The sequence below is a fragment of the Carex rostrata genome, chromosome 31, assembly GCF_964058835.1.
Source record: "Carex rostrata chromosome 31, lpCarRost1.2, whole genome shotgun sequence".
Lineage (NCBI taxonomy): Eukaryota > Viridiplantae > Streptophyta > Magnoliopsida > Poales > Cyperaceae > Carex > Carex rostrata.
The window spans coordinates 838,199-910,010 of record NC_135948.1 but is presented as its reverse complement, the minus strand read 5'-3'; the positions used below and the strand labels follow the sequence as shown (position 1 = coordinate 910,010).

Sequence of the window (71,812 nt, the reverse complement as noted above, 5' to 3'; positions counted from 1 at the left end):
GTATTATTGAAGCTTAGAGCGTATAGTCTCTATCCATCTTCCATCTCGATCGGAGCGAGGCGGTGAGTTGATCCGGCTATCGAAGCACCGCGGTGAATAGATCCGGCCGTCGGAACGCCGCGGTGAGTAGATCCGACCATCAGAGTGCCGCATTGAGTAGATCCGGCGGTCGAAATGCCGCGGCGAGTAGATCAGACTTCCGGAATGCGGTGGTGAGTAGATAGGACCGTCGAAGTGCAGCGACTATTGAAGAAAAAAAAATCCAATCGTAGAGAAGGTTAGATAATGATGTATTAGGATATTAAGAGTATAAATCAGTAGGATTAGATGATGAGAGTAATTTAAATACATTAATGAAAATAAACGAGTTTAGATATAGAAATTAGAGTCATTTGACTTGTTGTAAATACGTTTTTTATTAATGAATTTGTTAGTTGATATTTAAAGTCACTACTCTTCTAAAAAAAAAAAAGAATGAATCTCAATTGTGATAAACATGCGCACGTCTGTAATTTTGATATCAAGCCTTGCCTCCAATTTTAGTATCACAGACTGATTCACATTCATGTGATCATCCCTTACTCTTACCCCCTTTACACAAACAACAAGCGCCCAAATTCCTCACACATTTGATTAGCCTGAGAACGAATTTACCGTTGTGGGGTTGACCAGCGATTACTAGCGATTCCTGCTTCATGCAGATAAGTTGCAGTCTGCAATCCAAACTGAGAACGGGTTTTTGGAGTTAGCTCACCCTTGCGGGATTGCGCGTGTGATATGAGATCTGATCGCGATCTTTGTCCCGTCCATTGTAGCACGTAATAGTCACCCAAGACATAAGTGTCATGCATATTTGCAAAGTCAATTAAGTTATTTGGTACTATGTTACAGTTTTCAGGCCAAGTAGTTTGGGGTTTTGTTGTATTAATTTTGATAAAGTATTTGACTTTAATTGTAGTTAGGCCTTTTGGATTTAGGCTTATTTCATGTTCAAATAAGTTATGAAGGCTCTAATAAATTGCCAGATTTATTAGCCGAAAATTTTATTTCTACCATAATAAAAAAAAAAACCAAAACAATCTCGTTTGATCAGAATTCAATAAATGCCCAGGCCGTACAAGCATTCTGCAGCCCCATGTTGGAGTCTGCATAATAGTTCTGCAATCTCAACTTTTTTTTGTCAGCAAAATTATTAACTAAAAGGGCACATAAATCAAGAAATTAAGCTATTTTGTTATCACTTTTATTTTTTGAAGATTTTAAAAAATCAAGTTAAAAAACCAACAAAGTCTTTCCGCCAACTTAGTTCTAAATAAAGGTACAGATATCAAAAAAATTTGTTTTTTAGTTAATAGTTTTTTTTGTAAAAAAAAAAAAGTTGGGGCCGCAGAACTATTATGTGGACCCCAGCCTAGGGCCGCATAACTCTTGTGCGGCCTGAATATTTTTCGAATTTTTTCAGAACCAGAGTGATTTGATTTATTTATTTATTATGTTAGAAATAAAAATTTCGGTTTTATTAGGAGAAAATTAACGCTGCATGCTAGCGGAGCCAAGCAAAACAAAAAAAGAAAGAACAGAATCCATTGGTAAAGAATATTTTGACATGACTAGCAGGCATGTCAAATAATGTTGACAATTAAATACGCTCAAATTGAATAACATCCAAAATCTAGCAGGTTTCTGCATTTGGATGCATGTGGACCATAACAGGCGATGAAACATATGTTATAACCACAAATAAGCTGTCGTCAAATAAATACAATAAGAATTAAATTATCAATATGAGACAATTTGTGCACAGTATGATGTGTGGGATATTGGGTCTAGGAATGATATGTCATGATTTGCACCTGAAGCTCACACACACACACACATGTATATGGGAGGGATTTACTTACTCTTTTTTTGTGACACTGAATTATACCCTATATTTTTAAACTTTAAACAGTCGATCTAAACCGTTCAACATTATGGATATATTAAAATGTGCTTGCAGACTAAATTTTACATTTTTTTTAAAAAAATTTTACTGTTTATTAAGATGAGTACAAAAATTAAATGATCTGAAAACAATAATTTTGTAAAATACTTAATAAATAGTAAAAAGATTCAAATAAATGTAAAATTCGATCTGCAAGCACATTTTAATATATCCGTCATGTTGAACGGTTTGGATCTACTATTTGGACTTTAAAAACTTTAAAAAATTTAGAGTGCAATTATGTGTCACAAAAAAAGGTGTAATTAGAGTTTAAAAATTCAGAATTTTTCAAAACAGGGTTTTGCATATTTTTATTTTTATTTTGTAAATATTTTTTATGACTATTTGAAAATTCTAAAAAAATAGTACAAAAATTCCAAAAAATATAAAATTTTGTCACTAAGCACATTGTATAGTATGGAGAACATATTGAGTGCTTCAGATCGACCATTCGGACATTAAAAACGCAAAAATAATTTATAAGCATATGCTCTAATATGCTTATGAAAGTAGAGTAACCAACCCCTCTCTCTCTCTTTATATATATATATATAGAGAGAGAGAGAGAGAGTAAGGCTACCATACATTGCAATGCATAGGTATTTTTGTATATTGGATTATAAATCATCAGATTCAAAGTCCAAATAACCGATCCAAACCATTCATCTTGTTCTTTATATTAATATGTGTTTGGAGACCAAATTTTACTGTTTTTTTTAGATTTATTGAAAATCACTGTTTTTTTATGGTTCAAATTTGTCTGAAAAACAGTGATTTTCAATAAATCTAAAAAAATAGTAAAAGTTTTCTCAAAAAATATAAAATTTGGTCTCGAAACACATATTAATATAGACAAGAAGATAAACGGTTTGAATTAGTTATTTGGACTTTAAATCTAATGATTTATAGTCTAATGCATAAAAATACTTATACATTGCAATGTATGGTAGCCACACGCATGCACGCTAGCTATAGCTATAGATGCCATGATTGATAATTGACATGGAAAATGACTTCAATAGAATATCCAAAGAAATTGCCGAAATTTTTATTTATATTATATTAAAAAAAAAACTAAAAAACCATATTTTGAGATAATTTCAAAAAATACCAGGCTCGGCAAGCCAATTTGTGCCCCCCCCCCCCCCCCCCCCCCCCCCCCCCCCCCCCAAAAAAAAAAAAAAATCAATAAATGCACTATTATATTAAATATATTTAGTTTTTTGAGGGACCTCTAAACCAATCTGCGGCCACCCAAGAATGGAGCCGCATATTGACTTGGAAACCCTGGTATTTTTCAAAATTTCCTTAATTTAGAGTGTTTTGGTTTTTTTTTTTTTTTTGAATATGGTATAAAAAAAATTCAGAAGAAATTGGCTTCGACGTATAATTTGGCTGACAAAAATATGATTAATAGTCTAAAAACCTAAGCGATGACATGTGCTCTCTACGTGATTAAGTACGTAAGTGCGCTTTGTTTTCTAACAATTATATATGATTTTTTACTTATTTATTCTTGTAGTCATATCAAGAGAAATCAGGGTTTAATTATGTCTTTTATATAACAAACAATATAAATGATTAAAAAATCTATTTATTTTATGCAAATCAGTTTAATGTAAATAAGTATTTAATCTAGATGCTAAGACGGCGAAGAACTTCTTGTGAATATTTGAAGTTAAAAGTCGTGATTCTTATTTTATCTTAAAAATGTGGAAAATACATTTATAACAGCAAGCGATTTTAAGCCTCCCAATATAAGAATGAGGGGCAGTTTGAGAGTATCGGATCAAATTCAGTATGATATCAGGTTGGAGGCGTATGCTCAAGCTCGATTCTGATCCAGGATAGTCAGGACGATAGCTCCGTGCCCCAAAATCTAACAGGGTCCTTCACAAGGAACTTACATGTTAAAAACGACAAACAAAATTCAACAATTTAATAGGGTCCAAAAATAAAACTTTGTTTCTTCTCTATGAAATGACAAACGAAGCAAGAAAAAAAATTAATAAATCTAATTCCACCGACCGTCATTTCTTCTCTGAAAATCGACAAACGAGAGAAGAAAGAAGTTAAGAAACCTAGTTCTACTCACGAGACACGATCTCCTTCTGCGACAGTGAGTGCAAGGTAAAATCTTGACTGGACGAGGCAGAGACAGAAGCGGCATTTGGTTATGGCGAGGCTGACGCAGCGACGCAACCTCTGGATTGAACTGCCGGCAGCTCAGCGCTACGTCTGCCTCATTACCTAGGTTCTATCCATCTATTACTTTATTTTATTTTTAATTTAAAATAATGTTTTCTAGAAAAAATGCATCAGGTAGCAAAAAAAAAAACTAAAAAAAAAAAGATAAGAAAAACTAAAACCTCAAAAAGGTACTATTTAAAAGCTTTGGAAGAAAATTAAACTACAAAATGAGTCTTTAAAAAACTAAGTTGAAAGTGAGGTGCACGAAGAAATAAAAAACATATGTGAAAATCAAAATGAGATAAATCAAGAAACAACAAATGTATCTTAAAATGAAACTGAGGAAAATAAATAAATAACAAATGTGTTTGAAAATAAGACTAGTGGATATAATGAAGAAATTAATCATGTATCTGAGTGCTTAGATTCTTTGTTATCAATAAATATATATGATCCGAGAGTGTGAGATGGTTTAGATTTAAAACTGAGAGATTTGCTTGTTGAGAATGGTCCTATTAGAAATTCTAATATTACTTTTTCTAAAGATAAAATACAATAGGTAGTTTTCCACGTATTATTTTGATAAAAAAAATTGTACATAAAGGGTCCGAGTTTTTCTCCCGTCTCAGGTTCCAAAATCTTCAAGATCAGCTCTAAGTATGATATGCATCAAGATTTGTGCGTATTTGATTCGCACAAATTTTAAAGTTGTCCGAGTGCATCTCCATGCCATGGGACCACCACCCCCATTCCCCAATATAAAACCAACTGCTTGACGGTTCCTATCTTGTGCCGCAATAATCTTCGAAAAGAAGAAACTGTACACGCAGCAGATGAGATTAAAGAAGCTGCTGGCCTGAGTTGGTTATTACTTGAGCTTTGGAATTTGATAAAGATGATCTCACATAGTCATTTTATTTCCAAGATATGTATACATCTCCTAGGGAATCCTCAAACAAGAGTTAATGAGGTGCTTTTACTCTCTGCCTGAGTGTCTCCAATGGACCTAACCACGGAACTGCGCAGCAACAATAGATTGATTCAGTAAAGAACTTTTTGACCCCCAACTGAGAAAGGAGAGCATGTATTCATAAATTTTGGTACGATTCTTATAAAGAGAAAGTGATATACAGTCAACGACCAAAAGACATGGCATGTGTGAAAAAGGAGTCCATGTGTTGTAATCCTCTTCTATAATGGCACTATACCTACTTTATCTTGGGGCAAGTTGTACATTTTTGTTGCCAATGCCGAGTATAGTATGCTTTTTGTAGACGTTATAAATTTTTTTTTCATTTATGTCGCTTGTTTTTCTCTGTGGAGCTCAGACTTCTGGTCAATAGAATTAGAGGCCCTTTAAATTAAGAGATGGAGAGCAATGTGTCGGGCTGATATGTAGGCCCAGAAGACCTATGTGTTGAAAACCTTGGTATTGTGGAACTTGGCGGAGAGGCTTATATACTGGGCCTGAAAAGCTCTTGATACCCTCTCTACAAGCATCATCAATTTCAATTATCGAAGCTAGAATGAATGTGGTAAAGATCAGAGCTCAGTCCCTGCTAATCCAGCCATCATCAATTTCAATTATCGAAGCTAGAATGAATGTGGTAAAGATCAGAGCTAAAAAAAATATTCCAGATTTCCGACAAAAAAAGGGTCACAAAATCTTAGATACTTATTGCAAAATTACAAAGTCTCGGATGTCTTTACTATAGATGCCGCTTACAGTGCATAAATGAAGGGTAAACAAAAGAAACAAATTTTGAAGACTGATTAACAAAGATCCTTTTGTATACTGTTTTACTTGAGAAATTTAAACTGGGGACTCCAGTAGAGGGAATAGTTTGTCTAACTTGGCATTGGATAGGATGCGGTTTGGGTCCAGCTCCTTGCGTGCCTTGTTGAAAGCATCCACGGGAAAACGCTTCCTTAATCTATCCTGGACCTTAGCTAGCTCTTCTTTATCCTTTGGTACCTATATATTGATATTACAACAAAGAAAAACAGAAAAAACAATAGCATGTGACACAGAACATACAGGACCAAAAATTGAAATTGCAGATTACTATAACCTAACTGATAATTTCAATGAAATTCTAACAGGCTTCTATCAAACCTGATTAACAAGATAAAGAATAAAAAATTCATGCTTTTTAATGCTCCAACATAGACACGAGTTCACATCGCTGCCCTAGAGACCCCAGTGACACCTTACACCATTGAGTTTCACAGCAGAGTATGGTACCTCCTTAGACACCTAGGGTTCCCAGCACCTTCTCAGAACGGGGGGGTACCACTAATGCAAGACTATTTTATTGAACCTAATGAAGTAATAAAATTAGGAACATGCAAGGATATAGAATTAAGAAAATTTGTACCTCAATTTTGGCCCAGTGCTCAAAGGCAGAATAATGGTCCCACAGTGTACTCTGGGTGAGATGCCGGTAATGGAAGAACTCTTCTGTGATATCTTTTCTCTGTCGCAGATCCGTTGTTGGAAGGTACATAATTATGCCAACCTTAATAAAGAAAAATAAATTCAGAAAAAAATGAAAAACTAAAAAGAATATATTGCAGTATCAAATACTATACCAGTGAAATCAGTGTCACTATAAGTCAGTGTTTACCAACAGTAGAGAAATCTTGAAATGTTACCCTGAGCTCCACACAATAAAAGTAATATAATCCAACTATAAACAAATTATAAATGTACCCAAGAAAATATATCATCTTCATTTGGGCTTGAAGCTGGGCTCATTGGACTCTTACTCCGTGCAGTCCACCTCTGCTCAATTGGCGCTGGTGCTGGTACATGTTCCTTTGCTATTAATTTCATTAACTCTTCCATAAAATCCAAATCTTTCATGTTTGGCTTTGCAAAAGAACCGGTAGGAAAGCAAGTCTCAGACACCCACTGCTGGCCACCACAATCAAACCCTAGTATTTCGTCGCTCCACCCAACTCGGTATCCTTCAGACTTTTTCCAGTACTCAGCTTCAGCTTTGTTCACCTATTAATTGCAAAGAAGGCAAACTGAATTCAATATTGGTTTCCTGTGGCATCAAAACAGCCAAATTCAACGAGAAAACAGAACGGAAAATATATACATTAGAATGCCTGCCAATTGGTGTGCTCCAGACTGGCCCTAGAAGGCAAGGCAATATCACCTCATGGCTGTGAGAACTGAGAGCAATTTTTTTTTTACCGAAATGGGTGCCCAAACCAATAACTTAAAAGTAGCAGCAGCATAAAAGACAAGGTGACATGCTTATGTACCTTCACGACATGGTCTTTGTTTAGTGGGTCCAATGCAAGAAGCTTGTCTCTTAGCTCAGTGAAGGATAGTTCATTTATGTCTGGCTCGTCAGCTGCTTGCTCGACTCTGCAATATATCTACAGATTGGAGGTGATCTAGCAATCAAGATAGCCTACAGGTTTGTGTGTGCAATATCTTATGTACAGATCAAATTTTCACAAAGACCTGTGAAGGGAACCAAGAGGTAAACAGCATAAAGTCTTGGTAGTGGCTACCAAGGTAGTATACAACATAAAGTCGCAATCACCATTGATGCAAATAACAAATCTATCTTTAAGGGTTGTTGTGTAAAAGAAATTCCAGTTCCATACCAGAAATAAATACTTTCAAAGATACTATTAAAGTCAGTTTAAGGCTAAGTTTACAACTTCTCATCAATGCAGAAAAAGATGGAGGCCTCATGACTTTAGTTTAAGAAAAAAAAAAAGTGAAGATTTACAGCAAAAAGATGTAAACATTTCATTCCATATATGGAACCTATGCATAGTACTGAGGCCTCCAACCATAACAGCATCAAATCATAATGAACATCTTTGAAGAGAGTGATGATAAAGTACTAGATGACATATATTAGACTTGCCTATATTTCACCAGTGATTCCCGATAAAGATTCCTCACATGTTGCATTGCTTCATCATTTGTGTATTTTGAGGTGAGTTTAGGAGATTTCCACTTAGATAAAGGATTGCACTTTACCACAACAACTGTGTCGGTGTATGGAATCCACAAGTACTTTATGTGCTTGTTTTCAGCAAGCCACTTCCTAGAACAAAAGATGATTTATTGCTTGAGGTGAGTTTAGGAGATTTCCACTTAGATAAAGGATTGCACTTTACCACAGCAACTGTGTCGGTGTATGGAATCCACAAGTACTTTATGTGCTTGTTTCAGCAAGCCACTTCCTAGAACAAAAGATGATTTATTGTTTGAGGCTTAACATAATACAGCTAGACCAAGGTAGTAAATATTGAGATTTTCTCCAACATGCCAAATTACAGACAATACAAGAATGGCACAGGTATTACAGGAGCATTTTATTTACCAAAACCTCAAAATATCATAAATATGCAGCAAATGAGCAAATGAGTAATATACCCCCAACAAAGCATATGAAGCATTGTACATACAGACGAAGACAAAAATAAAAATAAAAAGACTGCTCATATGTCGCAAGGTCCACATATTCTCCGAAAGATGCGCACTCATCCCTCCTTGCTCAACTTTCTCACTCTCCATTAATAGGTTAAAAAAGAAAAATACATTGTTTTCTTTTATTGGAAATAGGGGAGGGAAGGATAAAGTACAGGTGCAATTTACAAATGTTTCATAGATGTATGTGAGATTTCCTCATTTTTTAGGGTTATCCATGATATTTTGAGATTATGTAGGTACAAAAAAAAATGGGATTTTTTAAGGTTCAGTAAAAGACAGAGGTAAAGACCAAACTTTTAGCAAATACTGTTGGTGGACGAAACCATACCAATATCCAATTGGCCTTACAATTGTAAATATATGACCTAGATCATAAAAAGTAACCAAACTTATCATTACTTGTGATTTTTCTTAATTTCATCAGCATTTGAGACAAAAGTGTGCTCCACAAGTTCGTGCCTCTCGACGCACTGCAGAGTAACCTCTGCAACAACACCAAGTGTTCCTAGGCCGCATCGAGCTAGATAAAACAGCTCAGGGTTTTTCTCCTTTGACACTTCAATTGTTCCCTTGGCCGGGGTCACTATTTTCATGCTGATTACTTGTTCATCTATTGGAGGTAATTTTGCACCAGTCCCGTGGGCCCCAACCTGGAGTTATGTCCATAAAAAGTTTTATATCCTAATAGTCTCATGCCATAATCATATTTAGATTGCAAGGTCAAATGTGCCACTACCAGAGTTAAATGGTATGAAATGGGTAGGCTGTGCAACCAACATGGGTTGGCTTCAATTATTCATTGTATGGATTTACTGAAATATCACTGCCAACCACAAAATAAGAAAGGGGCCCAACACATAACTTCCTAGTAGCACTGAACAATAGAGTTGGATCCATGGTTTTCATCAAAGTAAAAAAAAAAAAAAAAACACACTAGTATCCAATTAACAGCTTCTCAAACCTACGCAATCCATCGTGTGGATTGGAAATACAATGAAAAAATTCAATTACCTGTATGATGCCGCCAATCTGTTGCTCCCTAATGGAAGCAAAGTTTTGAAGAGTGAGCCCATGCTCTTTAAGTGCATCCACAAGCTGTGAAACCCGGATACCGGCCTGGACCCGAACTGTCTTAGCCTCCTTGTTCACATCCAATACTTTGTCCATTAGTGCCAGGTTCACCATCCCAAGCCTAGTTAAACATAAAAATATTTTAAGTTATGATGACTATGTTCAAATGCACTACAATCAATTGCCTTTGATACGATTATGTGGTTCATCTGTTCTTTATCGTAGCAAGAATACCAATTTATGAACCTTTTAATCCTAAGCCTTCACATTTCCTTCTCCATAGTTTGACCTAATATAGGATGCCATCTAGTTCTTATGCTTTGCTCTGATGCAAAATAGTTATTACAAAGCCTGGCTAAAATAAACAAAGTCAGTACGTGATTCAATCGTTATCTTTTTTACTCTTTTTTACTAAAATAAATTCATGCAACCGTTGTTGTTGTTCGTTCTTGCTTTTCCTATTATGATTTTAGCACAGCTGCTCCACTAAACTGAACTAGAGGCATGAAATACTCAACACGCTCAGAATTTGATTTAAAAGGGGGTTATTATAATAAGAACAGTGCATCCGACCAAATTATTTATCAACCTTGACAAACCAATTCCATTGGGAGATAGCCCCGATCCGACTGGCCGAATCCTCTGCCTCTTCTCATTCGCCTCTTTCACGGCCTTCTCCAAATCAGGGATTGACTCGGGCTGAATAAACACGCGTGTCGCCACCTCGTGAGTGCCGCTCCAGTTAGACACTGTGTGCAGATCATCGGGCAAAGGCGCGTACTTAAAGATCTGAGCTTTCTTATGCTTTGCATCGGCTGGAAAGGGGAAGGAGTAGTATGTGGCAGCTCCACAGCCGAGGACCAGGACGAAGTATCCGGCGTACTTGCGGATGTCGGAGTCGGACGAGCTGGAGGAGGAGACGGTTCGGAGAATGTGGAGGTGAGGGATGTTGGGTTTCGGGTAGGGGTTAGCGTTTAGGAGGTGATGGCGGAGGAGAGGAGAGCGGCGGAGGAGGCGAGAGAAGAGAGGTTGCATTTTGGTGTGATGATGGGATGGGAGGGATTTTCAGTTTTCACTGTTTCTCTTACTGATACTTGGTTCTCTCCGTTAGTCTGGAATGGAGAGGTTGAATCACCCAGTCCGCCCTCTCCAGTAAATCCGTAAATGCAAATCCCATGAGTTAATGTCAAATTTTGAGTTGATCGGTAACAATTCAAATCATTCGGATTCTTAGAAAAAACGAATGTTAAAGCTGTTCGTTTTCTATTTGATATATTTCGTGAATTTTAAATGTTTCCTTGCCTTATTCTCTTCCGAAATTTTTATTATCCTCAATTAAATATAAAAGGGATCGACTAGTAACAGTACCCCATTTCGTCTTCTATATGTCCTCCGCGCTAAAAGACAAAAAAAAAAAATACAACAGAGGACTACTAACTGACGCGCACGTGGTAACTGCCACCAATGAGCAAGGACTAACACGATTTTATTCATTGTCAAAACATATAGTATTCATACCTACGAATTTAAATACTATTACTTATTATCTATAACATTACTGGAGGGGATCATTAATCTTGGAGACCAATAACGACCAGGGGGCCGCTAACAACGTTTGACAGTCTGGATTGGGAACCACAACCGTCTGAAAGCGATATTTGCCAAGATTTGGAACCACTACCGCGAATCACAATATCAGCAAATCTATATACTAATTATTAAGTATTCATATCTAACTAATGAAATATTCATATATATAAGTATTCATATCTAACTAATGAAGTATTTACACCTGATACTAACAATATTCACATTTGACACTAACAATATTCACACTTGCCTAGATTGGGGACCAGGAAGTATTTCCAACAGCCTGGTATTACATGAAATATTTGCACCTGACACTAACAATATTCATATCTAACTAATGAGGTATTCATATCTAATTAATGAAGTATTCATACATGTAAGAAATAATTTATACAATTCAAAATCATACATCTCTTATGGGACACCTCTTCCAAGACACCTCTTCAATTCACTTAAAAAATCTTTTTTTATAGTAAATATTAACACCTGACACTAACACTATTCATAGTTGAAGGTATGAAGTATTCATATCTAATTAATGTATATATGAAGTATTCATATCTAACAAATGTATATATATGAAGTATTCATATCTAATAAATGAAGTATTTATATCTAACTAATGAAATCTTCATATGTTGCACTCTGACAACCTTCGCTGGGCTAGCATGGCCCCCCTCCGATAGTGCACCACGCTCTCTCCGCTGGATCTCATCGAAGACGAGGTAAGATTGTGTCGGATCACACCAGATCTCGACGGTGCACCACTCTCTCCTCGCCAGATCTCGACGGTGCATCATGACGAGAAAGAGAAGAGGCAGAGGCTGTGATGGCCATGAAAAGTGCGACTTTTGTTTTTTTGCTGATCGGAGGAGAGAGGGATCAAGACGTTGACATATTAATTAACTATCATAGGTAATTAATGGTTAGAGAGACTCTTAAAGGACTATAATGGAGATGAAATCATTACTCAATAAAAAAAAATTGTTCTCTATTCTTTTTTCTCTTTTTTTTTTTTTGGGAAAATTGTACGATCTGATATCACTTCTGAAGATAAACTGTATGATTTACAATTGGTTCTTTGGTTCCTAGAGTAAAAAATCTGACAGCTATCTTTGACCAAAATGATTGAGAGTTAGTGTACTACTGTACTGCCTCTTTTTTATTTTTTATTTTTGGGATACACTTCTTCTCATTGTATCGCCTTAATTTAATTGCCTTTACTTCTTTTATTATCAACAACTAGCTTGAAAGTTGAAATATGAAAAGGAACTTATATTGCTTATGTAATGAGGAAAGTCAGCCCTTCTCCAAATCTACAAACATTTATTTATTATTTCAAAATTTGAAGCCCAAATGCCGCACCGGTCTTAAAAAAAAATTCAAATCCTTTTGGCAATCTTTTCTTTAGATTAACAAAAAAAAAATTGTTATGAATATATTATAAATGTGTGGATGTCATTCATGTTGTAACTCTCAATATTAATTCTCAATTATTTTTCCACTACTCCATGCACTATTATTGGAATTGATGGTCACCACTATTGGAATTTATTTCTCCATTTACTTAGATGATTTTTTCATTTATAATTTGTAGCCTATAAATAAAGGCTTTGTAATGTTGTATTGTACACACATGAGAAATATATGAATAAAGAGATTGCCATCTTTTTCCTCTCTATTTTGTTTATTCTTATTATGCTTGTTCATCTTTATTTTATAACAGAAAACACTAAATAATGATTTGACGCTGCAGCGTGAGGTGGTTCGGATGAAATGAAATGCAACACATATCCGAAAATAAAATTTCAAAATTTTATTATGCATGTTTATGTTTTTCCTATAAAAAAAATTACAGTTCATAAAATATATTAATGATTGTTTGATACAAAATACAAAGTTCACAACAAAATAAAAATCAGTGTTATAAAAAAATGTCTTAACAGCCGTTTAAATCGGTTGTTTAGTTGTTAACGGCAATCAAATCATTACAGATATACTTAACAGATGCATGTTTGCGGATGAAAACAATTAATCGGTATTTTTACTGCTTAATCGTCCATTTATCCCTGTTTATTCTAATTTATTCCAATGAATATTTATTTTTCACATTGATTTTTTTTCTGTGATACTGTGTGATAATAAGTTTCATAAATCATGTATTGTACTTTTATTAGTGGTTGGACATACATTCAATATTTTTTATATGTTTTTTTTGTTACTTACTTTGAATTGATTAATTCTTCTGTTATTTATATAACATATATTTTTCTTACTAATTACTGATGTAATTACTTAATTAGTACGATATATTCATTTATGAAACTAAGTTGTTATCATAAACTAAATTTAGTGATTTTATGTTGGAATGTTTCATTTCTTTCAAATAATGTGTTATTAGTATTTGAAAAAAATTAATTTTTTAATTTATCTTTTCAATAAACAAATGTGTTACTTAGTGTTTATGCGTTAAGACAAAATAAATGTAGTGTTATGTTATCATAATAAAATTAAGTTAAAATAAGTTTAATGAGTTAAATAAATTATTTTTAATAAATTATGATATATATATATATATATATATATATATATTTAGATTTAATAAAAACGTTAAATTGTCCGTATAATTATTTACGATAATGATAAAAATAATAGAAATTTCATATTAGAGATAATAAAATTATAAAATATACAATTATATGATAAAATTAATTATGTTGAAATCGATTGATTGAGTAGAGACGTAGAGTTGAGGTTGCCACGTTTAACGCTTTTGATTGAGCTGTCAACATGGCCAATGAAAGGAGAGACTTATTGCATGATTTTGACTTGTAACAAATATTAATAAATAAATCTGAGTTGGAATTAGTGGTTTGCTAACGGGTTACCCGTGACCCGTTCCGGGTAACCCGTTAGGGGTAACGGGTAGGACGGGTAAAGGGGTAGGCCGGGTACGGGTAAAACCCGTGACGGGTAGACGGGTAATTTTCCCAAAACCTCTATCCGGTCCGTTTATTACCCGTACCCGTTGCGGGTTGACGGGTACGGGTACCACGGGTACGGGTCCGGTCCGGGCGGGTTTTTTTTTTTTTTTTTCTGTTTAATAGAAACGAACGGCCCAGATTTACTTAGGATTGTAGCAAGATTTAAATAAAAGGTTGGATTTGGAATTGGAGGGACCCTACAATCCCTTAGGATTGCACTGGATTTGAAATTTAAAAGGAGGCCGCCAAAAAAATTTGAAATTCAAATTTGTAATGGGTCGGGTACGGGTAACGGGTACGGGTACGGGTAGACGGGTAGGCGGGTACGGGTAGGCGGGTAAACGGGTACGGGTACAACGGGTTTTTTTTTCAAATGCCTTGTCCGGCCCGTATATTACCCGTACCCGTCTACCCGTTTGACCCGGGCAACGGGTACGGGTCAAACGGGTAACAGGTACGGGCCGGGTAAAACGGGTTTAACCCGTTTCGGGTATAGCAAAAGACTAGTTGGAATCACGTCCCTTGCCTCAAGCTCTCAGTTCAAAATTGCAATAATAGTGTGATAGTGTTAGCATCTGATACGCATTTCAAAAGTGCCTTGTAATAATCACAACGATTTGACGCGTGGCATTCTGATCGAATAAATCACGTCCCTTAATTGTAATTCTGACAGCAATTCGGTCTTGAGTGTTTTGACAGGCCTGTGAATATGTGATTTTCATGTAGATGTAGCGGTCGCTGTTGCTTTCAAATTTCATTTCCCTTAATTAATTGACAATAGTTTTGAATTTTGATCGTCCCATAACAACGGAATTGTGAATATGAGGATCCGGTTATACTTTTATTTTTCATCGTGTATGGGACTAAGTAGCCGGATCCAAACGTAATTTTTATTTTTTTATACAGCACATATTTTAAATGTTTATTTTTTTTAAATATGTTTATTTATGTTTATGTTTTCTTATTTATTACCTCATACTCTTTTTCTCTATTTGAAATTTTTTATTTCTATAAAATAATAATTAATATTATGTTATTATTTAATCTATTTAATTTAATTGCATTATTAATAATTTTATTATTAAAAATAATTGTATAACATCAAATATCTTAGAAAGAAAAAAAAATGATTTCTCACAACTAATTTCACGGTACAACTGAATATTTATTTCAGCACATTTCCACAATCAACCATGTACGTACTTGTACTAGGCTCCCATATTTTTCAAAAGTGAGTTTCCATTCTTGTCAAATTTCATCACGTGTAATTCCGTGACAATAAACAAACCCTTAATATTAAAAAAAAATATGTCTAAACGGCTTAATTTTTTGTGTCTCCATTATACTTTTATATTTTATTGTAAAATTCAAATGTTAAAATAATATCGTTACGTATAATTTATATCATTTCTCTATACATATATACATATATGTAAGATAATAATAATATATTCTAATTTTTTTAGTTAGCATCAAGTGCCTACAAAAATATACTAATGTCGGTACTTTCTAAGCATTAATTTTTTCTAACTTATTGATTTATATAAAAGCAAAATAAAAAAGCACTAATATTTTATGTGCATTTGGAGAAATAATATAGATCGTATGAAACGATTTTATTTTGACATTTGAGTTTTAATTTTTTTGTTATTAAAAAAATAAAAGTATTTAAACCTTCTTGTATTAAAACATGATAATGTAAAAAGAGATATGAAGATACAAAATGTTATTGGTAGGACATAACAACTAAATTTCGCAACTCATGTGGTAGCCAAAAATAATTTTTGACGTCGTAATGAGATACGTGATATGGTATTTTTTTATCAAAAAATATATTAAAATGAATAATAAATAAATGAAATGATTTATAATTTTGGAAAATTCAAGCGGACATCTCACATCTATCCATTTTCAAAATGCAGGAGACTATTGTAATCCATGGTTCAAATTGCTACAGATTTTTGGGGTTCAAATTTTAATATCTCATAGTTTCGGGGTCCTCAAGAGAAAATTACGTTGGAGAGTGGAGACTGACAAATTGTCAGTTTATCCAAATTCCCTGTACCGGCTTTCCTAATTTCGTCGAAACTGTTTTCTTTTCTTTTTTTCTCGGAATTAAATTGTACCACTGAGGTGAGGTGATTTATGTCCGAGTGCCTAATTTCGTTTCTCTTTCCCCTTTATCTCCGCTTTCGAGCTCTTTCCTCATCCCACTGTTGCTTCCACCAGGTATCTTTAGCCGAATTCAAAACTTTTATGTAATTATTAATTTCTATATGTTTGTTCAATCGCTGCTTTCTTGGAGGCCGGAGCTATTTCTAGCTCGCGCAGCTAACGATCTGGAATCCAGACTGGATGGATTCCTGGAGTGATCTTCCTTCTTTGTTAATGCACGATCTGACCCAAAAGGGAGAGCTGTAGCCTGTAGGTTGGTTAAGCTCACCCCTGGATTGTCTGGGTATTTGGATTGTTCATCTGCTTCCAATTTTACCAGAATTGAGTGGTATAGAATATTTTGACCTAGAAAATTGTATGAAGAGAAAATAAAAGATAACATGTACTGTGTTGACTCCATCTACAACTGGTCGACAATACATAGCTTTGTCAAGTGATAATATATTATATCATAGTTAATTAAGCTTATAATCAAGTATTGTTCACTGTTTAATCCATACTTATTTCCTAGGACAAGAGGCTACAAACAATAGAAAAAGAACATAGAAAGAAAAATAGAGAAAGGGTAATTCAGGTAACGGTGATGACTTGTGGTTTAACACTGTACTTCATGAACCATGTGCTGGGGTTTCTGCACGGATGGGTGTCCTCTTGTCTGTCGATTGCTGATGAGATTGCACGTGCAATCAGGCGTGGTGACATAGGCCCCTTCCCTGTTGGATGATCTCGCATCTCTCTAAGGTATATGTTCTTTTATCTTTCAGTATACTGTTACATGTGGGTGCCTTGGGTTGGGTTTGGGGGTTAAGTTTGAAGTGTAGATTATATGAAACAACTTGCGAATAGGACAGTCCAGATGCACCCTAAAATAATACGGGCTGTGTATTGATCTAATTTGAACCGTATGATTTTAATCAGACAGCTTCCTTCCATCACAAATAGAGGCTGAAAATGGAGTTCTTTTGGAAACTAGCAATGATGATGGCCCATCTGTCTGATCATAAATTATCAAATATTGAAAAAATAGGAAAAATAATACCTTTCTAATATTTCGAGTAGATAAAAAAATCTGCAGTAACTGAGCTAGTTCTAGTGTTTTCTTGTGAGAATATTCGTGAAAAAAAAAGCATTCATGATGATTTAAGTTACAGTTGTATCTTTTCCAGATGAGGATTCTCCAATTACTTGACTATGCTACAAACATAAAATCAACCACACGCTAGAGTAAAGAGGGCTCAGATGTGTATTGCATTTCTGTAATTTTGACAAACTGTTTATGTATTGCAGAAGGTTATGGTTTCATCGCTGTTTTGTAAACTGCATAGGTGATAAGTGTTCCCCGACAATTGCACTTATTCAAACAGAGCTTCAGTTGGTCGAAGAAGAAATGCTTAAAATAGAGTTGTATTCATGTCAAAAGCGTTAAACCATATTGGAGAAGTCTAATAGCATTTTATTTGCTAAAGAAGTTAATATCTCTAACTGAATAGCCTTGTCTGTTGATTTTCTTTCCCTTTATTGTATTCTATGAGTGGTGACAAATATAGTTTTTCAATGGGATTCATGATCAAAACAATTAGTCATATTTGAAAAGTTTGTTGCCGTTGTCATTGCCCAAAACTGATAATTTGAACTCAGTAGGGGTGCCTTTGATTTTCTGTCTGATTCCCTTGTTGTTGTTTTTCATTCTCTGAAAGGTGCTGTCTTTTTTTCCTTGTTTATTTTCATTGGAACTTATATGGTATTTCTTTTACCTTGTTGCTCTAGCACTGAACCACTGATAACGAAATGCATCAATTAGAACAAGAAGGTTAACAAAAATATAATCTAATCTTGCGGACTTTCTAAAGGTCCATTAAATCCAACCCAACCCGGCCCAAAAAATATAATCTACTCTTTCTTAAGAACTCTATATATAATAACCCAGCCCGGCCCAAACGAGGAATCGAACGGAACTGCGTGCCATCGAGTATCCATAACGTCGGATCCTCTCCAATGGCACAGATATCTTGAAGTGTCTAAAGGAGTTCTGAACTGTTTAGTTAATATCGGATGGTAAAAACCAGAGTATGTCGTTCATTGACAGACGGGCAGGGAGCGCAGAAATACGGTCATTGTTAATCTTAACCGTTTGATTTTAATGAACAGTTCAGATCTGCCCCAAAATGAAATCCTCACAACTGGAGAGGAGATCAACTCCTCATTTCACCCAACAACCGTCGAAAACCCCAGTTACAACACTAAAACCTCGACAGAGACGAAGCTTGCACTGGGTACAGTAGAGAGCTGAGAGCAGGGAGCAATGGAGGAGCAAGGCCTGGATGAGATGATGCAAGACCTTAACGCGGTCCCCGCTTGCATCAGCGCGATGATCGACACGGGCTCGGTCGAGAGCCACCGCTACTTCCTGGCGCGTCGTACGGTGCTCGAGATGCTTCGCGACCGTGGCCACGCTGTGCCCGACGACGAGATCCAGCGCACGCTCGCTGATTTCAGGTCCTGGTGGGAGACCAAACCGGAGTTCGATAACCTCACCATCTCCTACCCCCTCATCTCTGATTCGTCCAAGAAGGTAACCTCATTTTTTTTTTCTTTTGTAGTTTTGGGGTAAGTGCCAGCTCTTTAACTATTGTAATTGACTTGTAGCTTTATCGTTGTAGCTGTTAACTGTAGAATGTGAAAAGTTTGTAAATAAAAATAAACCTTCTTTGCAATGAGTGTGTCAACATTTTTTTTTATGAAAGGCCTTGAGATTGAGCTGACCAAGCTCATATTACTGGTTCTTGTATCTCCTTGCCATTGACTTCTCCTAGGAGATTAATCTTTTCTATTATTTCATTTACAAAGATTAAATGCGTGCTGCTTATAATTTTTCCATTTTTATATATCCTTGTAGAGCAAAGTTTTGAAATAATCATTTTTTCCGAAATTCCTGGAAATTTCACAAATTACAGTTGTAGGCTTGCAAGTAGTCCTTTCTTAATGAACTCTAAGATATGCACAATTTCAAGTTCAAATCTGGGACTAAACATTAGCTTCAAATCTATAATTAAACCTTAATGTGCAGGGATTTGCTTTCAAAAGTTGAGATTTTACCAAGAAATTAGTACAAAGAATTGAATTTGTAGGTGATATGGGTTTGGAGTTTGGACAATAAATGATTGCATACTAACATATCCGAGTTTAGACGTAAACAAAGCCAGGTAGAAAGGCTCCAATCAAGGTTACATACTAACCCTTTCTGATGTGCATTTCATCTGTACAGACAATTGTGATTTTTTGTGGGCCTGACCCAATAAAGAAAGGCACCATAAGGGAGATTTATACACGTTTAGGCAATGAGAAGTTCACACGTCTTATACTAGTCTTACAAAGCAAAATAACTTCTGGGGCTCGTGATGCGTTGAAAGATTTGTTCAGTAACAAGTTCGAAACATTTAATGTAAGTTCCATGTTTGTGTACTTCATTTATGACCCTTATGATGCATACTTCTATGGACGCTGGTGATAAGATTGTTATCCTAAAAACATAAAAGAGATTTTTTCTAGTCCTGCTTTCCTTTATTGAAATATTGATAACAGATGGTAGTTTAGGTGTTACCAAGAAATAAGAAGAGAAAAGGTTATGGTCATACTTACCATGGTTTGGAAAACACTATTCGCTTGCAGAAACAAACAATGATTAATATATCTGTTCTGCAAAATTTGAAAAGTAGCATATGCCCTTGAAGTACCTGGATGTATCCTGTTATGATTTATGAACTGCACCAGTTTTGATACCTACATCAGTGAGGAAAGATAGGTAATAGGATACTTCAGACAAATTATGCAAGATTTGTATTGGTGATATATACTGAACAATGGAGGCCATATGATATATTTCTTCATTTATGCTCATTAACTTTGTTTGCCTTATAGATGTTATTATTTTGTGTTAATAGATTAGCGAGTTGCTGGTTAACATCACGAAACATGTACTGAAGCCACACCATCAGGTTCTGACCCCAGAAGAGAAAGGAGAACTTCTACTGCAATACAAAGTAGAGGACAGCCAGGTACAGTGCCTTAAGTTTCTATAACTCCATGTATAGTGTATTGTTATGTCAATCTTGCAGCACACCCCTGGCCAAGATGCTTATGTTTGACCACATCAATAGACCTGTCAAGGAATAGAACCTCAAATATTGAGTTGTACACCTGCACTGTTTAGTTCAGTATGTACTATTCTTATTATATTTTCTTTTTATTTGTTTTTTGTCTGCTTGCCTATAAGGATCCTTTCCTGTGAAATGTGGGTACTATATGACTTCGCTTCCTCTTCCATGATTTTGATTATCCGGTTTGGATTGAGTAATGGCTGTTACCTGTCATCAAATTTATGGCAGCAGATACAGAGTGATTCCATACCATGTGGGTTCTAGTGCTACTATTATGGACTGCCTGGTCAATACCAGCCTCTATTTGTTTGGAGTTATAGTTTTAAAAATACTTATTGATGATATTGATGGGAGAATGTTTTTCTGAGAGAATTCCAATTATCCCCGGTATGTTATGTCATTTGCAAATGACACCTGCGGTTTGTTTTATGTGCATCCAGCACCAATATTTTCTGGGTTAATTGCCACAGAAAAAAGCAGATGTTAAAATTAAGCCTAAGCAATACAATGCTCCTGTTTGTTCATATTAAAATTACCAATCAAGCTCGTGGTTAATTTATTCTATTTCACTTCAGATTCCGCGCATGCTAGAGAAGGATGCAGTGGCTCGCTATTATGGCCTTCAGAAGGGGACTGTGGTGAAGGTCACATATGAAGGAGAGCTAACTGGGTCCCATGTGACGTACAGATGTGTTGTGTAGCCTGCTGTACAGAAGCACTATTCTGTGAAAACCTGTTATTAGCATTTGGGTTCCCTCGTAGGCTATTAGTACATGACTTTACCAGCTTGTGTCGGTTGGTTTTGGGATGGTTTGTTACTCTGTGAATTGTGGTTGAACTATCTTATACTGAGTCTCAACTAAATCAGCTGTATCTGGGCACTAACTTGAAATATTTAATGTGGTTTTTCAAGTCAGTGCAAGTCTTGTAATGTTTTATTTGTTGGTTTCTGTTTTCTTTTTCATTTTCTTTGGGTGAAGCGGGACGGTTCTAATTTCCAAATTGTTGGCTTTAGGTGGGGTAGAATATATAACCTTTATTGGCATCCTCCAACCATACTATCATTGTAGTAGCAGTGTAGCACTGGAGATTTGTCGTACTAGTAATTTCCTTTGTTCGATCTCTGATTCTCTTCAAAAGTTCCCTAATGCTGCAAAACATCTCGCTTTTAGTTCTTTTAACAACCGTATTAGTTGACGTAGAAATATGTCAACATAAAAATGTAAAAATGCAAAATTATAAATGTATTTTTAAATTATTTGAGCAAATTACAATCTTGTACACAAATAGGTAAAGTCGTAAAGATCTCTTGGGGTTCTTGACAAAGGTTAGAATTTACTGCTTTGGTCAAAATTACCTGATCTTGTCAGACTAAGACTATGGGTCGAACTATTTTGATCCTCAATGAAGAAGCCATATAAACTACAAGTTGTATACGGGCTCAACAACTTATCGGATCTGCCTAAGGAGGCCTCTTACAAAGTATATTAGTTTTCTGGGCTTCTGGCAGCACTCTGATTCGTAGGTTAAATAATAATTGCCGTCCGATCTGCTTTCGCACGAATATTAAAGCGATCCCGTGCATCACATGCTGGATTGGTTTGAATTCTGTTCGGACAGTCCGGATCCAAACTCAATTAATTTGTTACCTTAGGCCGTGCTCCAGACGAAGGTACGCTCACCCCAGACTGTTGCTGCCCGACGATTTTCTCTGCTCCAGAAGAGAAGAACTGCAGAGGGAGCGGAGGTAAAGGTGTACTGTTCAGAGGGGAGCGCAAAATCACGAGATATTGATTTTTGATGAATTTTGTCACTCCTTGATTTGGGATGTAAAAACACTGTTTGGAGATTGATCTGTTCCGTTCATTTCTTTTAATGAGCAATTATTTACCCTTACGTTGTGAAGCACAGCCTTGCAGGATATGAATTCGTACCGACCCATCAGGAAAAACGACTCTCTTTTTTTCCAAGTAGGAAGTATAAAGTGCTTCGGAAGTAAAGCTATTATATTCGAGTTTTTAATTTAAGATATAAAAAAGCTAGAATGGAAAAGTTCGAAAAATATTCACAAAATCAAATATAAATATTGATGGCTGAACTGAGCTCGTATCGTATCTTATTTATTCGAACTTTGCTTTAATAATCTTAGACTTCACGTAAACTATAATTTATAAGTCTTCAACTGATATAATTTATTTCGCAATTTTTTTTTTTTGAAAGAATATTCCGCAATTTTTTTATTTGGAGAGTTTATAATTGTTTAAAGTTAATTGACTTCTAAACTTCGGTCATTTTTATTAATACCCAAAAAATAGAAGTTAATTTTAAAACTATCCTCGCATTACTCTTTTTTTTAAATGCCTCGACCCTCCCTAGCAAACGGTCTTCTTCTTTTTTTCACAAAATTATTTAAATCAAAATATTAAGAGATCTCTAAAAATAAGAGGACTGCCCGTAGCCAGGCGGTCAGGACATTTAAAAAAATAAAACGTAATGCGGGAGCAGTTTTAAAATTAACTTTTTTTTTAGAGTATTAATAAAAATGACCGTCTAAACTTTACCTGGTACGAAAGTGAGGCTGGAAAAACAATTATATTGTTAATCTATGCTCCTATGAAACTATTAATTTTGAAGGTCTTGTGTTATTTTAATAGACTTATCGATCATTTGCACGATATAACTCTCAGAACCGAATCTGAAAAGACTTGTCTCGACTTCCATCATGATATGCCACGTTAAGGCTCTATTCGGCTGCACAGTGGGAATGGGGATAGGAACGGGAATAAAAAAAGTTTAAACTGAAATTTACTGTTCACGTGAAAAAAAAATTCAGTCTGAGTGAATGTTTTTTTCCCACGTGAACAGTATTTTCGGGATTACATCCGAACAGGCCCTAATAGTAAAATCCTCCAAAATCATCAAAAATCGTACAAAGTTTTTACAAGTAGATGTACTTAGCAATAGATCATATTCTAGTCTACAAATAGACTCACTGTAATTGTAATCATATACAAGTTCAATACAAAATTATCTCTTTCCTAATTCCTTAAAAAAGGATCGATATATATTCACAAAATCTAAGGCCTTCAGAGTCTAATTTTATAATGGACGAAAAAATAACAACAAAAAGCCTCTCTTTCACATAAAGCCTAGACAATTTCGTGCAATTTAGAAGTTCATGAAAATTCTTCAAAAAAAAACATAGCAATGCTTACAATTGTAGACACTTCTGTCGGAAATTTATATTAATATCCAAAAAAAAAAAAATCAAATACTACACACTGTTTGATAAGATTTCGAAAAATGTCCAAACCCCAATTTTAATTTACGGTTTTCTGCTCCAAAATTGTAAATTTAATTTACCATTTTAGCCAAAACATCAGAACAAATCCACGGTTTCGTAAAACCGGAAATTAAATTGCAATTTAGATCTCAAAATATTTTTTTAAAAATCAGAAATTAAGTTCACGGTTTTAGGTTTTTCTAAATTAAATAGAAAAAGTTATAATTTATTTATTTTTTGTATTGAAATATTTTATATATTTATTTGAAAATAGATGAAATACTATATAATTTGATTTATTAGAAAGATTGTGACAAATAACCCAGATCAACATTTTTCAGGCCAAATTTTTTGCTGCTGTAAAAAATATTAAAATATTTCTTAGTGTGCTCTTGGAAAAAAAAATAGTTTGAACCTAAGTTATTGATCCCTGTTAAAAAGTAACTTCTAGTTAAATACAAAAATTATTATGGTCCTTCTATTTTAAAAAAAAAAAATTTGTCGAACAGAATAAGACAAAATTATTTCTCATCAACTTTTTTTTTCAAAATGAATACAATATCTTAGAATTTAAATGTACTAGAAGGACTATAATATTTTCTTTATTTACTTAGAAGTGATTTTTGAATCGGGATGAATAACTCATATCCAAAAAAAAAAATATTCAATAACACACAAAGAAATATTAAAATTTTTCTTACAGTTGCAAAAATTTCGGCTTGAAAATGTTGATATGGGTTATTTATCGCAGTCTTTCTAATATTCAAATTATGTACTATTCCATCTATTTTCAAAGAAATATATAAAATATATCTAATATTTCAATAAAAAAATTATAACATTTTATGTTTTATTAAAAAAAATATAAAAAAAACCGTAAACCGTAAACTTAATTTCCGGTTTCATGAAAAAATATCTATTTTGAAATCTAAACTGCAATTTTAATTTTTGGCTTTATGAAACTGTGGATTTGTTATGCGGTTTTTATAGGGCTAAAACTATGGAATTTATTTGCGGAAAGTAGGCCTAAAACTGTGAAATAAAACTGATGTTTGGGCAGTTTTTGAATTTTTGTATAAAAAGAGCGTAGATTTCGAATTTTATTTAATTTTTTTAGATATCAGTAAAAATTTCGGCAATTATGTTGAGTTGCACAACTTAATTTTTGAGAGAAATTACAGTAGGATCGAATTTTTATTCAAATTAACGATACTATCCTCTTCATTGTGAAGTGTCAAGCACTCAAGCATATCAAATTAATTACTCATCTCTCCTTCTCCGTACACGAATTAGATAACTATTTTATTTTTCTAAATCCATTATTTGGGTCATCTGGAGACTGGAGATATGGAAGATAGAGATATTCTGTAGTTGTTTAATTAAATCTGACTGACTAGACAGGGATTTTTATAATAGCATGTGGTCAATGAGCGTATCTCAGGCATTGGAAACGAGGATTTCATCTACTTGCCTGTATCAAAAGGTTTCTCTCAGATTGATTTGTTCAAGTGATTTGATTTTCTGTATCTTTTTCTATGATCGGAAAAGTCTTCCCGTTTTGACTTCTATTCCTCCCTTCTAACCATACTGACAAATGACTCGTGGGAAATATGTTTTCGGTCTATCAAATATTCAAATGCATTTGCGAAAAATAAAATATATATGAGGGATTAAGTTAAAATAATTTTTGAGTTACAACAAGCATTTTTCTACATTTTTAAAGTCTAAATCTTTGATCCAAACCGTTAGATGTGATATCTACAATAAAATGTGCTTGGAGACCAAATTTTATATTTTTTGAAATTTTTTTACTATTTATTAAGATGTGTACGAAATTCAATAGTCTAAATTTGACTAGTTTTTATACCCATCTTAATAAATAGTAAAAAAAATTTCAAAAAATATAAAATTTGGTCTCCAAGCACATTTTATTGTAGAGATAAGAGATCACATGTAACGGTTTGGATCGACGATTTGAACTTTCAAAATGTAGAAAATACTTGTTGTAACTTAATCCCTCCTCAATATATATATATTTATATAAAAGTGGGTAACCCTACCTGTTTCATATTGAAGCAAAGATAGTTCTTACAATAAAATTGAAATTGTAAAAAAAGCATAAAAACTAAGTTCTTATATCAAAAGCACGTAACATCAAGCTAAAAGTCACATAATAACAAGCTAATCAGTCTAAAACGAAAGGCAAAAAGAACAAAATCAGTTCATATCAAAGAACTAAAAATCACTGGAGCAAGTAGCCCTAGTAAGACTAGCATATGAAGAAGTACTGGGAGAATAAGAAGAAGATGATCCAGGAGAGGTAGGATCTGAATCAGAGGGCAGCATACTAGCATTCAGATTAGCTAACTTAGCTCTGTCTCTCAGGTGGGCTGATAGATTCGACTCCTCTGACCCAAGTCCTTGAGTTTCATCTGAAAGGTAGCTTCCCTCTCCTGGGGTATCGAAATCTGACAATATTATCAGACTGCCTACCTGGACCAAGGGAGAGGCATCCATAAGTATAATCAAGATTAGTTCAAAGAAAGTATCATCTTATATGACTTTACACCAATAAGAAGTAAGTGATACTGGTAAGTGAAGGAATAGAGGAATCATTAAAGTGTGACTTATTTCTTGCTAACCAAATGACTCAAAAAGTGGTTGCCCTAATTAATTCAACTAAAATGGTATCTTTTAGAGGTATACATGCGTCTAAATACCATAGATCTTCTAAAACTGTACAATCATATTAGAAACCATTATGCTGAGCAATTCATGACCAACTAGCTGTAATAAAGGGATACACAACAAATATGTGATCAATTGTTTCAAAAGACCCAGAAAAGGGGCAAGTCAAATCGCCTTGCCAACCTCATTTAGTTAAATTAGATTTGGTGTGAATACCATCATTCCCAAGTAACAATAAAAAGACTTTGATTTTGAGTGGTATTTTGGACTTCTAAATTGTTGTAAATTGGGTATTTGAAAAATCTCCAAATTCTAATCACAAGTAGAGGGAATGAACAGTAAAAATGCCAGAGGAGGTCCTTCTTGAAGTGATATGATCAGAGGTATCAGATACACTATGAAAATTAATGGAAAGTTGTATATCATTCCATTCAGTAAGTAAGATACCAGTTAATTGCTTAGTAAACCTTGGAGAAAAAGAAGAATTAGAGAAAACATCAGAAACAGTTATAGTAGGATTGGTTGCAGTTTTGAAGAGATCAGGGTAAACAATATAGAGCAAATTCACCATGCCATCTATCAAGTCAAAAGGTTGTATCACGACCATCATTAACATGTCAATTAAGTCCTAATTCAAAAATCTGATGGTAGCTAAGGATGCCATTTTAAGAGTGAGATGATCTAGAAGTATCTAAACTTGAGCTACCATATTTATTAAATGCTTCCAAGAAACAATGAACTCATATTGTCTATGGTAATTCAAATTTTAAGTTTTTACATAACAAATTCAGATTGTCTGATCCATATTGATCCGGATTTTAATCAAATATTGAGTATTCAAATCCTAAATATGAGGTAATGCAAAGCAATTTTTTAAACCTTCGTAGAGGCAAAACCGTGAGGCACCGCAGAATTGAACTCTTTATCTTTGAGTAACCAACATGTTAAACTAAATGCACCGTTAATCACTACAAAAACTGAAAACAAATGCGATTGAAAGTAAATAGATGAGTTCAGAGAAATTTGACACACGGGATGTTAACGGAGTTCGGCAAAATAAAGGCCTACGTCTCCGGGGCTTCGCAACCTCTTCTAGGTGCACCTTTCTATTACCCAATACGAAAGGATTACAACTTGTGAGCCGTTGAGCCCTTACAATCCAAGCGGGAAGTCAATCAGCCAACTAGAGATGAGAACAAGGTCTCAAAATTTAGAATCTCAAGATAAACACTTAATATATCACTCTAACATAATCTAACTCAAGATTAGTGAAGTGTGTTTGAGATGTTTGAGGGATTTTCAAGTTTTAAGCTCTCACAGCAATGAAATGACTAAAGCTCTCAAAAAATCGTGTTTTAAAATATTAGGGTCGGCTAAGATACTTTGGGAAGAAAGCCCAAAGCTCTAGGACAGCTCAAAAATGAGATATTTTGACTTAAAATGTTACCAACGTTTTAGTTCAAAATGCGATTTAGGGTTTCAATTTTCTGATAACTCAGTAAAACGTTACCAACGATTGTAAAACGTTACATAACGATTTGTACTGTAAAACTTGATCAAAAACAAAAAAAATTTAAGGTTGATTTTAATTAAAACGTTACAACGCTGATTTAATTAAGTCGTTGTAACGATTGACAAACGTTACCACCGTTTGTGATTAAATACCGAGTTTGATCAAGCTGTACTTCAGCGTTTCTGATAGGCTAAAATCGTTATAATGTTTTACAAACGTTACCAACGTTTGTTCCATATTGAAACAACATCAAACATACTTTACCAAGTTTATAATTTTACAATTTAAATCCTTGATAGTCTTCATGATTTCTTCAGTCCAAGCACTCTACATTGCAATTCCAATTGACTTGAACCTATATATCTTTCAAGTAGAAAAAATCGTAAAATTCAATAATTGTATGTTTTTGCAAATTAGTCAAATAGATGAAAAAGATTATTGCTAGAACAACACAACAATCCTGTAACTTTTTTCCAGTGCTACATCCCATTTATAATGTAGAGTATCTTTTAAGATTAAATTTTGAGTGAGGCTATGGTACTATGCATAACGCACTTGAGTCCATATTATGAATGCATATTTCATTATGTGAAGTTCAAACAATCGATTTGAACTATTCATCATGATCTCCATATGAAAATATACCTGGAGATCGAATTTTAAATTAGAAAATATACTAATTTTTTAGACAGGCATAAAATCACTATTTTTGGATGGTCCAGGAGCTTTAGATCAAGTTATTTTGGATCTATTAAAAAAAGATAAAAATTCTAAGAAATGTAAAATTTCATCTCCAAATATATTTTTACATGGAAATCATGATAAACAGTTCAAATTGATTATTTGAATTTTAAAAATTAAAATATCAGTTCATAGTACGGAGCGAAGTGCGCAATGCATAGTACCGTAGCATTACTCAATTCAATTTTTTCTAGATAATTGAAGGTGGTCAAATATATAAAAAAAAAAAAATTATATTTAGAAACAAGAGAAAACCGCGTCACTTTTTTTTTTCAGAAGTCAAAAACTTTGTTTGCACATTTCCAAATAAAATCTACCCAATCCGGATTTGAGTCCGACTGATTTTTGAAATTTATTACGCTTTAGAAAAGTCTTTCTGGGAAATATTTAACGTGTTGATTCGAGTTGTGAATTTGATTGACTAAAATCTTCCTCCATCAGGTATTAAATATTAATTCATTTACTTATGATATAACATTGTGATATTATTCTACAACTAATGTTCACATTATGACATTTTTACGAGCACAAGTGTATGTATAAACACGAGTGTTGTAAAGAATGGTATGCGGTTGTCGGACGGACAAGGTATCGTCAAGCGATTAATCATAAATAATTAGTCAATGTAGTCATTGCTAATAACTAATCGGCCGATTAATCGGTTTAAATAGACGTTTTTTACAACACTGACAAACATGTGACGATTGTGATGGTACCATTGGCGTGGTATTTGCATATTCATTAAGGCAAAGGCTTCTATGGACCAAAGGACCTATTTGTAAAATGAACATATTTTTATTTTCAAAGTTCAAACAGTCGATCCGAACCGTTCATCTTGTTCTCCATATTAATATGTACTTGGAGACCAAATTTTATATTTTTCTGAATTTTTTTACTATTTATTAAGATGGGTACAAAATTCAATGGTCTGAATTTGATATTTTTTGTACCCATCTTAATAAATAGTAAAAAAATTCAGAAAAATATAAAATTTGGTCTCCAAGCATATATTAATATGGAGAACAAGATAAACGGTTCGGATCGACTGTTTGAACTTTGAAAATAAAAATATGTTCATTTTACAAATAAGTCATTTGGTTCATAGAAGCATCACTCATTTATTAAAGGCGGAGACACATCACGGCTGTGACGGTAACATTTCCGTACATCAAAATTGAACTAAATCTATGAACCTGTTCATGATATCATTATAGAGATCTTGCAATTAAATCTGACATAATTTGACAACCGACACAATGTCTATAATGCATCAAGCTTGGCACATATTTTAAAATTTAATAATTTATTACAGTGTAGTTGCATTTGTTCAGTGACATGCAAATATACGTTTATTTTGAAGAGGATTCCGATTATATCGTTCCTCGATTTCTTAAATTTTAATAACTCAAAAATTTAAATCTAAATATATCAAAACCAAATCTGTATAAATTATATCAATTTTTCTACATCTACGAAAAAAATGACTACATGGCTGTGACATGCATTAGAACTTGTAAATTTCACTGACAGTGACAACTTATAAATATTGAGTATAAAGTATTCAATTTATGTCAAAATATTTCACTTTCGTGTAAAAGAAATAATATTGATCTCATCTGTTGTTTTAAGTTTATTGCATATATTTAGATTTCATAAAAGATTACATAGAAACAAAAAAAGGAAACGATCTTTGTTGTTGCCATATGGCAACATAAGGAAAAAAAAAAAAAACCGGGATCACTTATTTTCAACTTCATAAAATAAGATAAATTAGATACTTGGATGAATACTCAGCCAGTGGCCAGTGCTTCAAATTGGGATAGCTGGATAGGTTAGGGTTCAAATGTTTGTGGTTTTTGTATTTTATTGTGTCTTACTTCTTTTTTTTTTAAGTTGAAACGGTCAATTTGATCTGCTTAATATAATTTTTGTATTAAAATGTGTATTCAGATTAAATTTTTTATGTTTTGAAATTCTTTTATTATTTATTTAAATAGATATAAAATCTTTGTTTCTATATCATTCTAAAACTATGATTTTGTATCTGTATAAAAATATAAGTAAAAATTTCCAAAAAAATTATAAATATTTTTTCTTCAAATATATTTTAATATGAATATTTTATTGAGTAGTTCAAATAGATTATTTCCACATAAAAATAGAGATAATAAACACGAGACATGATCGCGCGTAAAACATACATGAGGCATTCGAACATTCGTCGTATAGGTATTTCCGAGATTTTTATTTTACCCAACAAAAAAAATATTTTATTAAAAATAACCACGATTCGGCGGAATTTTTAAAAATACCCAGACCGCGGATTTTTTCCGCGGCCTGGAATTTTTATTCTGGGCCGCGGAAAAAATCCGCGCTCCGAATTTTTTTTTTTAGAGTTTTTTTATTCTGGACGCGGCTCGATTTTTTTTTTTTTTTTTTTAGAGTTTGGAGAAAGAAAATTGGTTTGGTGTTTTTTATAATACATGTATATATAATATAATATATGTATCTATAATATAATATATGTATAATATAATTATATATAATTAAGGTTTTTGTATAATTATACAAAAATCTAAATTACTCTACATGCAAACTAAAAAATTCCACAATTAATAATTACACTACAAAAACCTGAATTATACTAAACAAAATATCGATCGTTGTACGTCTACCATCGAATGAAAACTTAAACTGAGTTTTTGAGGCACCAAACGATATTTTTTTGAAATTTTGATGCTTCTGATGCGACGTTGCTTGGTGTACCACCTAGGCAAAATCGGATCCGTCTCGTTCTCCACTTTCCGAAAAGTGCTCATACGCGCAAATCCGACTTTCCGAGCCAAAGTTATGGATGTTTAAAGTTTTTTCTTGCGGTAGAACTTTGGAAATTCATAACTAAATGTACAAAAATCCAAATAAATTGAAATTTGTGTCAATTATGTATATTTTTGAATGCTCTACATGCTGGTGTAATCATTTTTGCAGTTTGGTCCCTATATCAGTCAAGACTTACTAATTTATCAGTAGAGGTCAAATTTGATATATATATACATATATACACATACATATATAAATATGAGGAGGGATCAAGTTACAACACTTGAAAGTTACAACAAAGTTACAACATCATTTTTTTTCATTTTCAAAGTCCAAATTGTCGATCCAAACCGTTAGATATTCAATCTATATTAAAATGTGCTTACAGACCAAATTTTACATTTTTTGAAATTTTTTTGCTATTTATTAAGATGGGTACAAAATTGCTGTTTTTAATGGTGCAGAATTTTAATAAAAACAGCGATTTTGTACCCATCTTAATAAATAGCAAAAAAATTTCAAAAAATGTAAAATTTGGTCTGCAAGCACATTTTAATATAGATTGAATATCTAACGGTTTGGATCGACGATTTGGACTTTGAAAATGAAAAAAAATGATGTTGTAACTTTCAAGTGTTGTAACTTGATCCCTCCTCTATAAATATATTACATATACATATATATAACTATATTATATTTACATATACATATATGGATTTGGCTAATATGCTATGGGTTGCATAGAGGCCTCCCGTGCTACGGCTCTATATTCAACTTTTTAAAATCCTAATGGTCGATCCGAACCGTTCATCTTGTTCTCCATATTAATATGTGTTTGGAGACCAAATTTTATATTTTGTGGAAATTTTTTACTATTTTTTTAGATTGATTGAATATCGCTGTTTTTTATGGTCCAGATTTGTCTGAAAAAGAATGATTTCCAATAAATCTAAAAAAATAGTAAACAATTTCCAAAAAATGTAAAATTTGATCTCCAAACACATATTAATATGGAGAACAAGATGAACGGTTCGGATCGACCGTTTGGATTTTAAAAAGTCGAATATTGTGCCGTAGCACGGGAGGCCTCTATGCAACCCATAGCACCGTAGCCAAGTCATACATATATTATACATATATTATATATACATATACATATATTATACATATAAAAAAAATGAGTTTATAAAAAAAAATCAAACCATGGATATTTTCTTTCTCCAAACTCTAAAAAAAAAGAAAATTCGGGCCGTGAAAAAAATCCGCGCCCCGAAATAAAAAACTCTAAAAAAAAAAAAAAAAATTCGGGGATCGGATTTTTTCCGCGGCCCAGAATAAAAATTCGTAGTCTAGATATTTTTAAAAATTACGCCGAACCGTGATTATTTTTAATAAAATATTTATTTTTGTTGGGTAAAAATAAAAATCTCGGTAGGTATTTGAATCCGACATTTTTATTTTTACTCCATTAAAAAATTATTTTAATAATAATAACCAAAGTTTAGTAATAATTTTAAAAATACCCCACCCATGGAATTTTTCCATGGGTTGAAATTTTAATTCCAATTTTTTTTTTGTATTGAAATATTAGAAATGTTGGATATATTTCTTTGAAAATAGATGGAATACAATATAATTTGATTTATTAGAAAGACTGTAACAAATAACCCGGATCAATATTTTTCAGGCCGAATTTTTCACGGCTGTAAGAAAAATTAATATATTTCTTTATGTATTATTGGAAAAAAATAAAAATGCTTAGATTTTGAGTTATTGATCCCGGTTCAAAATTCACTTCTATGTAATCTAGAAAATATTGTGATCCTTCTATGACATTTAATTTATAAAAAGTTGTATCTATTTTCAGAATTCTTTTTGAATAATAATTATTAAATAACTTAAAGTTTTTATTTTTTTTCAAAAATAAATACAACTTTTCATAAATTAAATGTCCTAGAATGATCACAATATTTTCTAGATTACATAGAAGTGACTTTTGAACTGGGATCAATAACTCAGAATCTAAGCATTTTTATTTTTTTCCAATAACACATAAAGAAATATATTAATTTTTCTTACAGCCGTGAAAAATCCGGCCTGAAAAATATTGATCTGGGTTATTTGTTAAAGTCTTTCTAATAAATCAAATTATATTGTATTCTATCTATTTTCAATGAAATATATCCAACATTTCTAATATTTCAATAAAAAAAATAAAAAATAAAAACAAATTTCTGTTTTATAAAGAAAAAAAAATTGGAATTAAAATTTCAACCCGTGAAAAAATTCCACGTGGGGTATTTTTATTGAATAAAAATAAAAATCTCGGTAGGTATTTGAATCCTCCTCTTATTATTATTAATTAATAAATGAATTTTATTATTTTATTAATTGATAAATTTTGCAATAAATTAAAATCGACCGTGATGGTTGTCAGACTGTTTATATATACATTTTTGCTCTTCCCAAAGGGGTGAAGTGAGCGCGTCATTTACTTGTGTTGACCTAGTCAAAATTTAAGGGAATTTCATTGGAACCAGGTTTTAACAGTACATATGCAATATATGTCACGTCAAATATTTTGATATATATCGGGTCTGATCGTATATATTAATATTACCTTTTTTTTATTCTGATATCAGGTGCCTACCTTGATATCAGTTGACTAACTTGGTTTTTCCTGAGCAAGAGCCAAGAGCAAGAGGTACTTTACTTCTCCTTGTAAATTGTTGAGCTCTGCTCTGTACGGTTGTTTACCGATTAAATAAATAAAATAATCTGTCACTAAGAGATGAATTGCGATCAAAGTAAAGACAGCATAAAATTTTTCATTTTAAGAAATTATATCCGTATCTATGAGCCTTTTTAAATAAAAAATAAAAAAATAAAGATCGAAAGAAAGGAAAGAATATAAGCAACTCAACCAAAATCCCTTACAGTTACACTTGCTTATTAATTAAATTAATAAATCATCCGTCGTCATGACTGCGTTTTAAGAAGAATCGGGATAGAAAATAAAGACTACGTAAAATTTTAATTCTTGAGAAATATACGTCTCTATTAGATTTGTATTTAAAAAAGGTAATGTGCTCACAAACAATAACAATAACATATTTATATTTTCTTTAGGTAAATCAATAAATTGAAAAATAAACATCTCAAAATTATCCACATCAATACATTTTTACAAGTTCTTAATAACAAACACAATAAAGTTGAAATATCATAATGTTTTAATATGCATAGATAAAACGATAAAGATAATATTTAATGATTTTATTCTGATTTAAGTTTAAAATTTTAAATTATTAAAGAAATTGAAAATAAAAGCATAATAAAAACATAAAAAATAGCGGTATTTAAATCTTTCTCAAAAAAATATACATGCCTATTAACCTTGTATTTTTTTTTTTTTTTAAAATGGAAAGAAAGAATACAAGTAACCCAAGCAGTATGAGCAGGCAGCCATTAATTAGGCAATCTGGCACCGCTTAGAAGAAAAGCGAATGATTGACTCTCTTTTTAAAAACAAGAGAGGCATGTGCCACAGAAGAACAGGTCGTTTCTGAAGAATCTGTGAGCTGATATGAAAAGAGAAAATATTTGCTTGGGGTCGACCTTGTCTGCAACGGCCCCTTTCACCTGATCTCTCGGAGGATGCGCGGAAAGAAAAATCGAAAAACAAAAATCTCCTCCGTTTTTGTTTTTCAAATTATCTTCTCCAGTTCGACTCCTGTTATTCTCGTTTTTCCAGTAGTTTTTGAAACGGAGAGATTTTGGATGGTGAGAGGTGAGAAAAGCGCCAGCGCGTCAGAGAATCTTGTGCCTGGATTTCTGCGGGTCCCGCATACCCCAACGACTATTTTTTGGTTTCCCTTTTGCAATTCTAGTTTAGTCACGTCCCAATCCTGACCAATCTCATCAATTGATCTGTACTGTACATCAGACAGCTACCCGAATCCATTTAATTGCCAGCTGACCAACTCCCCTCTCCATATCCCAACTACGATTTCCTTCCACATCACAAATACACCACTCCTTTCATGTAGTGAGTCACTCACTATAACTACCAGATTAACTTGTTTCATAGTTTACAACTTTCCTTCTTCCACACAGTATCTAGAAAATGAGATCTCCTCAAATTTCTCGCCAAATCTTCTAGACTTGAGCATTGGTAGTGGAGTGACTTTACAGATTACAAAGTAGACATCTCAATAGTATTTGCTCAAAATTGTTCCAAAATCTGATACGCTTCAATTGGTTTTACCTTTTTCTTTTTTTTCTCCACACGGTGCAGATAGAGATGTATTCATGCAACATTTCATATTTCAGTTCATGAAGCACCCCGCAAACCTGGTTTTTCTCCCTCAAACTTCGTTTTCGTTCTTTTAGTAGAGGAGGGGAGGGTAAAAAATAATTTATTAAACCTTTTATACTTGCGAGACTATGGAAAGTTATTACATTAATTAAATAAAGCTGATAATGCTGACGGAGTTCATATTATGCTGTAATTAATTATTTCAATTTATTAACGAAACTATGGAAAGTTAATTAGTTCTACTAATACTATGAATATGAAATAATTTATTATTGCAAGTAGTAAACGCTGTTATTTCAATATGAGCTCGTGTAATTTATGTTATTTGTTTTTTCTTGTTGATACAACTAGGAGCAGATACGGATCTTAGTGGGGTCACCGATGAACCAACAAAATTCCAAAAAGAAGGAGATAAAAAAGAACGGATCAAGGTAGAGACGGGCGAGTTTAGAGCTCGGATCTTCTCCACCGTGCGCAGCGGTTCTCTGAAGGGGCTGTAGTCTCTAAGGTTGCAGAGGATCCGGTTCTCTGAAGAGGCCAATGCCCAATGGTGGTACCTTTGGTCCCTTGCGTCGATTTCAATTCAAACCAAATAAAATAATAAAATTTGGGGGTCCCTGTCAGGCTGTCACATACGTCCTTTTATTTATTGCATCTTTTGTTCCAGGAAATGGTTTTCCCTTCCCAACTTCCCAGTGCCACCAAAGTTGCGAATTCGGATGCAAGGGTACGAGAGTAAATAAGTAATGCATCCAAACCCGCTAGCCAGCTCTTTTTTCGTTTTAAAGCGCACGTCTCTGCTCGACAGCTCGATTAAAAGGACTCAAAACCTTAAAAAGAATGGATGGTTGTTGCCTTGTTGGTTGAGCGACTAATAATTTTTACCTTATAACATGAATATTAAAAGGGCTCGAGGATCTATACATTATTTTCTCAAATCTTCAAAATATTGATATTGTTAGCATTTAGCAACGGATTGTGTACATTAATGTAAAAAATGAGATCAATATAAACACATGATCCTATTTTGTTAACAAATACGATTTTTTTGGCATTTTACACATGGCCAATTCTTTACGGTGAGAATTGCGATTTGTTTGAACAATGTGAGATTTTTTAGTTTGACCATAAAAAAGAAGAAGAAGTAAACGGATGAAAGTAGTTATGAGTACCAACGGGTCGGATTTAATTCCAACGACATTTCCATTGGCCCATTTAGGCAGTAGCATTGTGGCGGGCCCCATTTAAATTTTTTTTCTCCTAATTCAAAACTAGGATATCGTGGGGGAATTACTGTGAAGATATGGAGAAAATCTGGTCAGATCTTGCTATCTACGAAAGGGGATTTGGTTGCCTTTTTTAAACCTCTCTCATATCCAAACGAATCCCCTATAAAGTGTTTAAAAACTACCCAGGCCAGCATTATTCGGTCACCTTCATTCCAAACTCACCTCTCTCTCTCTCTTCCCTCGAATTATATCTCTCATATTTTCTTCACCTGCTCTTTCTTTCTTTCTTTCTTCGATTGTTGCTTCGTTTCTTTGAGTCGGTACAATCAATGGCAGCAGTTGCAACGCAGCCCCAGTTCCATGTGCTAGCGGTTGATGATAGTGTTCTTGACAGGAAATTGATTGAGAGGCTTCTCAAAACCTCTTCATACCAAGGTATTTTAGTTCTCCTCTTTCATTTTGTTGCAAATTGTTTACAATAATCTGTATGAAAGAAGTTTGGATTGAAATTCATCCATCTTTTTGTTAAATTTTAAGTTACAACTGTGGATTCTGGAAGCAAGGCTCTAGAGTTCCTGGGCTTACAAGATGAAAACAGGGAAGATGCTGTGTCTGTTTCTTCTCACAATCAGGTATATATATATATATATTTTATTTCAGAAACTAAACCCAATTAATTGTTTTATTTTAAAGTATCATGATATAATATTAACAAGTCTTATAATTCCAGGAAGTGGAGGTGAATTTGATCATAACAGACTATTGCATGCCCGGTATGACTGGATATGACTTGCTCAAGAAAGTAAAGGTATCCATCAATTTATCTCCCATTGGGTTTGCACTTTAAAATTTGAACTTGAAATTGTCCCCTTCTAGTTTAATATTATTTGTAGAGATCTAATGTTGTCAATTGATTTTTGTATCAGGAGTCAACATCTCTGAGAGATATACCTGTGGTGATCATGTCATCTGAGAACATCCCTTCTAGAATCAACCGGTGAGTATATATCTCGCTCTGTATGTTACACACACCATTGAAATTGGTACGTTGTGAATGAACAACCACACAGCTCACTGATCCTTACCTGAGACTGGTTTAGGCTAGATCCCCCACCCCCCTCCTTTTTTCCCATCTTAGTTTTTGGGGGTTTTGGTTACTTAATTGGATTCTCAGGGAGAGGGATGAGGTTGTAATTTATTGTATGAAAGATTGAAATTCAACTTAATATGGTATTAGATTCAGCTCAGATCCTAAAAGTCTAAAACTGATTTGGTGGATCCCAATTAATGCAGTAGATTATTCCCAGTTCCTTGCCAGAAACTACAATCAGACAATTAATTGGAACATACAACTAAATGCGAGGAATATGAAAATCTGAATCTGTGTCTAACAAGTATCTTAATCTTCAGAAATGCTTGATTTTGTGCTGACAGCTTAATTTCAAATTGTTATTTACAGATGCATGGAAGAAGGTGCTGACGAGTTCTTTTTAAAACCCGTTCAACTCTCAGATGTGAGCCGACTCAAACCACATATATTGAAGAAATCAACAAAATGCCAGGATCAAAATCAGAACAAATCTGGCACCACTATTAGCAGTGTAACGAACAATCTTAGTGGCAACAAAAGAAAGGCAGCAGATGACGGAATCTGTTCGGAGAGAATTCGACCGAGATATAGTGGTGGACCCGTCACGATAGTTTGAGATTTAGATTCCTGACTTCTTTTATTTTTTGGTAGTTTACTTGGTACTTTTTGGAGGTATATATATTTGGAGAATATATAGGAAGTTGAAAGATGGATGTGGGAAGGCAATTTTGTTATGCTGATAAGTTTTACTTGGAAAGATTTGAGATGTAGAAATGAATATAGGGAACTTGTTCTAAGATCTCAACAAGTTAGCACCTACTTTAAAGTCTATCTTTTATTTCCTACTTTAAATTCTGTCTTCTTTTTTATTGGACCTCTGTCCTCTGTTCTGTTGCCTCCTGATGGGGTTTTGCTTTTTAAGGGGTGAACAGGGTTTAAAAGTTGACAGAATTAGAATTAGAATTAGAATTAGGAAGAATTGTTAAGTTGGAATATGCAATTGTCATTTCAAGTAATTTCAAGAATATGAAAACTAAAGGAACTTGTAAGATATGCTCTATTCAGATGCAGGAATTAGAATCTGGGAAGCATTTGCCAAGATAACTGAAATCTGTAATAGTCATTTTAAGAAATATGGAGACGCATTTTTTGAAAACTAAAGAAACTTGTAAGATCTGCTATTTATACGAAGGATTTGATTCAAAGGTAAGATGTAACATTTGAGAGCAAACTTTTGCAAAGGCAAAAGTGTGCAGACTTATATCAGTTATTTTTAATATTTTTGCATCAAGATGCTTTTGCTTCTCTGTTGGGAACAATTTGGTACAACAACTAGCAATCTTAAATTAAATAAATTTGAAGAGAAAGAAAACTTCTATTGAGTGTCAGTAACCTTATTTGAAGAGAGTGATCAATTTTATGTTGGGATTTTCTTTTCATAATGTTGTATAATTGTATAATAATACTAACGCAGGTTTTTTTTATTTTTTATTTTTAAGTATATTTTTTTTTTGTGCGACTTTATCCGAAGTAGTCATCGTTTTTATGTCATGTTCAATATTTTTGTTCAACAAAAAGTATGAAATTTTAAATCCGTTTGATACAAGATCAGGTGAAAAAAAAAAAAAAAATCAAGGGACATAATTAACTGCGACGAGCTATTGATTTCAACATGATTTTATACTAAACAAGTTCCGAATGCAATAATTTTTTTAGGCACATGCATTGCTTCTGACATTATATATAATCGTCGATTTACTTTACTAATTTGAAATTACAAAATTTAGTAACGCAAAATAAACTATTGGTCATAATATGCTATTAAAAAAAAAAAAAGATTGTCAATGAATTCCTCCATTATCTCTTATTATATCCGTAGAGTTATTATTAAATATCAAGTAATAAAATATTCTAATTGATTTGCAAGCCCTATAAAATTTCTCTCTTTTTGCAACCCCAAAACCCCGGAAATCTCCTATTTGCTATTTCCCCTCTAAATCGCTTTCTGCTCCAGAAGACCAGAATCACTCGAATTCCAAAGACCCAAATTAGTTCATTGCTCAGTTGTTCCTTCCACCAAGACCAAGCTTTGAAGCAGCGCTCATTGAAACCCCAAGAAGCACAAAGGAAAACATATCTTCTCTCCTAGCAAAGAGAACGGTCTCCTTTTAATCCCACTGTGTAAGATTAAACCACAGATGTTGCAAGTATCAATTAGGCTCACTGCAGACACAAACATATAACCAGTATTAGCAGTAAGATAACAAAAAATGCCTGTGGCGGCAATATAAGAAGGGCCATAGATTTTGTGCATTATTATAATTAGAAATTCAGATTATCTTCCAAGAACTTGCTTAATTTAATTATCATCTTAAATTAAATTGTGGAGATTTCTTTTGGAAATTTACCATTTTATGTACATGACCGGAGCTTGAGAAGAATATTTGTTACATGTACCTTGCATTTTAGCAGAAACAAAGCATCAACATCTGATCTCTCAAATGAGCTTCCATATGAATAAATCACATGAATGCAGGAGAATTAAGTGCATCTGCTGTTTTTCCATTTCCAACAAATGACCAACAAATTTTGCATACACAATCTCAAACATCTAGTATTGACAAAATTTGGCATCATACAAACAATAGCTTCTGTTGGCCAGCTTCTCTATCTACTTGCTAATGAGTCCAGCATCAGTTTTACAAATAATGGCAGCTCCTTTCTGAAAAAAGGTATGAAGTGTTCAAAATTGAGAACAAAAATGTAAAACTAGGAGGATATGAATGGAAGTATTATTAACTTTCTTCTACCATTGACTTCTGTTATGATATGTGAGAAACAAAAATAAAAGGTCAGTAGGAGGATAATTTTGAATTTCAGGAAAAGACCTAAATCCGGGAAACTATTATTCTATTTCTCAATACCTTAATTCGAGAGAACTCCAAAATTTCTCCATTCTTTATGACGATTTTAGGCATATGAAGTGGCAGTGACTTTGAGAAAATTTTCAAATTACCTTGTTCGCATGATTGTAGGCCCCAGATAAAGTCTGACAGCCCTGATAAACATCACCAGAAATCGCCACAACTGCACCTCCCATTTGTAAAATGATGAAATCTATATACATCACGCAGAACAATACTCCTCTTGGCAACCAAAGAGATATACTTTATAGCCTCATGACAGTCCCCACAAACCCGCAGATTTTTTGTGACAAAAATAGCCTCTCCATTTCTCAATTTCAAAATTCCAAATGCTACTGCGAGTTTCTCACTGTGATACAGGAGCATGCTCTCCTTCTCCTCCTCTTCTAAATCGTGCAATGCATAACTGGTATCAGCCAGATAACCCAATTTTCGAATTTCCACCATCAATCTATCTAGTTCTTTGTATATATCAGCTGAACTTGGATGTGATCTATCTCCACCAGTAAATGCATGTAAAGAGCCTTTGATTTCGATCCAGCTACAACCAGGACTCTTTTTAAAGCCTTCATCTCTTTGTATTATTCTCACGCGTGCCGCTTCATAGAACCGGCCGGCTGAACTGTATATATTAGACAAAAGGACAAAATTGCCTGTGCCTTCATGACCAAGCTTTTGGATTCTTGCAGAGACTTCTCTTCCTAATTCTATGTTTTTGTGTATGCGGCAAGCACCAAGTAAGGCGCCCCACACACGCACCTCAGGCTTGAGGGGCATTTTTGTAATAAAATTGTAAGCTTCGTTTAGAAACCCTCCACGCCCTAGCAAATCAACCATAGTTATGTAGTGCTCCAACCTTGGGGTTATCCCATAATTTTGTGCCATCTGATTGAACAAACGCTTTCCTTCGGTTACTAGACCTGAATGGCTACAAGCTGATATAAGACATATGAAAGTGATGTCGTCGCATACAAAACCTTCAGTTGTCATAGTACTAAACAAAGAAATGGCGTCTTTGCCCAGACCATGTGTGCCATAGGCAGCAATCATTGTATTCCATGAAACTATATCTCTTACCGGCATTTTATCAAACACCTTTCTAGATAGGTCTATCCTTCCACATTTTGCATACATGTCAATCAGAGCATTGCATATCACAGTATCCGATCCAAGCCCATTAACTAGGGCATATGCATGGCTACATTTTCCATGTTGTAAAGCCGCCATGTGTGAACAAGCCGGGATGATACCCATCATTGTCATACCATCTGGTTTTATGTTATTCAATCTCATGTTCTTAAATACTCGAAGAGCATCTTGTGCATTACCATTTTGAACACAACCGGATATAAGTGCACTATAAGTTACATTGTCCTTCACAAACATTTCACCAAAGAGGTTCATGGCATCATCAATACGAGCGCTTTTAGCATACATGGATAGAAGGGAATTAGCTGCAGTCAAGTCTGAAATTAACCCAGATTTTGCAAGAAAGGCATGTAGTTGCCTTCCCAAAACCAAATCTGCCACCTTTGCACATGCACGAAGGACACTTGCCATAGTGGTGTGAGACAAACAAAAAGAGTTTTCAACCAACATTTGGGTAAATAAATCAAAAGCTTCTGATATCCTTTCACATAACAAATATCCACCAATTAGAGCACTCCACGTTACCTCATTTTTCACGGCCATGCGGTTGAAAATTTGACACGCATAAACAAAATTGTCGCATTTTGTGTACATATCCAACAATGCGGTACCAACCAAAACATCTTTGCTGCAAAAAAACCTTCTTATACAAAATCCATGAATACTTTTCCCTTGTAGAACAGATTTTTCTTGACCAATCACTGGTAAAAGTGCTACAATAGTTGAAGGATTTGGGTTTGCCCCTTCTCTTTGCATTTCTAAAATAAAACTGATTGTATGATTGTACATTCCATGAAGAGCGTATCCAGCCACCATGGCATTCCAAACCACAATATCTCTTTTGCACATTTTCTCAAATACCAGATGTGCATCTTCTAAGCAACCACATTTCATGTACATGTCTATCAGTGCTGTAGACACATAGAGGTCACTCTCTAACCCCAGCAACTTTGCATCTTCATGAACTTCCAATCCAATTTCCAAATCTGCTAAACCAGAACATGCCTTCAAAACAAATGGAAATGTAAACTTGTTTGGTTTCACCCCCGAATTAACCATTTTATAATACAACTCCATTGCCATCCCGAAAGGGCCCCGCCAAGAGTATGCCCTGATCATAGAGTTCCACAAAAAAACATTTTTGTGTGGCATTTCATCAAACATGCGGTGGGCAGTGCCAACTTCATCACATGCCAAGTACAACAGAACAACTCTCTCTAGTACGGCATAGTTTTTGGCAGTTTTACTGTTCCTGACTATGAAATGGTGGATCTTCTTGCCTTCTTCCAGAGATTTTGACCGAATGCACGCATCTAAGAGTTCACAGTACTTGTCGGCTTCATCTGTTGAGAAATGGGGATTCAGCTTTTTGACAGATGGGTTGACGATATTTTTGGCTTGAAGATGAATAAAGCGGTAGAAACAAGAGCGAGCAAGCGTCGAACACATGCGAAAGAGCGGAGGAGGGATTAGTTTCATGGTGTGCACAGTGCACCTCAGACGTGCTAACAGGACCAGTAGCTTGTAGCCCCCTTAATTTATAAAATTTTTAGATCACAGACTCTGATAAGCAATAGTTGCAATTTTCATTCAAATTTATTTATGGGATAATTGTTGATGTGCCCCGGAGACATCCTCAATTTTTTATTTTCCAAAAAATTCAAATTTTCTATTTTCTCATTTTAAATGGAGATCCTTTCTTATTTTTCATGTGTTCAAATCTTAAAATTTAAAATTTAAGATGAGAATTTGGGAGGGAGATTTTTTTTTTTTTTTGCGGTAGCAATTATTATTATGGTAAAATTTCATATATACCACTTAAAAACTGTGAAATTACATATTTACCATCCAAATTTCTGTTATTACATATTTACCATCTCAAAATCTAATAACTCACATATTTACCCAATTAATCAAAAAATGAGATTAATTAAGTTTAATGTTATATAAAAAAGGTCTATTTAGTCTCTTCCCCTTCTCTATCACCTTCTCTTCTGCACATATATTTACCTTCTTGAATATGGTACAGATCGGATAAACGGTTAAAAGGGTATCATCGACACCCCTAGATGCGGCGAACAAGATAGAGTCCAACCTAGGGTTTTACTCAGAACCGTCTGATTCAATTGTGTTGAGTCAGGTACCTGGGAGGATACGGATCTGTACCTTTTCTCTCTTTCGGCAATTAAATTGTGGAAATTACCATTTAATTTTCCGAGCAAAAAACTATAGGTGCATTTGTATGGAGCAAGAATAGCACTAATTCAACAATAATACTATTCTTTTGAGCTATTCAATATTTGAATGAAACAAGAGTAGCATCAATCCACTATTCTTTGTTTGTTTTGAGTGCTAGTGTAAGACTGTTTTAGAGTACTCAACATGCTTCAATGTTACGAGGGATGCCTGATGAATCCAGAAACAGTACTATTTGTTCAGAGGCAGGCATCACCATATGGTACAAGTTCTAAAGTCTACCTTTAGCATACATTAAGATATCCTTGCCAGCTTATCAATTGGTACACAATTGTAGCATCCTTCAGTGACTAATTACAAATATTAGTACCAAATAAGATGCTCGTGCAGGATTTCGTTGATGCTCTGGATGGAGCTAGATGGTAAACCTCAGTTAACCATTGGTCCTTACCTAAAGGCTCAATTAAAGACCAAACCAGAAACAAGAGAACCTGAAAATGAAAAGAAATTAGATTTTGCCAGCACCAAATTAACCAGCTTAGTTCAGGAACTTTCCACTGGTACCTTCGTAATTATAATCCTTATCCAATAACAACCTTAACAATTTGCAGGCCCTTAATTTACTAACTTAAAAAGAATTCAGCAAAAGAACATTATTACACACATTATATCTGACGAAACCACAAAAAGAAGCAACTCCCCCCTACATAAAATTTTACATAACAAAATTAGGTAACCTCCAAATACTAATAACTTCTGAAAAATCAAAAGCAGCAAAACAACCTTTAAACACTACAACGGATTCGCCAAGTTTGAACACTCAAACTACTCCCAGAGCAAAATATCTCACTAATACCTGCCCACAATAATAAAATCGTCATCATTAAGAACTTCCACTTCTCTTTGCCCAACAAAATTCTCCCTTCCCAATTCCTTAACAATCCTCACGAATTCAACCCTCTTTTCACGTGGCAAGGGATAATAAGGCAAGCGAAAAACTGGCCGAATAACACCCAGTTGAGCCAAAGCCGTGTTTAGACCAATTGGGTTTGGTTCGACAAACAACCACTTTATCAGTGGCATCACCTTCTCTCTTAGCACTGCATTCTCTCCTTCAAACATAAGGCAATGCATCAGCCCCGGTATCAAATTACTGGTCACAGATATGACCCCAGTGGCTCCATACATCCATCTTGCATCATGACACTCATCATCATTCCCACTCCAAGTCACCACTCTCTTGTCAGTATACCCCTTGATTCTCTCATTCCCCATGCACTCCTTCACCCCAGCAAGATTGGGGTTTACAGCAAGCGCATTAATAACAGCTGGAGGAATATCCTGGCCTGTACGTGACGGAACATTGTACACCACTGTAGGGCCCATTAACATGACAGCATCAAAATGTGCAATAAGGCCCTGAATCGAGGTTTTGCCATAGTAGGGATTGATATGGAGAGCGGCATGCATGCCAACAGCAAAGCCTTGCTCACTAGCATGAATGGCCTCACCAGTGGAGTTGCTGCCGGTGTTGCCAATCACCTTGATCTTGGAGCCAAAACAGTTGACAGTGTGGCCAATGAGCATGATGTGCTCATCCCAGCTCATGAGGTGACCCTCGCCTGTGGTCCCACCCACAATTACCCCCTCGGCCCCACCAGCAATTTGCATGTGCATCAGCCTGTCATATGCTTCCAGGTCAAAACGCCCATCAGGGAGGTATGGGGTTTTGATCGCAGTAATAAGACGGAGGGCACGGATATCATCGACTGTGGTTCTGTGGTAAAACAATAAATGAGAAATTATTTAATGCCCTTTACTAGCTAGGTAGTGCTCATTTAAAAATTCTCCCTTTTTCTAATGACTTCTGGATATTTTGGCCTTCTTTTTTGAACCATTTGGACATGATAGCATATTTACCTCATCCTTGCTCGCTTAAGTTCAATTAATTTGTTCTCACCAGTAAGGATCATATATATGATACACCATGTAGTCAAGTACATAAACATGCCTGTGCTTAACTTCAAAACTGCGCATAGGTAGATGATTATTTTCAAAACTAATAGCTGCCGTTACAGTTCTCCATCTGATGCATCTGAAAAACAATTAAATATCAATATTAAACTAGGAGTAAAAGACAAATATCTAAAAAAACATATTGCAGCTTTTGGCCTTTGTAATATAAGTGAATTAGAGACAAAACAATATGAAACATGTTATGCCAACCAGGACAAGCGGCCTATTGGTACTTATATGAACTGTTATATACAAGTTACTAACTGACTGATACTGCCTTTATTATTTGTATTAGCTAAAATTGTTATATACAGGTAACCAGCATACTACGCCTGTGAGGCACAAGGCCAGTTGAGGTCTGTCACCAGTATCTCTAGACAAGAATTTTCATGCATACCAGCCAAAATTTATGGAACAAATGTACCTCCTAGAGGCCTGGTTTGAATAAGCTTGCTGCATGCAAAAGGTCTGGTTTGCCAACAATAAGGAGGCCCTATCCATATTTCAACCTGAGAAATGTAAAAAAATGATAAGAAACATAACAGGCAGAAAAAAATAATGTGTTCAAGCTGTAAGGACCTTGACCAAAACCCAATCTCAAGAGAACCCAACAAGGAACCGAGTCCTGCCCATTCCTTGAGTCAGCTACGAATGCTTCTATCATAATCGTATATTTTCTTTTCATTTACTCCCACTTTGGAAAAAGAAGAGTTGTTGGGTAGGGAACTTTTAGTTTGAAAGAAAATAAGGTTGATTTGGTGGATACTTCGAGAGGCAAAAAGAAGACTTACAAAAAACAGAAAGAAAGAAGACAAGTCAAGTGTGGACAAGATTTAGGTTAGGGGAACAGCTTGGATGCATTTTTCTTTGAAATGACGAACTAATTTTGAAAAACGTCCAGAAGCACCATCCAAGTTAAGAACCAGGATCCGAGCTGTTTGAAAAAACAGCCATTCGACAATCTAAATTTCAAAAATAGTTTGTCATTTCAAAGAGCAATGAATCCAAACCAATATTTCAAAATTAGTTTGTCATTTCAAAGAGCACTAGATCTGGCCATTCGACAAACCTAAATCTTGTCCAAAAATGACATCTCTCTCTCTCTCTCTTTCTTTCTGATTTTTTGTTCATTTTCTTTCTGCCTCTCGAATATCCATCATACCAACCCTCTTTCTTTTTTCCAATCACCTGGTTTTAACTGCAATATTAAAAAGAACTAAATTTTAGGAAATACCCATAAATATAAAAGTCTGAGTTGCAATAAGAAAATAAAAGAACATAGAAATACCTAGTTTAGGGGCCACTGAATAAGCCAGAGCTCAGTGAAGTCGGTTAGATATATATTAAGCAGTGGCTCCTTTATAATTTCTCCAAAATCCGTTCCAGACTTGTATCTATGTTTCAATAATCAACTTTTTTTTTTTTATCAACATTTCAAAACCACTAGACTTACCACACTTACTCTCTAGCTCAAATGATATACATACATCAATTAACAAAAGATGAAGGCCCTTAAGTATATACTAGAGAAGTACGACGTGAGAAAAAATTAAAATCCTCAAACAGCACTAACTTGGCTTATGCTATTGACTCCCTAAGCCATAGTAATTGAGGAGATAGCTCATAAGTCACAAGTGGGGAAAAAAAAAAAAAAAGTGGGAAGAGTAGTACTTTGGGGTGACAAGGATGCGTCCCTAAGATAGCTTGCGTCGGAGGGGATCAACTATATGTAAGGGGTATTAGTGGATGAGAGAGAGAGAGAGCACGGTGCGGCCGCGCGGGTGAGAAAGGGATAGAGAGAATGGGGTTGAAGCCGTGAGGAGGTTTGCGGGTGTTGGATGAGAGGGAGGCTTTGAGGCGGCGCGGGGAGGGAAGAAGGGGATGAATAAGGAATTCAGATCCTACTAAGTCGTAACTCATAAATTGACTTTAAATCGGACCGTCAGATATAATTGAGCTCGAATCATAAAGCTACTCATTCGGTAGGTCCGGTCTTTATGTCTGATTCAATTTTGGACAAATTCAAAAGTTAAAAAGAATGAGGATTTCTCTCTAACATGCTCCAATGCTTAATTATCGGGGTACAACGCAGAATATGCAGATTGATCTGTACCAATGTTATTAAATGCGATTTTTATGCGGTATGCGAAAAGTCACTGCATACCGCATATGCAGTATACGATTGTATATGCAGATTTTTATACAAACTTATATATACGAATTTTAAAATGATAATTTTTTATATATAAATAAGTATGCAGTAATATGCGGTAAGCTGTAATATGTGGTATGTGGTAATATGCGGTGATGATATTATATAAACAAGTATGCTGTAATATGCGGCTGAATATGTAGTAGTAATATATTGCCGAATATGCGACCGCATATGCGAAACTGCATATATTGACCGCATACATATTTCTATACGGATTACAACTACATTTTATTACATTGATCTATACTACGAATTAATATTTTTATTTCTAAAATCTAAATATTGATTTGAACTTTTTACCGTAATTTTCATATAAAAATATAATATTTTTTTTTACTATTTTTTAATAGTTGATTATTGTTCGCTTACAAAAGTAGGCTACAAAGTCTCAGGTATAGCAAGCTATACCAGTTTAAACCTTGAATCTACTCTCGTCTAGGGTTGCAAGTGCACAACCCTATCCGTATAGTATATTAAGGTATCGATCCTCAGGGACGGTTTAATTCGATTCTAAATCACCACTTATCCAAGCTAGGTACTAGAAGTGCGAAGAGTTGGGTTTGATTTATTTATATTTCCTAATTTCAAATGAAGATTCAATTAACAGTAATGAAAGCAGTTAAAGGTTTTAGTTTTGAATCAAAGATAAAAGGCGTTCCTAGGGTTTCAGGTTTCATCCCAAACTTTGTCTTCTCTGGACCTATCATGCGACTCGCATCATCTCTGATGCGACCCGTATGATGCGACTCGCATCATCTCTGATGCGGGTCGCATGGCCCTCGAGCAGAGCTGACATGTGTTCGTATCTAAGTTGATTTCTTGTGCGAGGCTTCAACCTGTGGCTCTCGCCTACTGGTATCTAACCTAAATTGATTGTCTGGTTAACTAGAGGTATCTACAACCTTTCGATAATAGAAATTTCACCTCTCGGCTACTATTGATCTTAGATCTACCTCAAATGCTCAATCACAATTACAAGATACATCAAGGCCAAATTACTAGAAGAGATGCTATAGACATCTAACAGTAGACAATCAAGAATCAATCAAGAAATCACAATCAAGCAAACAATGAATACTCAAACAACAATCACACAAGTTCAAACTTAGATCAAAACATCATTCAACTCAAAGACAAGGTTTAGAGACTACATCCTAACCCTAAGAACTAGAGATCTACTCAAGCATAGCAAAAGAAAGCATAAAAGAGAGAGAGAATAGGCAGATCATGATGAAGCTCAAAGATCCAAGGTGGATTGGAGAGGATCTTGCAATCTTCTCTTCTTCTCCAAGCGATCTCCAATCTCTCTCTTCTCTCTTGATCTTTTCTCTCTCCTTGAGGCTTTGAATCTTTAAATTTCGGAACCCCCTCTCTGGTAGCAGGGGTGGCCTATTTATAGGCTTTTTAAAATGAGTGCTTCAATTCTGGGCCTTTGCTGTCTGCTCTGGAAACTCGCAATGCGACCTGCATCAGGTCTGATGCAACCTGCATCGACTCTGAGAGGGTCGCATCAACTCTGATGAGGGTCGCATCGACTCTGATGAGGGTCGCATCGGATGTGATGAGGGTCGCATCAGATGTCTCAGATTTCAGTAACTTCCCTGATTTTGCCCGTTTTCGCCTGATTCCTGCAAAGTAAGAACCAAAACATAGCAGTACCACATTCTATGGATATTCAATGTAAAAGGCACCATTTGTTGGTTCAAAACATAGATTTTTGTATGGAAACAAGTCGAAATAATAGGTCTAATAAAGTGATATCAATTATCTATCTAAAATTATAGTAATAAAAATTCTAAAAAATATAAAATTTTGATTTGAAAATACATTTTAATATAAAGATCATTTTGAAAGATTTAGTTGATTGTTTGGATTTCCAAAATAAAAATATAAATCTATATTACAAATAAATATGCGCCATACAATATAAAAGATTGAGTGAGAAATAAAATTAAAGTTGCAATAGCATTGTAACCTGGTGTTTTTTTGGCAATCTGGCAAATATGTAGATGTTAGTGTGCATACCAGTTCTCAGAAAAGAATTGCCGACAATTGTTCAGCTTAAACAAATGCAAGCCTAGGGAACACTCCTAAAAGTTTTTCTCAGAGGCTGAAAAACACAAAAAATAAAGAGTATAGATAATATGAAGAGGTCCACAAGTCACCAAAGACCAAATGATCCATCATCTAGAAAAAACAAAGTTTTTTATCAGAGAACATGTTACATCAACTGCAACACAAAAAATGTTTATAGTTGCAGAAAATAAGACTACTACCGAACTTGCATTATTCTAACTGACAGCATAAATCAAGGCTTACATGAGTATTCAGTCTAATTAATTATATTAATAGCACTAGTTAAGGGTTATTTGAGTATTCAGTTCAACTTTAGAACTCGTAATATTTCACTAGAAGCACAAAAGAACCATGATTCAACCTGGCTTAGCCTAAACATTTGCAAGTTTGTTCAATAGTATTAAAATATCAAAAGATTGAACTTGTTTAATATCAGAAGATAAGAACTAGCCTTCGGTCTAGTGACAAAGGCACATGGTATTTATATGGGAGGTCATGGGTTCGAAACCCAGATGAGAAAAATTATTTGTTATATTACAAAGTTATTAAATAGTTGGGTGGCTTGACCTCCAACCTTTACTAAATTTTTTTTTTAGAAGATAAGTCTAATAATCTGTGACTATAATGATAAATATGTTGTAAAATTAAGATAAAGTTGTAACAAAAGTAAAGTAAATAACAAGAGAGATAAAGAGAGCAATAACATAATTTTATTCTCAACTATTGTATATAATATGTGTGTACATTTTCTATTTACAAAACCTCTATTTATAGGCTAGAAAGAGATGTTACAATAATAAATGAGAAAATAAATGCCCATAGCAGTGGAGGTAGTGGGCAATGAAATGAGAATTAAAATACTTTGGGAAGAAAGCCCAAAGCCCTATTTATAGAGACAGCTAAAAATAGGAGCTGTTTGACCTAAAACGCTACCAACGTTTTAGTTCAAAATGCGATTTAGGGTTTCAATCTTCTGACAGCTCAGTAAAATGTTACGACCATTGTATAACGTTTGTGTAACGTTTTGCACTGTAAAATCTTGATCAAAAATAGGAATTTATGAAGCTCATATTTAATTAAAACGTTACAACTTTTGTCAAACATTACAACGCTGATATAATTAAATCGTTGTAATGATCGACAAATGTTACCACGTTTGTAATTTAATTTTAAATTTCATGCAGCTGTACTTCAGCAGTTTTGACATTCCTAAAATGTTACAACGTTTGATAAATATTACAACTTTTTAAGTTGTTTCTGAGTTTGATCAAGCTGTTACTTCAGCGTTTTTGACAGGCTGAAAACGTTACAACGTTTTACAAACGTTACCAACGTTTGTTCCCTGTTTAAACAATCTCAAACTTTACCAAGTTTATGATTTTACAATTTATATTCTTGATAAGCGTCTTCATTATTTCTTCAGTCCAAGTATTCCATATTGCAATTCCATTTGACTTGAACCTACATATCTTTCAAAAATAAAAGAAATCATAAAATTCAATAATTGTATGTTTTTGCAAATTAGTCAAATAGACGAAAAAGATTATTGCTAAAACAACAATCTCCCCCTTTTGACGATTTGCAAAAACATACAATGCGAGTAAGTGCATAAATTGAATTTTTTTCCTAATTTGGTTTACCCAATTGTTATTTTGCATGTCTAGCAATTTCTCCCCCTTTTGGAAATCGATGAAAGAGAAAAATTAGCACGAATTGAAGGTGCTCCCCCTCAAAGTATGCACTCCCCCTCTATTTAGCAATATAATACCGATAAATCACAAATGAAATAAAATTGAGGGATTACTCTATTATTCTTCATGACAATTGACAAGTCAATTTCAATTCGTAAATTTAAAAATAAGGATTGTCAATCGACAAATCAATTCATGCATATCACAATACATATCATGTCAATTCATTTCATGAATTTCAACATATTGTACAACTTGTCAAGGTTCCAAGATTTACAAGTCTATCCATTCAACAATTTTACCATTTAACCCTTGACAAGTTATCAATTCATATAAATTCCTACATCTCATGCATATCAACATCAATAATCAAATTTTCAATTCAAGCAATTCAAGCAATTGATATTTTTGCATTTAAACCCCTAAATAATCCATATTGCATGATTTCAACATATATCACATATTCAAATAATAAGCATGCAATCATTAGACAATTTTGCAATTTAATCCCTAATTAAATTCACAATTCAACAAATTCAACAACATACACAATTAAACAATTTAAATAATAATTTAATCTAATTAAAGTTCTAATTAAACATGCATGAGAGAAAGAAGTGTTAGTTTGTAATAATCTAGAAGTCAATAATACGATAAATTAATCATAAAGCTTTGTTCATGAATTGAATGTTTATTTATATATCATTTTTTTGCCTTGAGTATTATTGAAATTATGGATCATTTCGAGTTCATGACTGAAATTGTGAAACTCCATAATATAGATGATATATACTCTTAAAAGTCACTGACCAAGGTAATTAGCAGGAACACTAATTACCGCGATAAGGTTAGCATGTGGATTAAAAGATGGTTAAGTTTTACAAACCACCTGACACGAGATGTCATTTTAATCACATGGATACATGTTCTAGGAACATGGTATTTGACAGACCCCGAATGAAACATTAAATAGAATTGTGTTCGTGTCATTTATGTTTTCATTCAGTGTCAAAGTTCTACAGTATGAGGTATTTATCGTTCCCACTAAGAAATATATATGAGTAAGTGTTATCTAACGCTCTCCGTAAAAAACAGCCATAACGGTAGCATTTCCATATATATAACTTAGCTGAGGAAGTGATAGTCTGCCAAGAATACTATTTGTCCCTTGTATCTCTATACGAGCTATAGCATCACTGGGCCCCTTGATAGAGTTAGATTATCTGCATGCGGTATAATTACAAGAGTAATTATATTTGATAATCTACTCAAGATCAAGAAAAGATACAGTTACCAAGGATGACGCACATCTACCTTGAAACTAATCTGATAGCTATGAGACAGAAGAACTGACACAAGTAAATTGTTTACTGGATCGTGATATTGTACAGTACAGCATCATCTGTGTAATTGGATGGTAATGATGTGTTGCCAGACGCCACCCATGATTATAGAAGTTAAAACAGTTTTAACTCTGTTTACCAACATAACACAGATCCTATTGGGTCACACCATATAGGAGCTACTCGGAGAATCTTACTGATTAATTATAAATTGATTATAATTAATATTAAGATGGTTATAATTAATTATACATGATATAATTAAATTATACATGTGTCATGTGAGGTGGCAAGGGTATTTTGGTCATTTCACATGATAAAAGGATGAGGTGTCAAGGGCTTTTGGTAAATAGATTTGTTTTGAGGGGTATTTTGGTCTTTTGCAAACCTCCTCAAAAGTCTATAAATAGAGGGGTAGGGGTAGAGAGAAAGACTCACTAATTCACGTGTTAATCTGATTACTTCGTTAATCGGTTTTTCTCTCTTCCTTGATTTCGGTTATTTCGAGATTAGGAAATAATATATTTTGTGTAATCCTGGGGTTTAGCTTTTAAGCAAAACCGAGTTACTTCGGGACACAAATATATTTATTTCATCATTTTCTCGGTGAATAGTGTTTCTGCAGAATTCCACGGTTTACGGTATTTCTGGCAGAAGAAATAAATCGCTCTCCGGTTAGTCCTGGTGGATAACCAATAGAGGTATCACACGTGTGATACTGCGAGTCGATTCCATCCCTGGTGAGGCTCTACTCGCTCGGTCTGCATTCCAACTGAGATTTGAAATCAAGGTATAAATTGTTATATTAATCTATTTAATTTGTAAATAGATTTAATGCTTTAGAAAATCAATTATGGAGTAGATCTGTAAATGAATTAAATGAGGTTTTGATGCCGAAGGAATACTGAAGGAGGACCGCCTTGGAATGTTTCCTGACATACGTCGTTTAATTTTTAGCTTAACTTAACCGTAAAATTTTTGTTTTACACACTTTCGCTGTTAAGCTAAACTAATGGGTTTGAACCGTTCCACAAAACCCTACAAGAAGTTTATGCATAACAACCAACTTAGCAAATTTTAAAACTAAAGTTTTAGAGTTGATAAGAAATTAAGAGAAATGGCTACTCGTCATTCATATCATCATCGTTCGCATTTTGTTCGTCAATTTTTTCATCCTCTTGTTCATCTTCATTTAGTTCTTCATCATTAAGCTCTTGTTCATCGATCCCCTCTACGTCATTTGCACCTTGTTGAGATTGAGGTGCTGCGCTACTTGAAGCGCCATATATCGAGATAAATCGAGACGTGAGACTTGATTGAGCCTCACGGAGTAAGCCAATGTCTTTGGAGATACGATTGACTCGAGCTCGAATTTGCCTCATTTTCTTCTTGATTTCTTGACTATCCAACCGTTGAGCATGCATTTCACGATATAGCCAAGTCATTTGTGCTTCGGGGCCTTGTGGTAGCACAAATTCACCCATTTGAGGAATTGCATAAGGTTGTGGTTCTTGAACCTGTGGGACTTGTGCCGGGTTCTCTTGTTGTTGTGGCTCTTCGGGATCCCAATATTGGTTTGATAAAACATTTACCTCATTTCTCATTTATCCAATTGTTTATATCCCATTGATCGGGTCCAAAGAACCTTAATCCCGAATCCAAATAAGCTCGGACCCAACCAAATGAATCGGAAAGGCAGAGTGTTGCTCCTCGGGTATTTGAATACCATTTGCCCGAATGACCTTATGGATGAGGTGAGCATATGGTAGCCGAGATACCTTGCTTTGAAAGGTGCTTGTCATGTGGCGAAGGATGATATATCAGATATTGAAGGTTTTGTCATCCATTTGAATGAGGTGGCGTAGGTAGTACATGAGTCCCTATTCAAGATTGGTTTTAAAGGTTGCTTTAGGGATAAGGATGTTGTTGATGAAGGTAAATAGCAACCGGTGGAGGAATGGAAGAGAGGATACATATAGAGCTGCCCCACCGATGTTATTTCGATCAAACTATTTTTTGTAATTATCAGCCGTATCGATGGCCAATTGAGTCCAACCCCTCAGAAGATAGGTTTCTTTACCCTCATTTGGTAATTCAAGCTATGCGGCTATGTTCTCGAGAGAAAGGAAAATCTCTTGCCCACAAACCCATGAGGAGAGAATGAATGGGCTATCTTGGATTTTGAGATTAGCATAGAAAGTACGGATAAGGAGTTCGGTATAGGGTTCACAACAACTCAAAAGAGGGTTCCAACTCCAATAGTTTATAAATGCAATGATCTTATCATCCTCGGGTTGACGAAAGGTAACCCTGGACTTATCAAAGTAATAGCAATCCAATAATTACCGGTCTTTAAATAGGAATATGAAGTTCTCATATCCCGTAATATCCCGAAATAGATAACGGTTGGTTCGGTTAAATTTAAAGTTTGGTTCTAGGTTACCACCGCTACCTTGACCCTCTTCAATTTCCAATCGGGCTCTTTTATTGCCCTTACCAGTAACGGTTTTCTTTGGAGCCATTGGATTGAGATGAGATTGAAAATTTATCGATTGAGTAGTGAAGAACTAATCTGAGAAGAGAAGGGCTCGAGAAGCGCAGTAGTGAAGCCGGATCGTCAATCCAACGATCGGATCGCCGGAATTAAGACTAGGATTTTTAAGAGAGGAGAAGAGAGAGAGAGAGAGAGAGATTATTTGGAGGGTAGATTCGGGTAGAGGGAAGAGAGGAGAGAAGAACGGACTTGACGGTTCTTGAAATGGTGGAGTGTGGTGGTCGAAGTAGGAAGAGAGAGAGAACGGCGGAATGGAGAAGAGAAGAAAAAGAGAGAAGGGGCATTGGCTTGAAGGAGAAGAAAAGGAAGAGAACGAGTTTGAATCTGCATTTAACACCTTTTCGCCTAAAACATTACAGACGTTTGTAAAATGTTACCAACGTTTGTCTCAATTACTGCGTATTTGCTCAAAACATTACAACGATTCCGTAACGTTTGACTCTGTCTCAAAATGACTATTTTGCAACAATTCTAATTTTCAGGATTTCAAGAATTGATTTAAATCGTTACCAACGTTTGAAAAACATTATAATGTTTTAAATTGATTTTTAGTTTTAGAATTTTAGCATTATCAGTAAAACGTTCCAACAATTGTATAACGTTTTGCACTGTAAAATCTTGATCAAAAATAGGAATTTTTGAAGCTCGGATTTAATTAAAACGTTACAACTTTTGTCAAACGTTACAACGCTGATATAATTAAAATCGTTGTAACGATTGACAAACGTTACAACGTTTGTAATTTAATTTTAAATTTGATGCAGCTGTACTTCAGCAGTTCTGACATCCCTAAAACGTTATAACGTTTGATAAACGTTACAACGTTTTAAGTTGTTTCTGAGTTTGATCAAGCTGTTACTTCAGCATTTCTGACAGGCTGAAAGCGTTACAACGTTTGTTCCTTGTTTAAACAACCTCAAACTTACTTTATCAAGTTTATGATTTTACAATTTATATTCTTGATGAGTGTCTTCATGATTTCTTCAGTCCAAGTATTCCATATTGCAATTCCATTTGACTTGAATCTACATATCTTTCATAAATAGAAGAAATCGTAAAATTCAATAATTGTATGTTTTTGCAAATTAGTTAAATAGACGAAGAAGATTATTGCTAGAACAACATACATCATTGAGGCAATCTAACTATATTTCCTTTTGTATATTTGAATAAAATAAATTATTAAGAATCAATGCCAAGTCCTTAATTATTGTTATCTTTAGACTTGTGATATCCAACTGACAAATCAAATCAAAGTTATAAAGGGTTACGACATCACTTCATAAATAATGGAGATGATTGCTTTAGCCCCCTGTGCCAAGGATTTATTGTTTCAAATGTTTCTGGGGCACATGTTCCAGGAGGAAAGGTTGCACCACTTCCACATATAATGGAGATGATTACTTTATTACACTGAGCATAAAGAAGGTTCTATTTTTATTTATTTATATTTTGTTTTTTTTTGAATTAATCGATCCTAATTCTGCAAAAAGAAAAGAAAAAAAAAAGAAAAAAAGAAATATGATCGGTTTTTTTAAACAACCGATCCTAATAGTACTATTAGGATTGATTTTTTTGAATTAACCGATCCTAATTCTAATTTGGCGCTAGGATTTATTTTCATTTCGCGCCTCTGTACTTAGCCAAAATTTTGAGTCTCAATACTATTAGGATCGGTTCAATAAATAACCGAACCTGATAACTCCCTATATAACCTGGTTAGGGTTCTTATTTTCATTTCGCGCCTCTCATTTTCAACTTAGTGTCTCTCTCTCTGTGTCTCCGTCTCTCCCTCTCAAATCCTTAGACCTCTGTGTCTCTCTCTCTCTGTCTCCGTCTCTCCCTCTCCTCCGTGTCTCTCTCTCTCTGTCTCCATCTCTCCCTCCCAAAGCCGAGCCTCTCGCACCTTCGGCTCAATTGTGTCTGTTTTTAATTTTTTTTATTGATTGAAAAATTATTTAATGGTGTTTGTATATTGTTTTACAGTCTTGAGGACAACTCGCTCAAGTTACTTAATCACCCAGCCGATCAACTATCACGGTATTAACTTTATCTAATTTTCTCATTATTATACTTTTAAAACACTTTTTTTTTGTATTTTTCATTGGAAAATATTTTTCCATCTAATTGTTTCCTTTGTTTTTCTTTTTCGGGTCTTTTCTAATCTCAAGTGATGTGATTGCAAAAGAGGTAATTATTTTTTTTATTGTTGTGCTTTACATTAATTGCATAAATGTGTGTTAATTGAAGAAATAGCTCAATCAGTCACATGTATGTTTGTTAATTAAATTTTTTGGATTTAAATTTCTTGTTATAATATGTAATGCATTTTAATCTAGATTCACAAAATGTTGGTTCTACAAAAAAAAAAAATTAGGATCGGTTGTTTAAAAAACCGATCCTAATAGTACTATTAGGTTCGATTATTTGAAACAACCGAACCTAATTCTTTTTTTCTTTTTCGGCAGAAACTCGAATTAGGTTCGGTTGTTTCAAATAACCGATCCTAATTAGTACTATTAGGATAGGTTTTTTGAAACAACCGATCCTAATTCAAACTTTTAGGATCGGTTGTTTAACCGATTCAGATTAGTTAGTATTAGTATCGCTCGGATCAAGATCGGTTAAATTCTGATCCTAACATGCGTAAATAACTGATTTTAATTCCAATTTTTCCACTGGTGTCAGGTACATGAATTAATCAAAAGAGAAGCAAAAGGACTCCTAATTAATAATGAGCCCGATTCATTTGAATTTTGTTTAATTCTAATTTTAAAACAAAAAATCATCCAAATTGTGTGCTTCAATTTCCGAATCATGCTCCGTACGTGTAAAAAACAAAAACGGCTCACTTTTTTACAGATATCACGAATGGGGGAGATGAATACCACCTTACATTACCACGCAAGTCCCTCTCAGTTTCAAAAAACCAGGTGCTGTGCAGGCATGCAAACTATGCAACAAGGTGCTTGCTCCGTACGTCCCACGCTTATCCGTGCTCATCCTCTATCTTTAGGTTCCGTTATATATATATATATATATATATATCCGTGCTCATCCTCTATCTTTAGGTTCCGTTATATATATATATATATACAGAGGAGGAAGTTACAACAATTTTTGAGTTATAATAAGTTATCACAATTATTTTTTATATTTTCAAAGTTCAAATCGTCGATCCAAACCGTTAGATCGATGTGATCTCCACAATAAAATGTGCTTCCCGATCAAATTTTATATTTTTTGGAATTTTTTTACTATTTATTAAGATGGATACAAAATTCAATGGTCTCAATTTGACTAGTTTTTGTACCCATCTTAATAAATAATAAACAAATTCTAAAATATTTAAAAATTTGGTGTCCAAGCACAATTTATTGTAGAGATGACATCTAACGGTTTGGATCGACGATTTGGACTTTGAAAATGTAGAAAATAGTTGTGGTAACTTGTTGTAACTCAAAAATTATTGTAACTTGATCCCTCCTCATATATATATATGGGTAAATTTCGCTGGAGGTCACTAAACTTTGTTATTTGTCACGAATTGGTCACTCAACTTTGATTTGTCCCTTTTGAGTCACTCAACTTTGTTATTTGTCCCAATCAAGTCACTCAACGTTTTCCATCCAAATTTTTAACGGAATATGCTAATTCCGTTAGTTTTTTGGATGGAATATGCTAATTCCGTTAAAATTTTGGAAGGAATGGGTATATTCCGTTAATTTTTTGGACGGAATAGGAATATTCCGTTAAAAATTTGGATGGAAAACGTTGAGTGACTTGATTGGGACAAATAACAAAGTTGAGTGACTCAAAAGGGGCAAATCAAAGTTGAGTGACCAATTCGTGACAAATAACAAAGTTTAGTGACCTCCAGCGAAATTTACCCTATATATATATATATATAGAGAGAGAGAGAGAGAGAGAGAGAGAGATATGGGCTACGATGAGTTATGGAGTAAAATGAGTTGGGGCTCCATGGTACTATATTTTTATTTTGAAAATTCAAACGACCGATCCGAACTGTTCAACGTGTTCTCCATATTGAAATGTGCTTGGAGACCAAATTTTACATTTTATGGAATTTTTTTACTATTTATTAAGCCACTTTGAAAATCACTGATCCGGCGGTCCAGAAATTTTTACTGTTCACAGCAAAAAACCATTTTCAAAGTGGCTTAATAAATAGTAAAAAAAATTCAAAAAAATGTAAAATTTAGTCTCCAAGCACATTTCAATATAGAGATCACATCTAACGGTTCGGATCGGTTGTTTGGGCTTTCAAAATGAAAATACGGCGTGGAGTACAAATGCGTTTTACTCCATGGCTCAACGTAGTCAACCTCTCTCTCTCTCTCTCTCTCTCTATATATATATAAGTTATGACATAAAAATGTGTTAAGAAAAATAGTGGTATTAGAGCAAGTTCGACAACTATCTTCGCGTCTGCAAAGCCATATCTCCATCAACTGTCAAGTTCGATAACCACTTTCACGCATGCATAAAGTTGTATCTCCATCAACTGTTCAACTCGACATCATCTTCGCAACAACAATGAATAACCCAAACCTTATCACCATCCTCGAGAAAATGTAACGAAACCACAAGCAAATTAATACAACAAAAATAGAATGTGTTAATCGAATGCTAACTCATTCTTAGAAAGCGCCTCAACCCCAATAAAAATTGTTAACAACATAACAAACTATCTCTCAACCGCAACACTCCACTTCGAAACAACGCACCTCCAAACCAAAAGCCAACTATTCCAGTGGAAGAGCTCCTAGAACAATCAGATAAGCTTGTCGATTGGATTGTCGCTGTTGAAGAAATTCAAAGTACGTTATTTGAGATTCCTCTAATATTTGATGAATACTTTGATGATGAAGACGGTTGATGAATACTTCGATGATGAAGACGATGTCAACATCTTGACAAATGAACTTGAGAAAAAAATATATATTTTTTTTATAACTTTAAAGAAGATTTTGTACTCCAGTAAATATTTTGTCCATGAAGGTTTTTTTTGAAAGAGAAATGTGGGAGTCACGCTTGTCCATGAAGGTTAGAGTTCATTTTTTGCTGCAAACAAAACTTTTGTGTTCGGCCAAAAATGATGTCTTAAGGTCCAAGTCCAATCAGGGGTGGATCTAGAATTTTCGTCGGGGGGCAAAAAAAATATCGAATCGGATTTAAATAGCTAATTAAATTTAAATTTATTAACTAATTGGGTATTCGATAAAAAAAAATACTTTAATTTATACTTTTCAATGCTCTAATTTGCAATTTCTGATGTTCTAACTTATAATTCTAATTACCAATTATAATTCAAAAAAAATATTTTGATTTTAACACTAAATATAATCCGAATTATAATTCAAATATTTAGAACAAAAAAAATTTTAGAAAAAAATAAAATCGATTGAAACTGAGAAATCACTAGTAAAACTCAAAATTTAAGAGACAACAACTCATTCTTGCAGTCCGGTTCCACATCTGAAAATGCAAGAAAGACTGCGGGTTATGATGGTATTCGAAGTTTGAGCCGCGAATATTGAGTCAGTTTGAAGTATTGTCCACAAACTGTGGCACCATTAGCAACCCAAGTTTGTAACGGTGCAACAGCTAGCTCGGAGCAATATACAATATACACACACAAGTGAAACATACAATTGCTTCGCTCAATAAGTCATAATTTACAAACAGGGGAACAAAAGGAAATCCGAAACATATCAACTAATAAATCATAATTCTGCCATGCATCAGGTAATATATATATATATATATATATATCAGAAATCAATTAAATCAGAAACCCATATGATCAATGCCGCAGAAAGTTCCGGTTTCTCCAATCCCGATCACGCTCGTCCTTCGCATATCGGTTACGATTGCGCTCAAAAGAGATGACAACATTGGTACATGGGCCGAGTCTCGGTCACTCTCTGATGTCCAATTGCTTTTGCCATCACCGGGCCACCTCAACTGCCCCGCCGTGTGTGCAAAGAAACACACCTTTCTCGTGCATGCGGTACCATCTCTGCAGAGCTGTGTACGGTACTTGTTGGGGTGGAGCCACACCTCGAACACACCGTGCGCGAACCGGCACTCGTCACGTTTGGCGCACTTACCGTTCTTCCTGAACTCGGTACAGAGCTCGCTGGTGTACCAGAATTTGCGGGGGTCACGACGCCGTGCCTTTTCACCGGGGTGGAGGTACGGGCAGTCAGTCCAGTCATGGTTGGTACGGGTTGAGGAGCACCACTGTATCTTAAAACAGTACATCCGAAACTCGTCGCTGGAGTTCATGGACTCCAGTTGCGGGTAGAGGTCGGGTTCGAAAGAATGGTTACAACAAGGGCAGTGGAGGTTAGTGGCAATGGTTTTGCTAGTACTCCATGAGGGACAGTGGTTGTTTTCTCTGGTTTTGTCTAGGAAACTCATTCCGGCAATGAAATGGATTTCTTTGGTTTAATTTGTAGGTGAAGTTGAGGTGAGCAATCCACTGTATCTATATATAGTGTTGCTTAGTCACGAATAAATTAATGAACTAAATGAAGGAAAAAAAAAAGGGGCCCATTCATTAAATTAAGGGGAAATTTATGGATATTTCTCAATAATCTCAAAATTATATATTTTTCCTCCTAAATTCGTAATATAATATTTATATTTTTAACTTTCAAAAATCCAAATTTACCAAATTTATATATTCTAATAAAGTTCTCATTTTACTATTTATTAGAAATTAAAAAAAAATGTAGCATGTAGAAGCGATGTTCAGTTTGTTAGTTGGCTGATTTGTGAGGACAAATAATTAATTTTTCTACTTATTACGTATACACAAGGATATACATACGTGTCATTGTGCGTATGTCAGAAGTAAAAAAAAAATGAACGATTTGCCTTCACAAACCGGACAGATCTTGTACACATTATATATGTATATTTTAAAATAAATGGTAAAACAGAGACTTCATACATTTAAAATTAATTAGAAAATGCAGTAAAATAAATAAATTTGTGAGTTTTTGAAATTTAAAAGGTTAAATATAATATTATAAAATATAAATTTTTAGAAGGAAAAAATACGTAATTTTGAGAATTTCTTAGGGGTATACATAAAATCTCCCCTTAAATTTTGAGAACTTCTCTTGCCGTAGAGTGCGACATGTAATTATTTTTGTAACAACATCAAGGTCGAAATATAAGTGTGTACGAGTACGGTCATGGATAATTGGTTTATTTATTTATTTTTTGATGAAAGCAGGTAACCCACATGACCCAGCCCCTGATTCAATAAAACATCTGGAGCTAGTTAGCCTGGCAAGCGGATTTGTACATGCTTTGCTTCTTTCTTTGCTTCTCTAGCCTGGGCCCCGCCCAATGGCACATGGTGTTGCTGAATTCGTATCCTCTGCGTCAACTCAAAAAGGAATCTTTTGAGTTTAATACATCTGTATTGTCCCATCAGTTTTAAGATTCGTGCAGATTAAATCCGCACTAATATTGAAGACCTCTATGTTTTAGGCAGGAACCGGATGGACTCCGTTTACAATCGGACGGACTATATCTATTAACTCAAAAGATGTTCTTTTGAGTTAATGTAGACGATGCGGACTCTGGTATTGCTAAAGGTAACTGATTAATCATTTGGTTTACTTATCTTTTTCAACTAAAGAACTTCTCTTCATTTTCTTCTTTCTACTAATTTTTTTGAAAAGTAGTGGTATAAACTATTAGTATTTAACTTGAAGCATCAAAGTATTTATTTTGAATTTGTAAAATATTAATCCCTATGCAATGATCTTTATTTATGAAAGAATAGGTCATCGCACAAAATTTCTTTTTTTTTTAATTGTCCCCGCACAACTGGGGACCATTAAATAAACAATCACCTCATAAATACTTGCTAGTTATCCCGGCACAACTGGGGACCATTAAATAAACAATCACCTCGTAAATACTTGCTAGTTATCTCGGCACAACTGGGGACCATTAAATAAACAATCCCCTCACCCAATGATAAATATTTCTCAGACATAATGATAAATACTTTATGTTATATGGATAAATATTTTATGCTACATGGATGAATACTTCTCAAATATAATTACAACATTCAGTAAATCATCAATAATAAATACTTCTCAGACATAATGATAAATATTTTATATTACATGGATAAATATTTAATGTTACATGGATAAATACTTCTCAGACATAACTGTAACTTTTAGTAAAACATCAATGATAAATACTTCTCAAACATAATGATAAATACTTTATGTTACATGAATAAATATTTTTCAGACATAATTGCAATTTTCTTATAATTTTGGACGAAAATTTTAACTGAGAATTTTTATTCTCTATTATGTATGTATGCATGTGTGCATGCACATTATAATTTTCTTATGTATGTATGCACATATATGTTGATCCTTGTGTTTTTCCATTGGAAATGCAATTTTGTTGGAGACCTTTAACCAAGAGGCATCATGTGATGGATCACATACACACTCCTTTTTTGATATGTTGGATCTAATACAACTAAGTATGTATGAAATTTCGGTCCAAACTAGATCATAAGCAAGCATTTTGGCAACATGGTCCAAATCTTGATCACATGGTTACTAAGTGGTAAGGACATAACTTCTATACAAACATTGTATTGAATCTTGAGGAGTATATGTTATGTGGATCACATGGGATTGCATGTGTACAAAAGGCAATATGTATATATGTTGCATAAATTGAAATCTGTTATGGTTTTATAACGAATTCATATATAATAATCGGCCCAACGGAAGTTTAATGTATATTTTTCATATAAATAATTTAAACTATATAACGTTATTTTTTTTTAAAATAATTGGTTGTTATCAATTTTTATCAACTTTAAATTGTAATTTTCAGTATAATATATGTATATCAAAGACAATAATAAATACTTCTCAGACATAATGATAAATATTTTATATTACATGGATAAATACTTTATGTTACATGAATAAATACTTCTCAGACATAACTGCAACTTTTAGTAAAACATATGTACGTCAAAGACAATGATAAATACTTCTCAGATATAATGACAAATACTTGTCAGAACAATAATACATACTTTCTTGAACTTATCAATAAGTAATGTTTAATCAAATCAAAGTATTATTATATCAGGGACAATGATAAATACTTCTAAGACATAATAATAAATACTTCTGAGACATAATGATAAATACTTGTCAGAACAATGGTAAATACTTTCTTGAACATCAATAAATAGATAAATAATTGTTAGCGGTGATTGTTATTAAAGAACAGTATAATTAATACGGGGATTGTTATTAAAGGACAGTATAATTAATGTGGTGATTGTTATTAGAGGATATTATAATTAATGCGATGATTGTTATTAAAATGACAGTATAATTAATGCGGGGATTGTTATTAAAGGACAGTCATTAATGCGGGGATAAATAGAAATTCTTAGCGGAATTAATGGGGGGATAAAAGACAGTTAAGAAAGTTAATTTGGAGAGAGAGAGAGTGGGGAGATAAATTGGGGGACAGGGGTGAGGGGAATGATATAATTATTTTTCTTTATAACCATACATTCCATAAAATAGATCCCCTTAACAATTCTACAAGTAATATATCTTTTAAGGGTATAGAAGCATCAAGTAACCACAAATCATCTAATGAATTACATTCAAAGGTGAATGAATTGTATGTTGCAATCCAATTCTAGATCGATTGTACATAAGAACAATGTATAAATAAATGTTCAGTACTCTCAAGTTGTTCACAAAATGCACAAGTAAGATTCTCCGGCCTTACTTGGCAACCGCTGCCAAGGTTTCTGAAAAAAGATCCACTGACCAACCCTTTTTTGCTAAGTTAACCTTAGATAGAATTTTATCTCGTCGGACCAGCCAAAGGAAGATTTTGATTTTTAAAGGGATGTGAAATTTCTAAATATTATCATATTCAGAATTTGGGATACCACCATACTCTAATCATTTATAAAAAGAATGAATAGTAAAGTGATTATCTTGTGACCATCTTCATATCAATCTATATTCCAAATTAGAAGACAAAGTAAAATGTTAGAACTTGTGATGCAAGACAATCAATTCAGTTCTATATATACCAGTTATTTGCCTTTGAAAAGACAAACTTAAATGAGAATTAGAAAATGCCCTTGCAACAGAAATAAATCGATCAGTAACAATAGAAAAAAGGTTTGAAAATTGATGTTTTAAGGCATGTTCACTACATCTATCTAACCAAAAAGAAGTATTTTCATTTTCAATATCTTTATTTAAGTCTAAATTGATAACTACATGATCTTTTATGATTGATCTCCAAAATGGTGAACAAATAGAAGGAGAAATTCTAGTGCTATATTTACGTAGTAAAATATTTTTCATCTACCTAAAACAGAATTATCTAGAAATCGATACCATCATTTAACTAGAAGGACTTTATTCATAAGGTTAAGGTCTAAGACCCCCCAAGTCTCCTTGGTCTTTACTTTTGCACACAATTCTCCAAGAGACCGAGGAGTATTTTCTTCTAGTAGAGTTACCCCATGTCATAAAAATTTATGTCTAATGTTATCTATTTTATGTCTAATTTTTGCAAGTAATATATATATTGATAACCAATATAAAAGAATTGTAGAAAGCACAGAATTTAGAAGGGTTACTCTACTCTCCAAATATAATAAAGAGCCTCTTCTTTCTACTAAATAAAATTAAAAATTATTAATTATTTGTATACGCATTTATATATATTAGCAACTATTATCTACTAATATTTAATAGATAAGTAACTGTACGTTGTTAACGGATCATTAAGCAAATACAGGGGATCGAGGTGCCAAGGTTTTTAGTTGGGCGGAGCAAAATTTAAGGTAAGACATAATATTATAATTATTTTATATACTAAATATCTTTTTTGTAAATATAGTCAACTGTAGTTTATAAATTATCTCTAAATTATATTGTTGACATCGATCGATCTCATGCTGTATGTCTTTATAAAATGCAGATATATTCTGAATATATAATTAATACACTCGATCTTGTATGTAAACTAAATAAACTAGTGTTATTATAAAGATAGATTTGGAAGAAGTCTTTGATAACATACATACATACATACATACATATATATATATATATAGATATAGATGGGCTATGGTGCATTGCAATGCATAAACCCTCTTATGCATTGCACTATAAATTATGGATTTAAAGTCCAAATGACCGATCCGAACCGTTCATCTTGTTCTTCATATTAATATGTGCTTGGGGACAAAATTTTACATTTTTTGGAATTTTTTTACTATTTATTAAGCAATTTTGAAAGTCGCTGATCTGATGGTCCAGAAAATTTTACTGTTTTTACTGTTCACAGCGAAACAGCAATTTTCAAAAATGCTTAATAAATAGTAAAAAAATTCCAAAAAATGTAAAATTTGGTCTCCAAGCACATTTCAATATGGATTAAACATTTAACGGTTCGGATCGGTCATTTAGACTTTAAATCCGTGATTATAGTGCAATGCATAAGGGGGTTCATGCATTGCAATGCACCATAGCCCATCTCTCTCTTTCTATATATATATATAAAGCTAGTCTACGGTGAGTTGCGAAGTAAAACGCCTTTCTACTTCACGCTGTATTTTTATTTTGAAAGTCCAAATTATCGATCCGAACCATTAGATATTTAATCCATATTGAAATGTGCTTGGAGACCAAATTTTACATTTTTTGGAATTTTTTTACTATTTATTAAGCATTTTTTAAAATTGCTGTTTTGCTGTGAATAGTAAAAACAGTAAAATTTTCTGGACCATCAGATCAGCAACTTTCAAAATTGCTTAATAAATAGTAAAAAAAATTCCAAAAAATGTAAAATTTGGTCTCAAAGCACATTTTAATATGAAGAACAAGATGAACGGTTCGGATCGACGTTTTGAGCTTTAAAATTGCAAAATATGAGCGTGAAGTAAAATAGTCGCTTTACTTCGCAACTCACCGTAGCCTAGCGCTCTCTCTCTCTCTATATATATATATAAATTGGACTTAATTTTATTGTTGGAGTGTTACGTACAGAGAGGGGTTTTAGTGAACAATGAATTATTCTAAGTGGATGTATACATGTACTTGTATAAATGTCCAGAATTACTCAAAACCTTTTTTTAATTGTAAGAGATGCTTATCCACTATTTTCATTCTTGTTTTATTAATAGGAGGAGGTGTGCTTTGCAAAATGTTTAATAGAGGCATCTGGAATTAATTCTCAAAGGATTATATATGTTTCACATTAGCAAGCATATATATATGCTTACAATATTACTACCAGCCAGCATGCTGAATGAAGACACTATCTTGTTTTTGAACAAATATGGAAAGAAATTTTTTTGAACAAATGGAATGAGACATCCACATCCACATCCTACACATGATTAGCGGAGACATTACCCAATCAAATGTGAATGCAGGGCAGCACACTGTCTCGGTTCAATAGTTCCCTTTAAAAAAATGAATGAATAAAAGCGCAAGGAAGGTTAATCCTTATCCATTCCAACAAAGACATGGGCATCCTAGTCCGAGTAGTAGATATTTTTGTGGGGTCCCTTTGTCATGCTCAAATGCTGGTGGCAAACCGTTTTGGGAGGGAAGTGAACCCACAAGTCCACCCACAAACACATCCTAGGTAACGTAGGCTAGGCTAGCTAGGCTTTGGAGATTAGCTAACACGTACGAGAGAACCAATCCAAAACAGTTAGCTATATATAGCCAGTTGAATACTATTACAAATTATAAATTTACATTTCCTCTTTTCGGGAGAGATCAAACGAGGGGCTCAGATTTGTTTCTTAGTGCTAGTGCGGATAATCAATATAAAAGTGTAATATATATTAATATCACTTACATAAACGTAACGAATTAGGATTCATAACAAATCAGACTTTTGGAATTTCTCAAATCATTTTATTTTATGTCTTCTAACGATTTATTTATGGGTCTTGACTGTAATATAATAATGTTGAAACCCATAAAATAGTTTGTCTACATTCAACATGCCATTCTACCGACATTTTTATTTTTACCCATTTTCTAAAATATTTTATTAAAAATAACTATGTTTTAGATTGTTTTTTAAATACTCAAAACGCATAAAAAAATCTGCAGTTTGGGCTTCTTTTTTCTTTTTTGATTAACTAATCCAAGCTGCAGATTTTTTTTGCAGCTTGGATTTTTTTTGTTTTGATAAACTCATTTTTTTTATAATATATGTATATGTATATGAGTGAGTCTATGGTACAATGCATATCACGGGTTGGTCTGTGCTATGGCTCAATATTTGAGTTTTCAAAATCTTAACGGTCGATCCGAACCGTTCATCTTGTTCTCCATATTAATGTGTTTGGAGACCAAATTTTACATTTTTTGAAATTTTTTTACTATTTTTTTAGATATTTAGAAAATCACTTGATCTAAAAATTCTGGACCATCCAAAAACAGTGATTTTCAATAAATCTTAAAAAATAATAGAAAAATTTCAAAAAATGTAAAATTTGGTCTTCAAACACATATTAATATGGAGAACAAGAGTTTCAGATCGACCATTAGGATTTTGAAAAGTCGAATATTGAGCCGTAGCACGGGCCAAATCGTAATATGCATAGTACCATAGACTCACTATATGTATAATATAATATATGTATATATAATATATGGGAAAATGCTAATATGCTACGTATTGTATAGAGGACCTCCGTGCAACGGCTCAACATTTGAGTTTTCAAAATCCTAACATTCGATCCGAACCGTTCATCTTGTTCTCCATATTAATATGTGCTTGGAGACCAAATTTTACATTTTTTTGAATCTTTTTACTATTTATTAAGCCACTTTGAAAATTGTTGATCCAACGGTGGCTTAACAAAACAGTAAAATCAGCAGCCACCGTTGGATTAGCAATTTTCAAAGTGGCTTAATAAATAGTAAACAAATTCATAAAAATGTAAAATTTGGTCTCCAAGCACAAATTAATATGGAGAACAAGATGAACGGTTCGGATCAAATGTTAGGATTTTGAAAACTCAAATATTGAGCCGTATGCATATCAGGCCATATACATACGAATGCACATTAGTCACTCTCTCTCTATATATATATCTATATATCTGTGTGTGTGTGTGTGTGTATACAATATATGTATAATATATGTAGAGATTGTTAGCTTGTAATAATCTAGAAGTCAATAATACGATAAGTTATCATATAAAGCTTTTTTCATGAATTGAATGTTTAATTATATATCATTTTGTTGCCTTGAGTATTATTACATTTATGAATCATTCCGATATTCATGACTGGAATTGTAAAACTTCATAATACAAATAATATATACTCTTAAAAGTCTTTGACCGAGGTAATTAGCAGGAACACTAATTACTGCTACAAGGTTAGTGTGTGGATTAAAAGATGGTCAAGTTTTACAGACCACTGACAAGAGATGTCATTTTAATCACACAGATACATGTTCTAGAAACATGATATTTAACAGACCCCGAATGAAACATTAAATGGAATTGTGTTCGTGTCATTAATGTTTTCATTCAGTGTTAAGTTCTAAAGTATGAGGTATTCATCTTTTCTACTAAGAGATGTGTATGTGTGATTGTTACCTAACGTTGTCAGTAAAATGCAGTCATAACGGTAGCTCTTCGGTATACATAACTTAGTTGAGGTAGTGATGATTTACCAAAAGTACTATTGTCCTTCATATCTCTATACGAGTTATAGCATCACTGGGTCCATTGGTAGAGTAAGATTATATGCTAGCGGTATAATTACAAGAGTAATTATATTTGATAATCTGCTCAAGATCAAGAAAATATTAAGTTTGCAAGAATGACACACACCTACCTTGAAACTAATCTGATAGCTATGTGACAAAAGAACTGACACAAATAAATTGTTTACTGGATCGTGATATTGTATAGTACAACATCATCTGTGTAATTGGATGGTCATAGTGTATACTGCTAGATGCCTTCTATGACTATAGAAGTTAAAACAGTTTTAATTCTATTAATTATAAATTAATTATGATTAATAATAACATGGTTATAATTAATTATACATGTTATAATTAAATTATAAATGTCATATAAGATGACAAGCAGAAACAACGGTTAAATTATAAGCGTACACAGTACGTTGTATAAAAGTTACCGAACAACAACCGAAACCGAACCGTGAGAAATATAATTATTTAGAACAATTATATATATTTGATTTAGATTTTAAATATTAATT

The 71,812-nt window shown here is 33.8% G+C and overlaps 6 protein-coding genes across 11 annotated transcripts; 3 read left to right on the top strand and 3 right to left on the bottom strand.

Annotated features, from left to right (window-relative positions):
* Positions 1-5,830: 5,830 nt before the first annotated feature.
* GLDH (L-galactono-1,4-lactone dehydrogenase) lies at positions 5,831-10,848 on the bottom strand. 2 transcript variants are annotated; one of them, XM_078295917.1, is made up of 8 exons: positions 10,303-10,848; positions 9,654-9,834; positions 9,042-9,292; positions 8,071-8,253; positions 7,451-7,556; positions 6,888-7,184; positions 6,553-6,693; positions 5,831-6,149 (listed from the first exon to the last, which is right to left on the bottom strand). In XM_078295917.1, exons 1-8 carry the CDS (start codon positions 10,746-10,748, stop codon positions 5,988-5,990), a joined length of 1,767 nt encoding a protein of 588 aa, XP_078152043.1. In that variant the 5' UTR covers positions 10,749-10,848; the 3' UTR covers positions 5,831-5,987. The 2 variants fall into 2 exon arrangements, with proteins under 2 accessions (XP_078152043.1, XP_078152044.1); XM_078295918.1 differs by having other exon boundaries at positions 7,451-7,567; positions 8,082-8,253; positions 10,303-10,847.
* A 5,508-nt stretch (positions 10,849-16,356) lies between these two features.
* Positions 16,357-18,130, top strand: LOC144547470 (uncharacterized). Its single transcript, XM_078296125.1, has 3 exons — positions 16,357-16,516; positions 16,974-17,203; positions 17,750-18,130. Exons 1-2 carry the CDS (start codon positions 16,433-16,435, stop codon positions 17,184-17,186), a joined length of 297 nt encoding a protein of 98 aa, XP_078152251.1. The 5' UTR covers positions 16,357-16,432; the 3' UTR covers positions 17,187-17,203; positions 17,750-18,130.
* A 534-nt stretch (positions 18,131-18,664) lies between these two features.
* On the top strand, positions 18,665-21,535 carry NRPE5 (Eukaryotic rpb5 RNA polymerase subunit family protein). Of its 2 annotated transcripts, XM_078296123.1 has the most exons (4): positions 18,667-19,034; positions 19,728-19,904; positions 20,404-20,517; positions 21,195-21,535. In XM_078296123.1, exons 1-4 carry the CDS (start codon positions 18,765-18,767, stop codon positions 21,318-21,320), a joined length of 687 nt encoding a protein of 228 aa, XP_078152249.1. In that variant the 5' UTR covers positions 18,667-18,764; the 3' UTR covers positions 21,321-21,535. The 2 variants fall into 2 exon arrangements, with proteins under 2 accessions (XP_078152250.1, XP_078152249.1); XM_078296124.1 differs by lacking the exon at positions 19,728-19,904 and having other exon boundaries at positions 18,665-19,034.
* Positions 21,536-37,277: 15,742 nt separating this feature from the next.
* Positions 37,278-39,127, top strand: LOC144547535 (two-component response regulator ORR9-like). The gene is made up of 5 exons (XM_078296204.1): positions 37,278-37,646; positions 37,749-37,843; positions 37,942-38,019; positions 38,138-38,208; positions 38,671-39,127. The coding sequence occupies exons 1-5, from the start codon at positions 37,541-37,543 to the stop codon at positions 38,915-38,917; spliced, it is 597 nt and encodes a 198-aa protein (XP_078152330.1). The 5' UTR covers positions 37,278-37,540; the 3' UTR covers positions 38,918-39,127.
* A 1,705-nt stretch (positions 39,128-40,832) lies between these two features.
* Positions 40,833-43,870, bottom strand: LOC144547648 (pentatricopeptide repeat-containing protein At3g16610-like). Its single transcript, XM_078296340.1, has 2 exons — positions 41,318-43,870; positions 40,833-41,023 (listed from the first exon to the last, which is right to left on the bottom strand). Exon 1 carries the CDS (start codon positions 43,851-43,853, stop codon positions 41,370-41,372), a length of 2,484 nt encoding a protein of 827 aa, XP_078152466.1. The 5' UTR covers positions 43,854-43,870; the 3' UTR covers positions 40,833-41,023; positions 41,318-41,369.
* A 1,319-nt stretch (positions 43,871-45,189) lies between these two features.
* LOC144547540 (4-hydroxy-tetrahydrodipicolinate synthase, chloroplastic-like) lies at positions 45,190-48,471 on the bottom strand. 4 transcript variants are annotated; one of them, XM_078296213.1, is made up of 5 exons: positions 48,258-48,468; positions 47,875-47,980; positions 47,011-47,095; positions 46,582-46,665; positions 45,190-46,347 (listed from the first exon to the last, which is right to left on the bottom strand). In XM_078296213.1, the coding sequence occupies exons 3-5, from the start codon at positions 47,085-47,087 to the stop codon at positions 45,420-45,422; spliced, it is 1,089 nt and encodes a 362-aa protein (XP_078152339.1). In that variant the 5' UTR covers positions 47,088-47,095; positions 47,875-47,980; positions 48,258-48,468; the 3' UTR covers positions 45,190-45,419. The 4 variants fall into 4 exon arrangements, with proteins under 4 accessions (XP_078152339.1, XP_078152341.1, XP_078152340.1 ...); XM_078296215.1 differs by having other exon boundaries at positions 47,865-47,980; positions 48,258-48,430; XM_078296214.1 differs by lacking the exon at positions 47,875-47,980 and having other exon boundaries at positions 48,258-48,471.
* Between the last annotated feature and the right edge of the window lie 23,341 nt (positions 48,472-71,812).

Excerpts from the sequence above, each read along its gene's own strand:
- GLDH (XM_078295917.1), bottom strand. The coding sequence starts at position 10,748 with ATGCAACCTCTCTTCTCTCGCCTCCTCCGCCGCTCTCCTCTCCTCCGC. Across the intron at positions 9,835-10,302 it reads AATGGAATTGGTTTGTCAAG|GCTTGGGATGGTGAACCTGG; the intron begins GTTGATAAATAA and ends ATGTTTAACTAG. Across the intron at positions 9,293-9,653 it reads AGATTGGCGGCATCATACAG|GTTGGGGCCCACGGGACTGG; the intron begins GTAATTGAATTT and ends ACATAACTCCAG.
- LOC144547470 (XM_078296125.1), top strand. The coding sequence starts at position 16,433 with ATGTCCGAGTGCCTAATTTCGTTTCTCTTTCCCCTTTATCTCCGCTTT. Across the intron at positions 16,517-16,973 it reads CCCACTGTTGCTTCCACCAG|GACAAGAGGCTACAAACAAT; the intron begins GTATCTTTAGCC and ends CTTATTTCCTAG.
- NRPE5 (XM_078296123.1), top strand. The coding sequence starts at position 18,765 with ATGGAGGAGCAAGGCCTGGATGAGATGATGCAAGACCTTAACGCGGTC. Across the intron at positions 19,035-19,727 it reads TCTCTGATTCGTCCAAGAAG|ACAATTGTGATTTTTTGTGG; the intron begins GTAACCTCATTT and ends TCATCTGTACAG. Across the intron at positions 19,905-20,403 it reads ACAAGTTCGAAACATTTAAT|ATTAGCGAGTTGCTGGTTAA; the intron begins GTAAGTTCCATG and ends TTGTGTTAATAG.
- LOC144547535 (XM_078296204.1), top strand. The coding sequence starts at position 37,541 with ATGGCAGCAGTTGCAACGCAGCCCCAGTTCCATGTGCTAGCGGTTGAT. Across the intron at positions 37,647-37,748 it reads CAAAACCTCTTCATACCAAG|TTACAACTGTGGATTCTGGA; the intron begins GTATTTTAGTTC and ends TTAAATTTTAAG. Across the intron at positions 38,209-38,670 it reads ATCCCTTCTAGAATCAACCG|ATGCATGGAAGAAGGTGCTG; the intron begins GTGAGTATATAT and ends TGTTATTTACAG.
- LOC144547648 (XM_078296340.1), bottom strand. The coding sequence starts at position 43,853 with ATGAAACTAATCCCTCCTCCGCTCTTTCGCATGTGTTCGACGCTTGCT.
- LOC144547540 (XM_078296214.1), bottom strand. The coding sequence starts at position 47,087 with ATGGATAGGGCCTCCTTATTGTTGGCAAACCAGACCTTTTGCATGCAG. Across the intron at positions 46,666-47,010 it reads TCAAACCAGGCCTCTAGGAG|ATGCATCAGATGGAGAACTG; the intron begins GTACATTTGTTC and ends ATTGTTTTTCAG. Across the intron at positions 46,348-46,581 it reads AGTTTTGAAGTTAAGCACAG|AACCACAGTCGATGATATCC; the intron begins GCATGTTTATGT and ends GTTTTACCACAG.